This window comes from Moschus berezovskii, chromosome 6, assembly GCF_049115385.1.
Source record: "Moschus berezovskii isolate FMDL1 chromosome 6, NW_MosBer_1.0, whole genome shotgun sequence".
NCBI classification, from domain to species: Eukaryota; Metazoa; Chordata; class Mammalia; order Artiodactyla; family Moschidae; genus Moschus; species Moschus berezovskii.
The window spans coordinates 100,005,804-100,069,521 of NC_142465.1; the positions used below are offsets into that span (position 1 = coordinate 100,005,804).

Below are 63,718 nucleotides of genomic sequence, written 5' to 3' on the forward strand. Positions count from 1 at the left end.
TATGAGTTTGTTTCCCATGTCTGGGAGTCTGTTTCTGTTTTGTAAATAGGTTCATTTGTATCATTTTTTTGGATTTCACATATAAGTGGTATCATATAATGCTTCTCTTTGTCCAACTTACTTCGCTTCAGTATGATGGTCTCTAGGTCCACCCACAATGCTGCAAATGGCATTATTTCGTTCTTTTCTTATATCTGAGTAATGTTCTATTGCATGTGTATATATATATAAATATAACATCTACGTATATATATGTGTGTGTATGTATACATCACACCTTCTTTATCCATTCATCTATCAATGAACATTTAGGTTGCCTCCAAGTCTTGTCCATTGTAAACAGTGCTGCTGTGAATATTGGGATGTGTGTATCTTTTCGAACTAGGGTTTTTGTCTTTTCTGGAAGTATGCTCAGCAGTGGGATAGATGGATCATATGGTAACTGTTCCTGTTTTAAAACTAGACCTATTTTTAAACTGTCTTCTCCCAGGACATAAATTCCACAAGAGAGCAGAGATTTTGAGATTATGCCTGTTGCCTGCAGCTGTATCTTGATACTTTATATTTACCGACCATGTATCTAGATACAATGTCTAGACCTGGAGGAACTATGTGCTCAAAAAATATTCTTGAAAGAAGAAATATGTCCTCTCTTGAGAGTTCTGTGTTACAAAATTTACTGTCTACTGAGTAAATTAATATTTGCTTCTATTTATAATATGGTCATCCTCTTTGTTTCAAAAGCTCTTTTGTATCTACATCATCCTGGAATTTATAGACTAAATCTGTTTTTTGTTTTCAGCACTTTTACTTTTTATCTTTTCATATTTTTCTAGATTAATCTTTTCTTCCATCAAATGATCACCACTTCCTTGATTACTTTAGTTCCTTTGACTAAAGATAAGATTTAACTGGTGGCATCAATATAGAAAATGAAGTAAACAAAATGCGTTACATTTCAATGACAACAAAATAAATGGCAGTTTCTCCAAATATATTTGCATAATGAATCAGCTCTAAACATATTGGAACAATGTAAATACTGAATGCAAGTGTGCTAAGTCACTTCACTCATGTCTGACTCTTTGTAATGCTATGGACCATAGCCCATCAGACTTCTCTATCCAAGCGATTCTCCAGGCATGTATACTGGAGTGGGGGTGCCATGCCCTCCTCCAGGGGATCTTCCCCACCCAGGGATCAAACCCACATCTCTTACATCTCCTATATTGGTAGCTGGGTTCTTTACCACTAGTAGCACTTGGGAAGCACCAAAATACTGAATATTTAAATATTAATAATAAACATTTATTGTTGGCAGCAGTTGTGGAGATTTCTAATGAAAATGTGGTTTGGGTGCTTTAAAAACTTCCCTCAAATGATTTAAATATGGCCTCTGTAACTTGTTCCCATTCAAATTACTTCATGAGCCATTTCCTCAAAAAAGGTACAAAGTCAGTTTTAGCACTTGTTAAATTATAATAAGTTCTGACTTAGAAGACTATGAATTAATGAAGCTTTATTTTGCTATCTGCAATCCTTAGGTTTAATCAAAATAGGACTTTGACTTTTTTCGTTTAAAAGAAAAATTAGTGAAAACTACAATACATAACATGTGACGATTTGTGCTGGCATACAAGCCACATCTTGAAATTCTGACCAAGAAAACTCTAAAAATCAATTTGAGGACCAATGTTAAGATTTGGGGCTAAATACGTGTAGTTAAAATTCATAATTTCTTAGCACCCCTTTGCAGTATTCACTGCCAGCAAACTTTCAACATATCTGGCTGATAAGGGAGCTGGCAGAGACCCCAAAGGAACAGAAGTTAGTCATACAAAGTAAGGCCTATGCGAATTTTCTGCTACTGGTTTTAGACAACTTGCTCACAAGTTTATGCACTGAAATAGCTTGATTTTTAGACGCAGCCACACAATTATTCACAGCACTCACAATGATAGGCTGCAGACCCTTGTCTGAACACTCAGGCAGCTGCGTGTTCACCTGGGTGTTCATGCTCTAGCATGCACCATGAATTGTCAAGAGTGCTGCTCAGAGTTGGCTGATCAAGAGATACGCAGCACGAAGAAACAGGATTTGAGACAGCCCAGGGTTTCCTCTTTGAGTAGGTTTAAAACATTTTTTTTTTTTTTCTCACAACTTCCTTCCTGTTCTAACTGCCAGTGCTCAGAAGTCAGGCTTGAGAGGCAGAGGCACCCAGGACGGAGACGTGGACCCCTGACAGTAAGTTGAGATCCCTTCGGGGTGGGGAAGGCTGCAGGTGAGCACAGACAAATGCAAGAAATTTCTAAACCTGGCTACCTCCCTGTACAGTTTATTTATTTTAAGAGGGGTTGTTCCTCTTTAAAACAAACCATGATAAGAAAGTTATTAAGGAGGCTGCAGAGAAGGAGAAGTCCGGGCAGGGAATGGCAACAGTGACTCAGGGGAGGCTGGTCTATGAGGGAGGGCGTGCACACCCGCCCAGGAGACCCATCCTTCATGTCCTGGAGAAGGATTCCAAGGGCACCCGCCGGCAGTGCCTGGCCGGTTTCCTACAAGGTTGAAGCCAGCAACTGGCCAAGCTCAGAAGCAAAAAGACTGTAGAACCAAGCTGATACGAACCAAGCTGGTACATGGTGAGTTGGTTGGTGCTGGGGTGGAGATGTGTGGTTTCCTGTTTTTAAGCAGACTTAAAGAGATGGGTTGAAAGAAAAAAAAAAATCGATTTGAAATTGTCAAACATGAAACTGTTCTCCATGGGAAGAATTTTCTGGGCACATAAAGGAAATATATAATGAAAGCCTCCCCAGGGGTCCAGTGAGATTTAACAGTCCAGAGGGGAGCATAGCAGAACGCATGGCTCTTGATTCATCAGTCTACTGAGATGGCATTTCTACCACTAGCAAAAGCCAGTGAGGTGGGCAGAAAGATAACTGCTGCTGTTCCCAAGACCAGCTCTTTACATCTGAGAGGGCTAAAAGGAAACCCAGAAGACACCCAACAATTTATTGAGAGAGGCATGCTTGGTTGCTCAATCGTATCTGACTCTTTGAGATCCCGTGGACTGTAGCCCGACAGGCTTCTCTGTCCATGGGGTTTTTCAGGCAAGAATACTGGAATGGGTTGCCATTTCTTCCTCCAGGGGATCTTCCCGACACAGATTGAACCCTGCGTCTGCTGTCTCATTCATTGCATGTGGATTCTTTACCTGCTGAGCCATCAGGGAAGCCCCTTATTAAGAGATGCATTCTAGAAAAATTCAAGTAGGCTCAGCTAGGACACCCAGTCAGTGGGCTTTCCAAATGTTGGGATCTGGTTTTGGCAGTCATGAGAAGAGCTTTAGGTGTGACCTGAAATACTCTCTTCTCTTTTAAAGGATGTTCCAGGTAGCACATGTTACAAACATGGTCTGTACTTCAACTCTGGTTTTTTGTTTAGTTGCTAAGTCATGTCGGGCTCTTTTTGTGACCCCAGAGCACACCGGGATCCTCTGTCCCTGGCATTTCTCAGGCAAGCATACTGGAGTGGGTTAAACTCTGGACCTAGGGTAATTTGTGGTATAAGTCTGATAAACTCTGAGTTGTTCTTCTGTTCAAGGTAGGGGAAGGCAGATGCCCTTACTTGGAGGTCCCATGGTTGTATCTTCATAGAGAGACCAAGAAACACTGGATTCAGAGTTAGTATATTGGATGCTCAGGGCAGGAATGATCAAACAAGGGAAGTCAAGAGGTCTGTGCTGGCACCCAGGAAGTTCAGTCATAGGCAGTTGCCATTTATCTTCGCCATTGCTTGCTTTCATTACATTTATAAGAAAAGGCCCCTCCCAGATCTGGATATAACACAAGCACAGTAAGATCATTTTATTCTTTCCTGATATATGTGCAACTTTGGAAGAAAAGTTAATTCACCACCCATACTACACAGATACAGCCCATAAAGAATAACCAGGTTATAGCTGAACAAAGGCTGACAACCTCCAGGCACTGGACTATGGTCCTTCCTTATTTGGGAGAGCATGAGCTTGTCCCTCAGGCAGTATGCTCTGAGCAATGAGCAGGTTCTGTTTTCCGTGGAAGCTGAGAATAGCTAACTCAATCTAATGGGAACATGAGGGCCTTGGCCAATTCATGGGAGCACAACAGATTCCAACTTCAGCAGGCTGATAAAGAGACACCCTGAGGAGTCGGGGTGGGGGGCAGTAAAAATTAAGAAGCTAAAGAGAACCAGCTTATGCAGAGGGCCTTCTATGTGTCAGATCTGGTGTGAGAAACGTGTAAAACTGAATCCCATGAGGACACTGAGAGGACAAGAAGGCTCAGAAGTATGTGATGACTTGACTGAAGTCACGCACTGATGCAAAAAGCAATCAGCAGCTACGCTGCCTCAGAAGGGCATTTTAGGAAATGCCCCATGGCCAAAATGTTCTTTAAGCCCCCATTCTGAGCATCCTTATTCTGGGTCAGTATTATTGTCACCCCAGATCTTGTGTTAGAGTCCATACTGGCACCCCCCACAGATGGGTCTCATGTTATTTTTGAAACTTCAATATTTATCCACTCAGTAAAGAGTTACTGAGTCCCTCTTTACTGTTTTCCACACATTCTGGTCCCCACAACGAGATTTGATAAAAATTCACTTGGGTTTTCTTAGAGGAGCTAATGTCCACCATTTGTGCTTATAAAAATTGTCTTTGGAAAAGTGTCAGTTGCTCAGTTGTGTCTGACTCCTTGTGACCCCATGGACTGTAGCCTGCCGGGCTCCTCTGTCCGTGGGGTTCTCCAGGCAAGAATACCAGAGCGGGTTGCCCTTACCTTCTTCAGGGGTTCTTCCTAACCCAGGGGTGGAATTCTGGTCTCCTGTATTGCAGGTGGATTCTTTACTGTCTGAGCCATAATTTTTCATGTTTAATTTAAAACTTCTGTGAGTGGACTGAGTAATTGCAGTGTAGTCTTTTGCCCAATAATGACTGCCTTTATGCAATTTTCTTTGCAGATTATTTAAAATGAGTATTCATGAAAGCACCTAGCACTGTGACTTTACATAATAGACACTCAGAAAAGCTGAATGCATCCACTGAGTTCTCTCTCCTTTTGCATATGAATCTAGGTGTCCATGGGGCATTGGTTCTAGGACCACCCCCATCCTTCTTGATACCAAAATCCATGGATGCTGTAAGTCCTGTGCTCTTGGTATCAAGAGAGGACCAACCGTACTATGAATGCCCAGAAAGGAATAATGTATTATATCTTGGGAAATAATTACTTCAAGGGAAATACTAAAGAATTCTGCTTCTAAGAATCTGTAGCCACCCCCTCTCCCCCGGCTTGATCTTAATGTTTAATGCATGTAAGAGGACACTGTCCTCTCGGGCACTGGGTTGGTTGCTGTCTCTGGCTCTGCAGTTGCAGAAGTTCTTGGTGGGGTGGAGGTAGTAAAGAGCAGCTCCTAATTGGAAGCATCAGTTCCTCCGGGTCATTAGGAAATAGTGACACACCAGAAAGGAATTTAGAACCAAGACAGCGTGCCATGTCCCGAGGGATAAAGTTAGATTCCCCAATGAAGCCAAATCACCAGGCAGCAGAGCAGACCCAAATCCTCCTCGACTGGCTCCGAAATGTCTGTGGTCCTTCAGAGACGGTCCAGCTCACCAAGACCTGCTGTAGACCAACGACCTCCAGTCTGGGGAAAGTGGGCTTATCCTGGACATCAGGAAGTGAAGATGACGGGGTGACATAGAATGCTGATGCTCACATAGGTACTTCTCTGCTGGAAACCCCCTACTTCTGGCACTTCCCCATTTCTTTCTATCCCTCCCTCAACTCTACCTCTTCTGTCTAATCCTCCTGGCCATTACATCAGTTTGTGTGATCAGGCAACTTCGGGGCTTGAGTTAAGTCTCCACTGTATGTTCCTCCAGAGCCAAAGGAAAAATCTCTGTATTTGCTGTGCCTGTGTCTCCTATCATTTCCCATCAGTCCCAGAATGACCTCTGGCTTCACTTAGGAAAGGGAGCAATAAATAGAATCTAAAATTAAATTGCTCTTTAAAGAACTAGAATAGTGACGATTGCATTTTACAGGCTGATTCAGTTCCTAAACAATCCTGGCAGTTCCCAGAACCTCTTGTCTCTTCCATGCTCCTCAAAGAAACCAAATCTATTTTTAAGAAGGAAGGAGAGGACTTTGTCAACATGGCAGAGCCCAAAGAAAGCCTTGGTGCCCGGCAGTCAGGTACCTCGCTGAAGCTAGCAAACATGGAGTATCATGAAGAAGGGAGGAGAAGAAGGGAACAGAGGGTCACTGAACATCTACTGTTGGCCAGAGTAGTCCTAGAACTTTTCACGTCTTCTCCAACTCTTCAACCGCATTACTGGTAGAAAAACTCAGGCTCAGTGAGGCTAATGACACACTTACATCCTGGAACTTCAATCATGGATGCACATTTTGAATCTCTAGTCTATTGACTCAGTGCTCAAGTCCCAAGAGACAAAATAAAGGGTCATTGTTTTATGAATTAACCCACTCCAGTACTCTTGCCTAGAAAATCCCATGGACAGAGAAGCCTGGTGCAGGCTACTCTGTCCATGGGGTCGCAAAGAGTTGGACACGACTGAGCGACTTCACTTTCTTTCTTTCACTTTCTTGTTTCATCTAAATTCAAGAGTTTTACCTTGTTTTTGTTTTCCACTTATCTTGAACTGCATTATGAACCAGATGAGCGTGCTCCATCCTGAGACTGGTAAATTCTTAGGTGTATGTCACTTCCACTGTCTTGGAAATTTCACTGAATTTTTAAGCAAAAACACTGATTTGTGTTGTTATACCCACGCCATGACTACCCACCCTAATTTAATTTGGCATTTTAATTGAGCCTGAGAGGATTAAGTTCCTGCCTCAGCCCATCTAATGCTTGACCCTGTTTCACTGAGCAGTAAACAAGGGTGTGTGAGGGTTCGCTGTGAAAATCCACCTGTATAGGCATCTGTCAAGCAGGAAATAAAGATAACTAGAGAGGCAAGCACATGAAAACAAAAAAGAAAAACGTATGTGCTTTGGGGCCTTATTAAATATATAATTGATAATTGCCCGTTTCACTTTTACTATGTAAAAAAACTTTAGTCAAACACAGCATGAAAACAAGCAACACAGCCCTGCTCTTTGTCGAACAGGGCGCAAGCCCCAGAGGGAGGTGAGCACAGCCCAATCTAGAATGTTCTATGCTGATGATCTGGGTTCTCCCCAGCCTCACCTCCACTTCCTCTTTCCCTTTCTTGGTTTACAGCCTTGTTTAAATTAAGGATAGCATTAGAGTCATTGAATTATGAAGGAGCCTCAGAGATCTTTCAATGCAAACATTTCACTTTGCAGAGGCCAAAACTGGAGCAGAGGTTCAGCGACTTGCGCAAGGGGACATGGCGTAGAGTTGCACCGAAATTCTCTTTAGATGACACTTCCCTGACTTGCTAAAGCTGCCCTGCAGAGTTTTGCAAAGCAGCACTTACCTCTGTCTGTGCAGCAACCCCCATGGAGATTCTCAAGATAACCAATGAGCTCTCTAATTTCATTATTACTTCTTAATAAAGACAGCTGGCATGACAGAGCTTAGAGCCTCCTGTCAGAAACCCCCCCACCCCACCCCGGGCTCATATTCATGCTGTCACTTACACAGCATGCTTTCTTGGGCAAGTTATTTACTTCAAGTTTAATTTCCTAATCTGTAGAAGGGAATGATGGTAACAGCCATCCTTAAGGCTGTGGAGAGGACTAAGTGAGATAATCCTCGGGACAGGGTTTAGCGCTATGTCTGATAGCTGTTAGAGTTATTGTTATCAATAACAAAACCAGATGATCTTCACAGACTTACAGAATGAATCTATGGTTTGGGGGGTGGGGGGAAGGAATATTAAGGAGTTTGGGATGGGCATGTACGCACTGCTATACTTAAAATGGATAACCAACAAACACCTACTGTACAGCACAGGGAGCTCTACTCAATGTTATGTGACAGCCTGGATGGGAGAGGAGTTTGGGGTGGAATGGATACATGTATATGTATGACTGAGTCCCTTCACTGTTCACCTGAAACTATCACACGTTATTAATTGGCTAAATTCCAACACACACAAAAAAGCTGTTCTTTAGATGATGCAATTGGAGAGCAACCTGGCATTTCCCTAAATTTCCTATAAAATGGAAGGATAAAAAGAGAAAAATGAGGGAGTTCCCCAGGGGTCCAGTGGCTAGGACTCTGTGGTTTCACTGCCGCGTGGTGAGGGTTCAGTCCCTGGTCAGGAAACTAAGATCCTGCAAAGCACATGATGCAGCGAAAAACAAACAAACAAACAAAAAAAAAAACAAGAAAAACAAACAACACACACACACACAAAACACAAACAAAAAAAGTTTTAAACTATTTTTAAAAGGAGAAAAATGATACTTGTAGTTCACTATACATACACAGTTAGCTTGGGAAACTGTTGTCAGGATATATTAACCAGTTGGGGCTTTGGGAGAATCTGAAATTTCCCAGAAATGAATTGTAAAATTGAAAATGCAGACTCTTTGGGGAATTCACATAAATAAACGATGTGAAATATTAAAACAGAGGCAGATAGCCTTTTATACAGGCGAAATAAGGTAACTGAAGGACAACTGAGCTGACACCTGACCTCAGGTAGCAACCTTCGAAAAGGAAGCACCTAAAGACGGTCTCCCCTAACCCATCACCTCCCAAGATGAGGAAAGGAAGATCACAGTGGCTGGAACAGTTGCTCACAGGGTCATAGCTAGTTAGTGGCAAAGCCAGAATGAAAACTCATGCGTGATGAGGCCTAGTTCATTGAGGGGATGCTGCTGCTGCTGCTGCTGCTGCTGCTAAGTCACTTCAGTCGTGTCCGACTCTGTGTGACCCCATAGACGGAAGCCCAGGCTCCCCCATCCCTGGGATTCTCCAGGCAAGAACACTGGAGTGGGTTGCCATTTCCTTCTCCAATGTGTGAAAGTGAAAAGTGAAAGTGAAGTCACTAGTTATCCAAAATCAGGCAGATTGACCCAGAACTCTTCCCAAACCAAGACTCTTCTGCTGGACTATGGTCATGTTCTCTAAGATCCAGACGTTACCCAGTGTCTCCTCCTGCTTCTGCAGGTCCAGTGTTCCAGGTTCACAGGCATGATCCTTGGCTTGAGGCAGAGTTGTGTCGTTGGTCTGGCCAGGCTTCAGAGAGAAGCAAAAAGTGAAAAAGAAAGTAAAGTCGATCAGTCATGTCCTTTGCAACCCCATGGACTGTAGCCTACCATGCTCCTCCGTCCATGGGATCTTCCAGGCAAGAGTACTGGAGTGGGTTGCTATTTGCTTCTCCAGAGGATCAAAATCCAGGGATCAAACCTGGGTCTCCTGCATTGTAAGCAGACGCTTTACCATCTGAGCCACGAGGGAAGTCCATGCTTAACACTCAATACTTTGCTTCACTGTTTCCAAAAGTTATAGTTTCAAGGTCATGTTCTTAATCATGGACTCCAGTAGAGTCTATGAAGGACTTCAGGGCTCCACGAATCCCTGTGCTTCTTGCACAATTTCATGGGCTTTTCCTTTTCTCCTTTTATAAAGACCATGACTCTTACTAGATTTTTAGAGAGACTTGCAATCTCCAGAAAGATTAAGAACCACCAATCAAACCAGCTGGGCCTTTTTGGTGTGGCTAGATTGTTCATCCCCCAACTTTTTCCACTTTGGAGAATAACTTAAACATCAGCATGTGCTAAAGAACAGTGCCTTGTAAATGCTAGATGCTCAGCAAATATTTGTGACCTTCATTTTGCTTTCAGAAGGGCTTTCCCTGAGAAGTGCTTTCCAATCCTTTCTGTGTCATTTTATGACATTTTCATCTTTTTTTTTCTTTTTTCTAATCAGCTCTCCTTGGTGAACTGGTTTGGAGTCATCTAATTTCATATCTAGGAGAAGGCAATGGCAAGCCACTCCAGTACTATTGCCTAGAAAATCCCATGGATGGAGGAGCCTGATAGGCTGCAGTCCATGGGGTCGCTAAGGGTCGGACGCGACTGAGCGACTTCACTTTCACTTTTCCCTTTCACACACTGGAGAAGGAAATGGCAACCCACTCCAGTGTTCTTGCCTGGAGAATCCCAGGGACGGGGGAGCCTGGTGGGCTTCCGTCTATGGGGTTGCACAGAGTCAGACACGACTGAAGTGACTTAGCAGTAGCAGCAATTTCATATCTCTTTTTCTTATGCTATATAATTAGACCAAATTATTTTCATGTGGTCCCAAATTTCCTCCTCTTGACTGCCACAATTTCATATCGTAATCCCACATTATTCTCTGCTCTTCAATGTCTTTAAATAAATGTGTGGCTCATTTTCATAGAGCAATTATTGTATCTGTTTGCAGTGGATCAAGGAAATTTAGAAGTGACATGTCTCTGATTTACCAATTAAAAAATCAAGATCTAGATGACAGATAAATTATGTTGCCAAGTATAACACTATTAAATGTTAGAAAATACTGTCCTAGACCAGATCTTTCTCTTTGTCTCTGTTTCCCTCTCCTTTCAAAATTGAGATTTGAGGGTGCAGAATTACAATTCCCTGTGTGTGTGCTCAGTCACTCAATCATGTCCGACTCTTTACAACCCCATGGACTATAGCCTGCCAGGCTCCTCTGCCCATGGAATTTTTCTAGGCAGGAAAACTAGAGTGGGTTGTCATTTCCCTACAGATTATTAAAATCACCTTGAGCTAATTAGTGGCTGGATGTGATGTCATCCTCTCATAGTCAAACTTCAAGCACATGGCTTATGAGAACCAAGTAATACATTCCAGAAAGTCCTGTCTACAGTGCTGAGATGTCCTCATATGGTGATAGCTTTGCTGATGCTCTGTCTGCAGTTTTTTTATGTGACCTCTACCCTGGGTATTTGGTCAGGCTCCTTGGTGTCACCAGAGGAGAACCTGTCCCATCTAATTAGTCTCATCTGCGTTGTTCTTTATCTGTGGCTTAATGGTTGTCCTTACACTACCCACCGCCTGCAACCTCCACCCACTGCATCCTTCATCATTTTTCCAGCCAGTTCATTCACTTTCCCTGAGTGTTGTTTGCAATAAGACTTGAATTAGTCACTCTGTTTATCGTGCTGTTCTCTAGAGGCTCAGCTCTGAGTGGTGCTGGTTCTTCGGCAGAAGCAAGAGTTGCCATAGCAACAGGCCGACAAGCTTCCTTCCTGCACAGGAAGTGGACCCGGCAATGCAATACTGTTTGCAGAGTTGATCAAGGCTCATAGTGTTCAGCTTGTTATTTTTCTGGAAGAGGATAGATGAACCAAGAGATATCATTTCTTTTCCTTTCCTTTTTTTTTCCCTGTTAAAATTGCTTTTGTTTGGCTTCACTTCCAAATTATTTTTCTTCCCATTGCCAATAATAGCAGCATTAAAAGTAAAAACCACAACTGATTTTGGCCACAGATAGCTTGACTCTCAGAGGAACCTTATAGAACTTGGCAGGATCACTCAAGATGAGATGTGATAGGTATTGTCTTAGAGTTCTACCACTTCGGAACAGTAAAGCCTTTGCCCAAGGCAGGGAAGAGAGTTACCCTGGAAGCAGAATGAAAGGAAACCAGGAAATTATCTCCTTGTCTAAATATCTCCCTTGTTTCCCCCAAATAGCTCCATTTCTGCCAACCCCAGGCCTGAAATTCTTCCTAGAGATTCCTTCCTCTTTATTAGGATGGGGCATCTCATTGAGATACATGAACTTGGGCAATTCTCTTAAGCTCTGAGTTTTGAGTTTCTCAGTGATAAAATGAGGGGAAGGGAATGGCTACCCACTCCAGTATTATGGCCTGAAGAATTCCATGGACAGAGGGGCCTGGTAGGCTACAGTCCATGGGGTCACAAAGAGTTGGACACGACTGAGCAACTAGCAAGTTTTTGGACTATATCACCTCCAAGGTTCATTTCAACTCTGAAAAGCTCTGACTATATGTGCTTTAAGAAAAATAATTTTTAAATTTACAATCAGTCATTTACATTTAAGTGTAAATAATTGTATTAGATCTTCCCTTGATGTTTTAACACAAAACAAGTAAATGTAGATGATGAAGGAAGAAAACAGGGTATGCCCAGGTGAGGTCTTAGAGCATAAGGTCACAGGAAATCTGGAGAAGGGAAGGAGGTACTAAAGGAGAAGTGGAGATGGATACAAGGGTACTAAAGAGACAGTTGCAATTTGTCTAGATGAAGTTGGAGTCCTTTATTATTTTGTGTTATTTCAAAAGAACAGAAGCTCGTTAGATATAGAACCTATTAACCCAATCAATGAGCACTTATAAAATGACAAATATTCAAGTGTTCCAGGAGATGCAGGAGACTTCTTGGTGGTCCAGTGGCTAAGACTCTGTGCTCCCAATGCAGGGGTGTTGGGTTTGATCCCTGGTCGGGGAACTAGATCCCATATGATGTAATGAAGACCCAGGGCAGCCAAATAAATTTTAAAAGTGAGAGAGAAACAAAACCCACTAGCTGGCCTTGGGGAATTATTAGCAGTGTTGGGGGCAGGGGGAGGACACTCAGGCAGATATCACAGGGGCCTGAAACTTCTCATGAGTTGCCTTTGAGTTCTTGCAGGAGTTCAGGGAAAGACACAATGAATGGGGAAAAACTAACTTGCTTTACCAAGTACTTGACACCATTATAACTGGGATTGTATTGATACATGCTGAGCACTTTAGCATGACTGGCTGGATTTGTAGGACTATGATCATTTCTATAACTCTCTGAACTGGGGCCTTTCGTTCCTTGTTCTGGACAGCTTGTGCTATGTTGCTTCACTTGTTTTACAGAATTCACAAGTGAGTGACTTACTGTCAGTTTCATTCAGTGAACAGGAGGGATTCATCACAGTATGAAAACATTCAAACATGTCAAAGGAAAACCTAGAATGCATTATATTCTTATTTTGTGAAATAGAATGAGGCTGAATCAGAGGGAAATCTCCAGGAAAATCGTTGACAATTACAGAAGTTTATTAGGGCAAAAATAGCATTAAGAGTGGGCTTCCCTGGTGATTCAGTAGTAAAGAATCCATCTGCCAGTGCAGGAGATGTGGGTTCAATCCCTGGGCCGGGAAGCTCCCCTGGAGAAGGAAATGGCAACCTGCTCCAGTATTCTTGTCTGGGAAGTCCCATGGACAGAGGAGCCTGGCAGGCTATAGTCCATGGGATCGCTAAGAGTCGGACAAGACTTAGTGACTAAGCAACAACAAGATTAAGAGCAGCCCCTCAAGCACAGCTCATATCCATGGACTTTTGGCCAATAGATCGTCACTGTCTCTCTTTCTCTCTCCCTCTAGATCAAAATGACTGAAAAGGCCCCAGAACCACACGTGGAAGAGGATGATGATGAGCTGGATGGCAAGCTCAACTACAAGCCCCCCCCACAGAAGTCCCTGAAGGAGCTGCAGGAGATGGACAAAGATGATGAAAGTCTAACTAAGTACAAGAAAACGCTCCTGGGGGATGGTCCTGTGGTAGCAGGTGTGTGTATGTAAGGAGACAGTGTGGGGCAGGTCGAGGGGCACAGAGACGGCAGACATTTGAGCTAGTCAGGAGCAGGTGCAAAGGAGAGGGTACCAAGTGCTTCTAAGGTTAAGGGAGTGCGCTGCAATCTCCACGTGCCAAACCAGGTTATAGATGGATAATTAAGTTTTCTTTGGAGATAAGGCGTACGTTGCCTTGAAATAGACAAAAAGAACACATAGGAAGGATTTAGAAGGAGTTTCAGACTACTGCTCAGAATTGCGTTCTCTCCACGGTCTCTCACATTCTCTCTTCTCTTTCTCCTTCCCACTCCTTACCTAACATCCATCGTTTCCAACACACAATGGCAGAGTCAGACACGGCCCAAAGATACGGATGCACCCTGCCCAACCAGCAGAGTGCCTTACCCCTAGCCACTCGGGAAATGTTTGCTATTGATGAATAAGGTGGGCCTTCAGACACGACTGAGTGACTTCACTTTCACTTTTCACTTTCACACATTGGAGAAGGAAATGGCAACCCACTCCAGTGTTCTTGCCTGGAGAATCCCAGGGACGGGGGAGCCTGGTGGGCTTCTGTCTATGGGGTCGCACAGAGTCGGACACGACTGAAGTGACTTAGCAGCAGTAGCAGCAACAAGTACCTGAAGCAGAAATAGCAACACAGGAAGGTCCAAGGCCACTAAGACCAAGCCTGGTGAATCTGCCACTTCCATCTTTATTTCTCCTCTAGAGACAGAGATCCATTTTTCTTTTTCATCTTCTCTCTTTCCTACTTGAAATGTATACACACACACACACACACACACACACACACACACACACACACACACACACACACTGTATGTATATACCTCTTCTCTGTGCTCACAATGCCTTTTAATTTCTGCAGACCCAACAGCCCCCAATGTCACTGTCACCCGCCTGACCCTCGTTTGTGAAAGTGCCCCAGGACCAATCACCATGGATCTCACTGGTAAGTGGTCACAGCTGTTCTGTTTGGTGGGGCCTCATGGCATGATGGGGACAAGGACATGGTTTTTGTCCCTTGTCCCAGCCAAAAAAAAAAACCTAGTAAGGTGAACAGCTTCCCAAGCGGCACAGTGGTCGAGAATCCACCTGCCAATGCAGGAGACACAGGAGACTTGGGTTTGATCTTTGGGTTGGGAAGATCCCCTGGAGAAGGAAATGGCAACCCACTCCAGTATTCTTGCCTGGGAAATCCCATGGACAGAGAAGCCTAATGAACTACAGTTCATGGGGTTTGTTGGTCAAACACAACTTTGTCAGACACAACTGAGCATGCACGCACGCAGTAAGGTGAATTCTAGTAAGGCATGCTGGGACCAGCTCACAAATCATTGTTTTCACAGTATTTACCATGCTTAATGAAAAGCCCAACCTCCATTTCTATTTAATTGAAAGGGGTCAAGCATAAGTACTAGATACGTCTACCTGTATTATATTTATTTTAGATTTTTATCTCCACATGGCATAGGAGAATTATTATTCGTGGAAAAAACTGCTAATCAAAATATTAAGAAGCAAGTTGTAGGCTTCTGAAATGGTAATATTTTACCATTTCAGGGTTGGGAAGATCCCCTGGAGAAGGAAATGGCAACCCACTCCAGTATTCTTGCCTGGGAAATCTCATGGACAGAGGAGCCTGGCAGGCTACAGTCCATGGAATCACAAAGAGTCGGACATAACTGAGTGCACACATGCACGCACGCGCGCACACACACACACACACAATATAAAGATCAGAGAAAATATTGACCCTGTATCAGCTACAGAACTTACCTGAAGGCACGAAGAAATCTAAGACCTCCTGATTAATGCTAGGAATTCCATTTAAATATGCAGGATTTTTTTAGCTTAAAACTCTGATTCTTTCAAAGAAGCAACTTCCCTCACTAAAGATGTACAACTTAACATGTTATTTTCTTTCACTTTATTGCTGCCAAGGTCAAGTCCTTTCCTGAGACTTAGGTCTGGAGGAGATGATGAGAGACTGGAAAGGTGGCTGATTTGGGGGAAAGTAGGCCACTGGGAGAAATAAGGAAAAGTCCACCAAGCCAGGGGTTGGGGACATCAAAGGCAGGTCTTTCGTGAGAAAAAAAAAAAAAATTATTATTATTACCAGATTCATAAAACAGACTCATGAGATAGAACAGAGCATGACTCTAGAACAGTAAGCTTAGGAGCAAGGTAGTTCCCCTCTCATAAGTCAACCACTCTTTACCTTATATGGGCTTTTTGTCAGAGGGAGGAAATTAGAGGCTGAAAAGACATACTTCCTGTTCAACCGAAATCATTAGAGCACAGTCACACATTCAACTTCCCCCATGTTCTAGCATCTCTCAGAAAGAAATTTTCTCTCTCTCTCATCGGGCCTCAGACCTCTTCCTGTGAGAAATTGTGTAAAATTAACAGGTATAACCGTCATTTTGCAAGATAAAGTCTGAAGTACTGCTAAGGAAACCTGTTTTGTTCAGAAAGACTCAATGATCGATCCTGCAGGGAAAACTTGGTCTCTGTCCCTTTTGCCCAGCAACAAGAAAAGCTTGGTTTTCTGTCACCCAAAAAAAAGCTACTGAAGTGAATCCTAGATGAATACAGAGGAGGCTGGCGCCAGCTATATGCATGAAGCATCTGCACAAAACCGTGCGAAACACACACACACACACACACAGTCACCCCAAATGTCAAATTATACAGGATCACTTTGGGAAAGGAACAAAGACCAGCTCTGTAACCAAGGTACAGGAATTAGGGGGCAGATCCCAGTTTTATGGAGCCTGAAGCCTTTAGCGATAAGTTTTCTTTTCCTTAAGAAAAAAAAAAAAAGTATGAAATTGCAAATGCAAAAGCAAAATTAAGTACAAAAGTCTATTTTTTAAAGTTTTTAAATTTATATATTTTTTAGAATGATAAAAAGGAACCAAACAAGCACATTTTCTAAAGCTTAGAAAATAGCACACACGTTAACAAATCTACAAAAACAAATAGCTGGCATTCTTACATAATATTTTCTCCTATATATTTGAGGACTGAGGGCAGAGTCTTTAAGCATAAAGTCTTGCGTATTCCTAAGGTTGCAGTCAAACTTGGAGGGAAAGTTCTATCACGTTTCTTTCGCATCGGCTGTAAGATTTCAGGCGTTCCAAATGTGTGTTTGTGAAAATGGCTCAGGAGCTTCGACTTCATTCATCTCCTTGTGAATGTCCTTCCAATGAGAATTAACTCTTTTAAAATTCACTTCTACAGGGGATCTGGAAGCCCTTAAAAAAGAAACCTTTGTCCTAAAGGAAGGTGTTGAATATAGAGTCAAAATTAACTTCAAAGTAAGTATCTGGCCCTGAATGTATGTATAAAGTTTAAATTCTTTCTGTAATCAGAAGAAGAAAAAAAATCAAATTTCTTGCGTTATCACACTGGCATGCTTTTTGTTAATTTCTATTTCTCCCTAAATCTGGCTGTCAGTTTTAGTTCCCAAAGCTTCTTCCTCATGGGGTGGAAGACAGTCAGGAAGGGTGGACAGGCAGAGGCAGGGAATAACAAGGAATGTTCACACTTCTCTTTTGTCCATCTCAACGGTGTTTATATTACATGGACGATCTGTGGAGCAGTAGAAAAACAGAAGTCTTCCTTTTCTGAAGTCCTTATTACTACTCCACCACCATTTCTGTCTTTTTTTGGTCTTTTACCCACCAGACCACATCTTCTACTATGCCCAGGAGACCAGCTTAAAAGCTTCTAGAAGGATGTGGGGTTTTTTTTTTCATGTATCTATGAGTCACATGCAGAAGTTAGAAGAATTAGAAAGTTCGGGTTTCATTTTATCACACTTTCTTCAATGAAGCTGTTTTCCTTCTGTCTGCTTTTGACAGCTTTATGCTACAGGTTTTGCTGAGTGACTGTTCCAAACCTAAGCAAGAAGTATTCCCCGCTATACTACCTCACTGCCAGCAAAACAACATGTATCACTGAGAGATCGCTTTAATTGTTCTATCCAAAATAGAAACGGAGCCCTGGTTATTGTGAAGGAGAAACAATACTCTTTCGTTCTTATGTGAGTGAACAATTAACCAAGCCATCCAGCTAATGGTGCCATGCCCACTTTAATTTGCTTGTATAAACATGACCATGGTATAAAAGTAACAGACCGGTTCAGCCCTAGGTAGAATGAATCATGGAAAAATAAAGTGCTCAAGCTGTCTATATTTTCATTCCGTTTTAGTAAATTTTCTCTGAAAGGCTTGGGAAAGTGGCAAGATTCCAGACAACATCTGAGAATGACAGCCATCCAAACTGTATGCCAGAGGCAAATGGATTTCACCCATTATTTTCATCCGAGGGGATTGTTTTCCTGTGACTCATCTCATCTCTAGACTCCAATCACAGTTAGGTTACAAGCAAGATCATCTTCTAGGTCCAACTTTCCATTACGACTTTTCTCCCTGTTTGTTTTTCATATGCTCAGTGGATCGTTTCTGAGATTAGGATTTTCAGATATTTACATAATAATTAGTTTCCGTCAATGCCTTTGTAACCTAAAAACAAGAAAGGTCTTACAGCCAGTCTTCAGGGAGAAGGAGCTCGAGACCCTTCTCTGGGCCATGGAGGAAGGAGAAATGTAATGCAGAATGTTGAGACAGTGTTCTAATTAACCATCCCCTCCCCACTCCAGAAATCACAGGATTGGACAATTGGAACCAGCTTCGGTAACACTGAGTCTTGTGACTTCCTCTCTTTAATCTCTGCCTCATCGCTAGGCTGAATGATGGTAGAAACTTATTCTGAACTACATCTTCAGTCCCTTCATCCTTAGAGAAGCCTCAGCGAGGTCAGATCGGCGTGAAAGATGAGGAAAAATCGAAGGCCCTCTTTAATTTGAACCACTTCTTCCCACCTGCAGGTAAACAAGGACATCGTGTCCGGACTGAAGTATGTCCAGCACACCTACCGGACGGGCGTGAAAGGTAACGCATGCGCACTTCCCGCTGCCCCAGACTGCTTCTCAGGGCGCGTGAGCTTCAGGTTATTAGCGATGTTTAGTCCTAGACTCATTCACGAATCCGATGACAGCTGTGGACATTCACCCTTGGAGAGGCGCACATATACTTCCATGCTAACGGAAACCTAGCTAAGACTGGGTCAGCCACCAACCTTCAGCATTCTGCTTCTGAAATCCAATTTTATTAATTATAAAGGGGAAGAATGAGAATTCGATCCCTGGGTCGGGAAGATCCTCCGGAGGAGGGCATGGCAACCAACTCCAATATTCTTGCCTGGAGAATCCCTTGGACAGAGGAGCCTGGAGGGCTACAGTCCATAGGGTCGCACAGAGTCGGACACGTGTGAAGCAACACAGCACGCAAGCGAACACAACCAAGTTTGAATTCAAGTACATAAGTGTACTCTTGAAATTAAAAAAAAAAAAAAAAAAAAAACAGTTCACAAGTTAAAAAACCTGAGTGTCAGAGAAACCCAAGAGGGGAAAGACCTACCCAAATGGGAGGTGCTAGTAGCATGTGATAGGCAGGTGGCAGGGGGGAGGGGTGGGCTGCGGTGCTCAATTTCCTAGCCAAAGAATAGGAAAAAAAAAAAAACAAAACTCTAGAATTGAGAAAAGCGGCTCAGATGGTAAAGCGTCTGCCTACAATGCAGGAGACCCGGGTTCGATCCCTGTGTAGGGAAGATCCTCTGGAGAAGGAAATGGCACCCCACTCCAGTACTCTTGCCTGGAAAATCCCATGGATGGAGGAGCCTGGTAGGCTGCAGTCCATGGGGTTGCAAAGAGTCAGACAGGACTGAGCGACTTCACTTTCGCTTTGTAACTGAAACAAATAATATCACATTACTTAATCTACAGTCTCCTTGACAAGCTGCACCTAAACGGTACATGTTCAGTTGTGTTCTGTTAGTAAGAGCAGAGAAAAATGAAAGGTGGAAGGCTGATGAAAGCACTTTTAACGTTTCTTTAACCTGATGGTGTGAAACAGCGTCCCTTAGAGGTGTGAAGCAGTAATGCATAGGTCAGTTCCACCAAATCCATCAATGAGGAATGATAAATTAGCATGAAGTAAAAAAGAAAGGGAATGCCAAAGAATGCTCAAACTACCGCACAATTGCACTCATCTCACACACTAGTAAAGTCATGCTCAAAATTCCCCAAGCCAGGCTTCAGCAATATGTGAACCGTGAACTTCCAGATGTTCAAGCAGGTTTTAGAAAAGGCAGCGGAGAAGGCAATGGCAAGCCACTCCAGTACTCTTGCCTAGAAAATCCCATGGATGGAGGAGCCTGGTAGGCTGCAGTCCGTGGGGGTCGCTAAGGGTCGGACACGACTGAGCGACTTCACTTTCACACATTGGAGAAGGAAATGGCAACCCACTACAGTGTTCTTGCCTGGAGAATCCCAGGGATGGGGGAGCCTGGTGGGCTTCCGTCTATGGGGTCACACAGAGTCGGACACGACTGACGTGACTTAGCAGCAGCAGCAGAAAAGGCAGAGGCACCGGAGATCAAATTGTCAACATCCGCTGGATCATGGAGAAAGCAAGAGAGTTCCAGAAAATCATCTATTTCTGCTTCATTGACTATGCCAAAGCCTTTGACTGTGTTGATCACAATAAACTGTGGAACATTCTGAAAGAAATGGGAATACCAGACCACCTGACCTGCCTCTTGAGAAACCTGTATGCAGGTCAGGAAGCAACAGTTAGAACTGGACATGGAACAACAGACTGGTTCCAAATAGGAAAAGGAGGACGTCAAGGCTGTATATTGTCACCCTGCTTATTTAACTTCTATGCAGAGTACATCATGAGGAACGCTGGGCTGGAAGAAGCACAAGCTGGAATCAAAATTGCCGGGAGAAATATCAATAACCTCAGATATGCAGATGACACCACCCTTATGGCAGAAAGTGAAGAGGAACTCAAAGGTCTCTTGATGAAAGTGAAAGAGGAGAGTGAAAGGGTTGGCTTGAAGCTCAACATTCAGAAAACAAAGATCATGGCATCTGGTTCCATCACTTCATGGGAAATAGATGGGGAAACAGTGGAAACAGTGGCTGACTTTATTTTTTTGGGCTCCAAAATCACTGCAGATGCTGATTGCAGCCAGGAAAATAAAAGATGCTTACTCCTTAGAAGGAAAGTTATGACCAACCTAGATAGTATATTAAAAAGCAGAGACATTACTTTGCCAACCAAGGTCTGTCTAGTCAAGGCTATGGTTTTTCCCGTGGTCATGTATGGATGTGAGAGTTGGACTGTGAAGAAAGCTGATCGCCGAAGAATTGATGCTTTTGAACTGTGGTGCTGGAGAAGACTCTTGAGAGTCCCTTGGACTGCAAGGAGATCCAACCAGTCCATTTTAAAGGAGATCAATCCTGGGTGTTCATTGGAAGGACTGATGCTAAAGCTGAAACTGCAATACTTTGGCCACCTCATGCGATGAGTTGACTCAGTGGAAAAGACTCTGATGCTGGAAGGGATTGGGGGTGGGAGGAGACAGGGACGACAGAGAATGAGATGGCTGGATGGCATCACCGACTCGATGGACATGAGTTTGCGTGAACTCCGGGAGTTGGTGATGGACAGGGAGGCCTGGCGTGCTGTGATTCATGGGGTCGCAAAGAGTCAGACACGACTGAGTGACTGAACTGAACTGAAAGAACCACTTAATGACTCAAATCCCACAGAAGATTGTTAACCTGAAAGATCGTCCTTGCTCTTCCAATACCTAGTCTCACGAAAAAATAGTTCAGTTTCCTATTTTCCTTTGGGTGTAAAGACTCTGATGTGTCACTTGGGCAAAAGGATGTCAAGAATGTCTGCAGCTATTCCTCCAAACTTATTCAAAATAACAGCCAATTTAAACGTCACCTGCCTGCCTGCCCACCTACCTTTACTTAAACTTTCTAATCCTTATCATTCTTAATATTTATCCCAGTTGGTCACCTTTTAATAACTCTGGTTGGCTATTTTTACCATCTGTTTCAGTTCACCACTACTTTTGTTTTTAAAACCAAATTATTGGTTTTCCCATTTCATCTAATTATTCCATCCATGATTTCTGTTCATTCTGATCACCAGTTGTTACCTCTTGCAACTATCCACAGAATGATAGTTTGTAGATAGAAGATCCTCAAGGTATATTATATAGAAAAGAAACAGAATCCCCGAAACATAGATAGTTGCAAAGCTGAGATCAGAACTCTGGTCTCAATTAGTTTCAAGTTTTTTTAATTGAGATATAATTGGCATATAACATAGTGTTAGTTTTAGGCATACAACATAATGACCTGTACCCGTACATATTATAAAATAATTACTGTAATTAGTCTAATTAAATTAACTCCCATCACCACACACAGTTTCAGTTTATTTTCTTGTGATAAGAACTTTTAAGATCAACTCTCTCTGCAACTTTCAAATACACGATATAGTATTGTGAACTCTGGCCACCACACTATACTTTAGGGCTTCTCTGGCTCAGCTGGTAAAGAATCTTCCTGCAATACAGGACACCCAGTTTCGATTCCTGGGTTGAGAAGATCCCCTGGACTTACTTATCTTGTAACTGGAAGTGTGTACCTTTGGAGTACCTGGATTTTTTTTTAATGATATAATCTGCTACATCTTCATAGAGTCTTGATCCCCATTGATTTAGGGCACTGATTCCTCAGCTTTCCTGAATCTCAGAGTCAGCTGTGTTTTAAAGACGCTGATTCTTGGGACTCACGACAGTACTAACCACAGATTGAGAGTGGGTCAAAGTATACTACATTATGAAGAGATTCCAATTTTTTAAAAAATGTTTTTAAGGGGAAAAAAAATTGCTCCAGGTAAATCTGATATTTAGCCAGGCTTGGAAACTATTGCTCTTGGCTTTGATCACAGTGAGCTCTGCTCCAAATCGTCACATGCAGTGTTTCCATCTAACAGGCTCTCACCCTAATGAACTTTTCTTTCTTGCCAGTGGATAAAGCAACGTTCATGGTGGGCAGCTACGGGCCTCGGCCGGAGGAATATGAGTTTCTGACTCCAGTTGAGGAGGCCCCCAAGGGCATGCTGGCTAGAGGCACTTACCACAACAAGTCCTTCTTCACCGACGACGACAAGCATGACCACCTCACCTGGGAGTGGAACCTGTCCATTAAGAAGGACTGGACAGAATGAGCACCTCTGCCCCTCGCTCTGCCCATCTTTGCCTCCCAGAAGAGCCCTTGGTCCCTCCTCCCTGATCACAGTTGGGCCCCTTCCCCAGCACCCTCCACCATCTCTTAGCACTGCACCCTCTAACACACGGTGTCTCCCAGTGATAGCCGAACAAGATGCTTAAAATTGGGCTTTCATCCTGCCCTCCTTCTGATCATGGCCAGCTCTCCCAAGTTCTCTGTCCCATAGACGATCGTTTACTATTCCCTCTTTTATTCCCAGTTGAGCAGTTGGAGATCAGAAAATGGGCAAACTAGCACAGTCCTTCTGCCTCAGGCCCTTGTGTCTCCCTCCCACCCTGGATTCTCCTGTGGTTACTGCTGGTTCAGTGAAGGTCTCTCATCACGTTCCCTGCCAACTGGGGTTTTCCTTTTCTGGGAGACACTGTAAACAGCACAAGAGAACAAGAATAAAGCAGTTATAAGAGCTGACTGAGACCCTCCTTTCTCTGCATTCTCCCTTTAAGCAAATACGGTAACTGGATGGTTCCCATTCGTGCGTTTCCTCAGAAGAGGTGGGCAGAGCTCAGTACAGGAGGTTTTACATCATTGGGAGCAGTTTCACCCCCCTGTTTCAGTGCAAATGCTAGAAAAATCTCAATTTATTTATTTTTTAATAAGCATGGTCTTCTTTTTTTTTCTTTTTAATTTGCTTTGCTGTGGCTTCCCTGCTGGCTCAGATGTTACCATCTTTACAGAATCTGCCTGCAATGCAGGAGACCGGGGTTTGATCCCTGGGTCAGGAAGATCCCCTGGAGAAGGGAATGGCAACCCACTCCAGTATTCTTCCCTGGAGGATTCCATGGACAGAGGAGCCTGGCAGACTACAGTCCAGAGGATCGCGAAGAGTCGAACACGACTTTCACTTTCTGTGGTGGATATTAGTTGCAGCATGCAGAATCTAGTTCCCCGACCAGAGATTGAACAAGGGTCAAATAGAAGCAAGGAGGCTTTTTTTAAATTAATTTTTTTTTTAACCTTTGGCCCTGCTGGGTCTTGCTGCACACAGGCTGTCTCCAGTTGTGGTAAACAGGGGCTACTCTTCATTGTGGTGCTCAGGCTTTCCATTGTAGTTGCTTCTCTTGTTTCAGAGCACAGGCTCTAAAGCACAGACTCAGTAGTTCCAGCTCCTGGGCTCTAGAGCACGGAGTCAGTAGTTGTGGCTCATGAGCTCAGTTGCTCCAAGGCATGTGCGATCTTTCTGGACCAGAGATGGAATCTGTGTTCCCTTCATCTTCAGGCAGATTCCCATCCACTGCACCACCAAGGAAGTCCCTCAGTGTATTTTATTACCATATAGTGCATGCATGCTAAGTTGCTTCAGTCATGTCCGACTCTGCTAACCCATGGATAGAAGTTTCTGCTAAGCTTGAGACTTACATATCCCTGGCCTACGAGAATCCCTTGGATTTCCACAGGCACTTGGGCCACATCAGGCATTTTTTCTCTCCTGCTTAAGATCTTCAGGGGCTTCCCATCACCTGCAAAATACAGTTGAAGCTCCTATGCTTAGTATATAAGGTCCCCTGGGATCTGGCCTCAGAATGCCTTTCTGCCCAGATTTATTCTTCCATTTTCTGGTAATGCTCAATTACTAATAATTCTCTTATTAGTAATTTGCACATCACATTTGCATCTCAGTGCTTTGGCTCTTTACATGAAACTCCCTTTCCACCTCCATTGCCTGGAAAAGTTTTGTTTACCCAGGACTCTGCTTAGGCACACTCCCCAGGTGGTGCAGTGGTAAAACTGCCTGCTAGTGCAGGAGATGCAGGTTCGATCCGTGGGTGGGGAGGATCCAAGGAGAAGGACATGGCAGCCTATTCCAGTATTCTTCCCTGGAGTTAGACATGACTGAATATGCACACACGCACTGCTTGGGCAACCCCCGCAGGAAGAAAGCTTTCACCACACCTTCATTGTCCAAAATGTCCTTAGTTCATCTTCTCCTAGCACCCTATGAGTTTCCCAATTTTTTAATCACTTTACATTTTACATTTAAACAATCTATTTAATTGCCCATTTTTCATATTAACAATCTAAGCTGGGAGAGGTGATCAGATCACCATTATTGCTATGTCTGTAATGCCTAAGTCAACACCTGGCATAGAATGTTTTGTTTTATTTAAAGGAACTAGCCTGACTTTCTTCTGATTGGTTTTGTTCTGAGGCCCTGTTACCGAATCCTGTCTCTTATCTCAAAAGTTGAAGGTCCCCCTGCCCCAGAGCCAGCTGCAGTGTTCCCAGAGCATGAATTACACCACAATCCATTAACTGCAGAGTGAGCTACCCTGCGTCAGCGGCCCCAAACACCAAGCCCAGGGCGTGGAGCAGGAGCAGGACAATGGAAGCCATGCCGTCCAGATGCCTGTTTCTGTTATTTCTCTTCACATGCAAACTGTCCCTGAAAGTTGCTGCAGAAGTTCAGAAATCATCAGGTAAAAGAAAACAGCACTTGAGTGACCAGGGGGTGAAAGTGTTATTGGGAGAAGGGAAGGGAATATTGGTAGAATTCTGGGTATTTGTTCCCCAAACCTAGGAACTTTTCAGGAAATGCTGGATAAAGATCTGCCTTGCCTAGTAGAGAAGAGGGGAGTCTGACACCCTTCAGAAATAGGCTATCATGGACTTCCCTGGTGGTCCCATGACTTAAGTCTCCATGCTCCCAATGCCAGGGGCCCTAGGTTTGATCCCTGGTCAGGGAGCTAGATCCCACATACCGCAAGTAAAGATTCTCCATGCCACAACTAAGATTTGGCATGGCCAAATAAATAAATAAATATTATTTTAAAATGGGCTATTAGCTGGTAGCTCAGATGATAGAGCGTCTGCCTACAATGCGGGAGACCTGGGTTCGATCCCTGGGTCAGGAAGATCCCCTGGAGAAGGAAATGGCAACCCACTCCAGTATTCATGCCTGGAAAAATCCCATGGACCAAGGAGCCTGGTGGGCTACAGTCCATGGGGTAGCAAAGAGTCGGACACGACTGAGCGATTTCACTATAATGAGAGGAGTCCTCCTTCCACAAGTTAGTAAGGAAATAAAGCCTTGAAATGACAACTGCACTCCTAAATCTCTTTGGCCTTAGTATGAAGAGGAAAAATAGAGATGCCCTTGTGATTTAGAGTTGCTTTTCAGTACCTGCAAACTCTCTGTCTCTCTCTCCTCCTCCCACCCCTACCCTCATCTCTTTCTAGATGGTCCCGGCGCCCAGGAACCCATGCGGCTCACAGATGTCCAAGCTGCCATGGAATTCATCGCTGCTGCTGAAGTGGCTGTCATAGGCTTCTTCCAGGTTTGTTCAGATATTGCCACCTGCCCTTCTCCCAGTTCAGTTCAGTTCAGTCACTCAGTCGTGTCCAATCCTCTGTGACCAGAAATATGCTACCTTAAGGGAGCCATGCTAGTCACTTGCCGGCCGGATGATACTGCCTTAAAAGTCAAAGGGCAGAGTCTGACTTTAGCTTTTCAATCAAGATCTCACAATTTCTAGACATTCCCAATCTCTGAATCACATCTTTCTCATATTTGTTTCGAGAGTTCTGAGGCTGCTGTCTGGGTCTCCCCATCTCTACAGGCTTTGAAGCTTCAGTCAGTATTTTAATTTCCAAGGCAGGGCCCAGAGTAAACCAACTTGTATCAAGCGGGCAACACATTTGTGAATAGCTGCCTCCAGTCTAGAACCTCTTACCAGGTAAGGAGACCCCACTCTTCTTTTGCTTCCCAGGTGGCTTCATGGTAAAGAATCCACCTGCCAATGCAGGAAGCACAGGTTCAATCCCTGGGTTGGGAAGATCCCCTGGAGTAGGAAATGGGAACCCTCCCCAGTACTCTTGCCTGGGAAATCCCACAGACAGAGGAGCCTGGTGAGTTACAGTCCATGGGGTCGCAAAGAGTTGGAAACAACTGTGCAACTGAGCATGCATACATACTCTTCTTTTTTTTCCCATTTGTTTGCTGTGAAATGTTGAATAAGGATGACATTTTGCATATTGAAGGTCTTAGCCAATCTTCTAGATTGGCTGCCTGGCTTAAAAAAATCTACTGTAAAGGAGAAGGCATTATTCTAGCATTTTTCTTTTTCTCTGGAGGTAACATCTGGTGATTTCACAGCTAATTAATCCCCTACTCTCTCCTCTCAGACCTTCTTGTCTCTTTCTATTCATTAATTTCAAATCACCATCATCTTGTCTTTTCTGTGTACACAACTGAAACAAAATTGATGAGATATAAGTAGGGGAGGAACATGGGAGTGGAGTGGGGGAATAAGGGTGAGGCCTGGGGGTAAATTTTTCAGTGACTAGAGATCTGACCTGTAGACAAAAACAGCAGCCAACACTCAGGCGGGAGTGGCAAGGAAGTGGAACTGGAGGAGATTGCGATAACTCAAATGGCCACCAGGTGTCGCTGTTTGCTCCGAGAGCAATTTCATTCTAAGAAGCAGATTTTTTTTAAAAAGATGAAGCCTTGAAGAACAATTGTTCATAACCTAAAATGAACTCCACACGCCCTTTTGGATGAGCAAAGTGCCAACTCCCTCTGCTTGACCCCAGCTGCAAGGCTAACCATAATCTTTTCTCTGAGTACATCTCCTTCTCTTTCCAGAGAAATGTCAAGGACAAACATGTTCATGGCTGTTTATTGCTCAGAGCTTCCATGACTGCATGGAAATAAGGCCAGCTTGCTGCAGAAGCCCTGGAATCATCATTCAGAACAGACTTCCCTGCTCTGTCCTTCAGGCCTTGGTTCTAGGGTTGGAGCAACACCTGAACAGTGTCTTCATGGCTTACACACAGTGGAAAGAGCACTGCTCCCCAACATCTTACACAGCCTTGTTAATAAATCTAAGCTTCCACTTTAATTTCTCTTATTTTTATTTTCTCTTTTTTGGTCCTTTTGACAACACCTATTTCTGATTTTTACGTTTCTTCTTTCCTCTACAAATTATTCCCCAAATATTTGCCTCCTTTGGTTTATCAATGACTGTGGAGGCCAACTCTTCAGGTCTTTATGATTTTGAGCCCCCTTTCAGCTATTAACAAACTACAAATTAGTCATTCTGTCATGTCTGACTCTTTGTGACCCCGTGGATGGTAGCCTGCCAGGCTCCTGTGCCCATGGAATTCTCCAGACAAGAAAACTAGAGTGGATAGCCATGCCCTTCTCCAGGGGAATCTTCCCGACCCTGGGTCTCCTGCATTGCAGGCAGGTTCTTTACCAGCTGAGCCACTAGTGAAACCCAACAAACTACAGGTTCTATGGTAAAGCCAGATAGGTGTTCTAGACTTAGCCACTATGTCATGGTTACCTATTAACCCACCCAGCCTGGAAAATTCAACCACGTCCCTGAGAAGCCAGCCTACATTTTTAGAGGTCAATGTTGTTTCACTGGACACTTAGATTTGATACTTGTGAGCATATTTCTACTCCCTAGTCTCTTTCGCTATCTCTTTCCTCCAGAAACAACCTGTGGGTTTTTTTTTTTTCTTTTTCCTTCTTGTCTTTAGGATTTAGAAGTACCAGCAGTGTCCCTAATCCACAATGCAGTGCAAAATTTCCAAGACGTGTCTTTTGGGATCACCACTGCCTCCGAGGTTCTGGCTCACTACAACATCACTGGGAACACCATTTCCCTCTTCCGTCTGGTAAGTCAGGTGGGCAGCTCCAGTCTTCTATTTTTTCCTTGGGTTGTGAATACACAGACTTCTGAGACCAGAAAGGAGTCTAAATCTTGAATCACAATGGTGATGCCAGCATCAGGGACCATATGAGGAGGATGGCTCAACTCAAGCTTCCTAAAGAGATGCTGTCATAAAATGGGAAGAGGCCTGGACTGAGGGTCAGGAAATAAGATTTATAGCACTGCTTTGTCACTGAGAAGCCATGTGACTTGGGCAGGTCACAAAACACTTTCTTGGCTTCAATTCTTTTATCTATAAAATAAAAGGGGAGTGGGAGAGAGACTCAGGAGGGAGGGGATATATGTATACATATAGCTGATTCAAGTTTTACAGCAGAAATTAACACAACATTGTAAAGCAATTATACTCTAGTTAAAATAAATAAATTTTAAAAAGAAAAAATACCAAGAAGAAAACTACCGCATACAGCTCCATAATTTGAACATGGCATAGCTTAATTAGCCATTTTCCTATTTATAGATAATTCGGTGTGTGTATTAGTCCTTCAATCATGTCTGACTCTTTGAAACCCCATGGATTGTAGCCCACCAGGTTCCTCTGTCTGTGGAATTTTCTAGGCAAGAATACTGGAGCAGGTTGCCATTCCCCTCTCCAGGGGATCTTCCCAATCTAGGGACTGAACTCAGGTCTCCTGCATTACAGGCAGATTCTTTATCTTCTGAGCCATCTATTTAGCTCTCTACAGATAATTAGATAATCTCAAATATTTTATGTTACTGCAGTTCTATAATAAATGCTTTTATGGGGCTTCCCTGGTGGCTTAGACAGTAAAAAAAATCTGCCTGCAATGTGGGAGACCTGGGTTTGATCCCTGGGTCAGAGATTTTTATAATTTTATATTTCCATATATATATACTTTTTAATATTTTCATATCTTTGAGAGTTTACTTATATTTATCAAATGTGTTACAACTACTGGCTGCCCTATGCAAGGTAATGATCATAAAAACACATTGAGTATATTCTCCCCTCTCATAGCTCTTAAAATACGGTAGAGATTGTAAATGTATCATCTGTTCAGTTCAGTTCAGTTCAGTTGCTCAGTCATGTCCAACTCTTTGCGACCCCATGAATCACAGCATGCCAGGCCTCCCTGTCCATCACCAACTCCTGGAGTTCACTCAAACTCATGTCCATCGAGTCGGTGATGCTATCCAGCCATCTCATTCTCTGTCGTCCCCTTCTCCTCCCGCCCCCAATCCCTCCCAGCATCAGAGTCTTTTCCAGTGAGTCAACTCGTCGCATGAGGTGGCCAAAGTATTGCAGTTTCAGCTTTAGCATCAGTCCTTCCAATGAACACCCAGGACTGATGTTTAGAATGGACTGGTTGGATCTCCTTGCAGTCCAAGGGACCCTCAAGAGTTTTCTCCAGCACCACAGTTCAAAAGCATCAATTCTTCGGCGCTCAGCTTTCTTCACAGTCCAACTCTCACATCCATACATGACCACTGGAAAAACCATAGCCTTGACTAGACGGACCTTTGTTGGCACAGTAGTGTCTCTGCTTTTTAATATACTATCTAGGTTGGTCATAACTTTCCTTCCAAGGAGTAAGCATCTTTTAGCATCACCATGGGTAAAATATTGTGTGTGTGTATTAGTTGCTCAATCGTGTTTGACTATTTGAGACCCCATGGACCTCCAGTCCCCTATTTGAGCCCTCCAGGCTCCTCTGCCCATGGAATTCTTCAGGCAAGAATACTGGAGTGGGTAGCCATTTCTTTCTCCAGGTGAAATATTACAAGAGTTTAAATGGTCAAAGCAGGATAGGCACTAAATGACTTGGCCCAAAACATCAGCTTTGTAACCCACGACCCAAGTTCTGGCTGAATGGCTTTAAGAGTTATTCCACATTCTGGACCTTCTGTATTGCCTGCACATATTAAATCCAGAAATGTGCAGAATATAACATGCCGTTTTCCTTTGAGCCATCTCCCAAACTCCTGCACTTTCCCTGTCCCTTTTACAATGAAGAAAATCAAGGGTAGGTTAAGAAGATTTCAGTGAGTATTGGAACATAGCTCCTTTGTTCCCTTCTTAAGGATGTCCTCAGTACTGACATAAACACAGTTTCTAATGCTAATGCTATTATCAACACAGTGTTCAGTTCAGTTCAGTTCAGTCGCTCAGTCGTGTCCGACTCTCCGCAACCTCATGAATCACAGCACGCCAGGCCTCCCTGTCCATCACCAACTCCCGGAGTTCACTCAAACTCATGTCCACAGAGTCGGTGATGCCATCCAGCCATCTCATTCTTGGTCGTCCCCTTCTCCTCCCGCCCCCAAGTGTTAATGCTAATATATTCTAATAAAACGAATAAAAAATGGGATAAAGAAAAAAAAAAAGCAGAGAAGGAATTCTGACCAAAGTAAGTTATGAGGGAGACAACTGAACTGGGATTTAAAGAACAGACACAATTTGGACAACAGAGAGGAGAATTCATGGCCAAAATGGGGGAAAAAAAAATTAAACTTGGGAAAGAGTGATCAAGCCAACTTGACTGGATCTCAGGGAACATGTTTTGGGCAAATGGATAAAAGAGCAGTTTGATTGGAACCATATTGTGAAGAAATTTGAATACCAGCTTAATGAGTTTGTACTTAAGTTGACTGGCGCTGGGCAGCCCCTCAAGCCTTTAGATCAGGGGAATAACATGAACAGAAATGTGTTTGTGCAAGATTATTTTGGCAGCAGTGAGTCGGATGGATGGTTAGGCAAAAAAGACACGAATAGAGAGAACTTTTATTAGGCTGACAGGATAGATCGTGTACTAAGGATCTGTAGCAAAGAGGCAGCAGCAGAAAGTGAAGAAAAGGCATAATATTCTCTCTTTCCTTGACCTGGGAGCCTGCTTCTCTGGATCCATCTCTTCTTTTAGTCTCCTTGAGTTCTTCTCTTTCTCTGTCCACACTACTGCAAGGATCAGATATCAAATTATGGAGAGGAGGAGAGGTTAAAAGTCACAGTATCTATGGAATAGTGAGGTTATAACAGAAATAGGTATTTCTGATGTTTTATTTGGTTGTTGAGTTTATGTTGTTGGTGAAATGTCAAAGTGAAGATGACCAGAGTCCACTGGAAATAAGAAACTGAGCAAACATTAAAATTTCAAAACTTCTAGTCTGAATGTCCTTCCCTCTGCTCTTTATCCTATCTCTTACATTCTTCATCCAAATCTCTTTAAAATGTATTTTGTATTCAGTGTCTTCAGCTTTCTCTAAGTTTTTAACACATTGTTACTTAGTTTGCACTCAGTTCAGTTCAGTCACTCAGTCATGTCCGACTCTTTGCCACGCCATGAACGACAGCACGCCAGGCCTCCCTGTCCATCATCAACTCCCAGAGTTTACTCAAACTCATGTCCATTGAGTCGGTGATGCCATCCAACCATCTCATCCTCTGTCGTCCCCTTCTCCGGCCCTCAATCTTTCCCAGCATCAGGGTCTTTTCAAATGAGTCAGCTTTTCACATCAGGTGGCCAGAATATTGGAGTTTCAGCTTCAACATCACTCCTACCAATGAACACTCAGGACTGACCTCCTTTAGGACGGACTGGTCGGATCTCCTTGCAGTCCAAGGGACTCTCAAGAGTCTTCGCCAACACCACAGTTCAAAAGCATCAATTCTTTGGTGCTCAGCTATCTTTATAGTCCAACTCTCACATCCATACATGACTACTGGAAAAACCATAGCCTTGACTAGATGGACCTTTGTTGACATGTAGTATCTCTGCTTTTTAATATGTTTTCTAGGTTAGTCATAAGTTTCCTTTCAAGGAGTAAGCATCTTTTAAGGTCATTAGTTTGTATATCACTCCATTAAACCTGCTTTCATCCAGGTCACCATGGCTTCCATATCTCCAAACCCAACCAACATTGTTTAGATCTTATTTTACTGACCATTTCTGCCATATTTGACATTGTTAGTCATTCTTTTCTCTCTAATATTCTCTTTCCTTGACCTATGAACCTGCTTCTCTGGGTCTGCCTCTTCTTTTAGTCTCCTTGAGTTCTTCTTTTTCTCTATCCACACTACTGCCTGACTCAATGCTCTTCCCAATCTAAGTTATAGAATCCATGGAGGCAGAGACTGTCTTATTCACTGCTTCAACCACTGAGCATTTAACAGTGTCTGTCGGGACTTCCTTGGTGGTCCAGTGGTTAATAATCTCCACTTCCACTGCAGGGGCATGGGTTTGATCCCTGATCAGAGAACTAAGGTTCTGCATGGGGTGATCTGCAACCAAAAATAAACTAAATTTAAGTAAGCATCTTAAAAAAAAATAAAATAAAATAAAAAATAAAAGTGCCTGCCATGTAGCAGGTACTCATAAGTATTTGTTGAATAAATGAACATGTGAATGAATCATTTTTTAAAAAATTTTTGAAAAAGGCTTTATTCATTTAGAGCAGTTTCAAATTCAGAGCAGAATTGAGAGTAAAATGCAAAGACTCCCCTTATATCTCCTGCTGCACACATCCATGGCCTCCCCCACCAGCAACCTCTCCACCAGAATGATAGATTTGTCACAGCCGATTAAGCTACGTTGAAATGTCGTAACCACCCAAACTCTGTAGTCTACATCAGAGTTCACTCTTGGTGTTATACAATGTATGGTTTTGGACAGCGTGTCATGGCATCAATCTATCATTATGGTATCCCAGGATTTTCACTGCCCTTAAATTCCTCTGTGCTCTGCCTGTGAATCAACTAATGAATGAATGAGTTAAGTCTTCAATAACAGGATCCTTTCTTGTGTTTGGTGGTTATGTGTTTGCTGAGGATTTGGCGTGTTTTATCTCTAACCTGGACCTCTCCATGATTCAGATGCTTGCTGGGTATAACTATTTGAATATCCTCATAAATACTGCAATCCTGGAGTTTAAGCAAGCTCCAGGAGTTGGTGATAGACAGGGAAACCTGGTGTGCTGCAGTCCGCGGGGTTGCAAAAAGTCAGAGATGACTCAGCAACTGAACTGAACTGCCGTCTTCACTTAGTTAAAACTGAATTTGTTATCTTCCCTTGCTGTGTCACGCTCTTCCCATGAAACTATTTTACTGAATAGCTATGTTCATTCAGTCTCTAATCTTTCCCAATCATACCTCCCACCCTGTATTTGGAGCCTATGTTATTCTTCACTCTTTTTACTTTCTATTATATCAGTTTATTCAGGCACCATCAAAATATTTGTAGAGACACATAAAATACAAGTTACTTCTGAAGGGAGACAGTAATCAGCAATAATGAGTTCATAAATGTAAGGGAAAGGGTTAGTGGCTCAATTATGTCCAACTCTTTGGGACCCCATGAACTATGTAGCCCACCAGGCTCCTCTGTCAATGGAATTCTTCAGGCAAAAATACTGGAGTGAGTAGCCATTCTCTTCTCCAGGCGATCTTCCTGATCCAGGGGTTGAACCCAGGTCTCCTTCACTGCAGGCAGATTCTTTACTGTCTAAGCTATGAGGGAGGTCCCTTAACAGCAATGAAAACAGTGTTGTCACTGGTGAGGCTCCGTGATAGAGGTCTGATTTAGCCAGTCCCACAACCATGGCCATTACACGTTGTTTTATTATCCAGTTAATGCTTTCATCTTTATTAAACAGGTTGAAGTATTTTCTGTGTCTATAGCTGCCTGAATCTTACGGTTGTTCCTGTATTATAATTATTGATTCAATTAATGTTCTGATAGTGTTATGCACAAAACTGACTTTTCCTCTGCTCTTTCCATTTTATCCCTCAGTTAGACTCGTAGCACCTTTGGCATAAACATTTTCAATACCTTCTTAATAGGTTTCCCTTCACTATTTCTTATTCAGTTTCTAGATTGGTATGACAATGATGGAATTTTAAATGGACATTTGACCATGACACTTCCTTCTTAAAAACTCTTCAATATTCCCCCATATTACAAGAACAAAATCAAGACATTTAAATGTATAGTTTTTATGACCAAGCCACTACCTGCTTCTCCATTCCCTTTTCTAGCACATTCCCACCCTGGTCTCTACCCTTTCAATACCCAACTATACACAGTATGAGGGCATGATTCTGTCATGTCATGTGGGCTATTTCTCTGCCTAGAATGCCAACCCCTCTTAGGGCCTCTTTCTCTTGGGCTCACCCAACCAACTCCTCCTCATATTCCAGTGAATCAGTTCCAGCAGCTTATCCTTCAGAAAGGCTCCCTGGAATCTCCAAATTGTCCTAACTACTCCTCTAAAGTTTCCCAGGTGGCACAGAGGTAAAGAATCTGCCTGCCAATGCAGGAGATGCAGGAGACTCAAGTTTGATCCCTGGGTCAGGAACCCCTGGAGTAGGAAGTGACAATCCAGTCCAGTATTCTTGCCTGGAAAATCCCATGGACTGAGGAGCCTGGCAGGCTACAATCCATGGGGTCTCAAAGAGTGGACACAACTGAGCACGGACAGTTTCCGATAAAATCCCACGTAGTTGACCACTTTAGAGTGCATGTCATGTATTTCTGTGTCTGTTTCACCTTTTACCCTACTAGACCATGAGCTTATTCAAGGCTGGAACCATGACTTATTCATCTTTGTGTCCCAAAGGTCTACAGTAGGTCTCTGGTACCTCAAAGACACTCGGAAAGTGTTTGAGGAATTTACTCACTCACAGAACTCTGTCTGAAGATGCCTGAGTCCCTTCAGCAGTTCTTCCCCCACCTGGACAGAAGCTGCTGCTTTGCACTGTAAAATAGGATTAAATCAAATCCTTCTGTGAAGAGTTGGTGAGAAAGATATGGACTATACATAAAATAGATCAATAATAAGGTCTTTGTGTATTTCACAGGGAGCTATATTCAATATACTGTAATAAACCATAATGGAAAAGAATATGAAAATATACATACATTATATATATAAAATATATAATTGAATCACTTGTCTGTATGCCAGAGACTAACATAACATTGTAAGTCAACTACACTTCAGTTTAAAAAAAAATGTTTTTTTAAAGAAAGATATAGAAGGTTACACTAATGCAGGTTGAACTATTTGTAGAAACCTGTCAATACAAAACATTCCAATTAGCTACAGATCCACAAATACTTCTTTCCCAGTTTGTTGTTTATAGTCTTATGAAAGCCTGATTTAAAAGTCCTAGTTCCACCAAGATACACATTTGGGAAGAAAAACAAATGCTTGTTGCTTCCAGTGTCTCTGCAGGTTTTACGCTTTAACTTTGTTTACGATTTATTCTCTACAAAGCCCTGTTGATGACTTCCCAGAGCTGCTCACTCTTCTTTAGAATCTGCTGGTTGTTTCCCACCAGTGACAGACCTACTCCGAATGAACTCTTAGAACCTCTGTGGACAAGGTTATTTATGTGCCATACAGAAAACAAGCACCCTGCTCCATGGGCAGGTCTGTGGTGACAGCTTTTAGATAAACATTTTTTTCTCAGTTTCAGTTCAGTTCAGTTCAGTTGCTTAGTTGTGTCCAACTCTTTATGACCCCATGAATCACAGCACACCAGGCCTCCCTGTCCATCACCAACTCCCAGAGTACACCCAAACCCATGTCCACTGAGTCGGTGATGCCATCCAACCATCTCATCCTCTGTTGTCCCCTTCTCCTCCTGCCCTCAATCTTTCCCAGCATCATCTTTTCCAGTGAGTCAGCTCTTCGCATCAGGTGGCCAAAGTATTGGAGTTTCAGCTTCAACATCAGTCCTTCCAATGAACACCCAGGACCGATCACCTTTAGGATGGACTGGTTGGGTCTCCTTGTAGTCCAAGGGACTCTAAAGAGAGTCCAACACCACAGTTCAAAAGCATCAATTCTTCAGTGCTCAGCTTTGTTTATAGTCCAACTCTCACATCCATGCATGACCACTGGAAAAAAACATAGCCTTGACTAGACAGACCTTTGTTGGCAAAGTAATGTCTCTGCTTTTTAATATGCTGTCTAGTTTGGTCATAACTTTCCTTCCAAGGAGTAAGTGTCTTTTAATTTCATGGCTGCAATCACCATCTGCAGTGATTTTGGAGCACTACACTTTCGAAAATTCAGTCCAAATTTTACTAGGATTATTATTCAGGTTTTGGGGATAATTTTTTAAAAAAAGAAAAAGAACATCAACCAAGACTGTTCTCTTTTTTTGGTGTTTTCTTAAATTGAAGTATATTTAAAAGTTTGGCATTGAACAAACTGAGGCTTTTAATATACTCAAAAAATACCATACAATGTGACCGTGTCCTGCAGAAGAGGATCCCAATGTTTAGAAATGATAATCAATTCCTGGGTCTTGTAGGGGTGGTCCGGGAGTGAACAGACATACTTACACAACAAACATGGTCTTCACTGATTCCTGCCCGTTGGTCTCAGTGACTCTATGTAGACCCATTAGGAGGCCCTTTTACGTCTGCAGTTAAGACTTCTTCTTGACACTGGGAAATGTGAACCAATTGCAGACCTTTTGATACTTTCTTTTATTTATTTAAGATCTACAATTTCATCTGTTTGTTTTAGTGCCTAATTTATGACAGGCACTAGAATCTGATGAAATTATTATTATCATCCCTGTGTGCACTTAGTCACTCAGTCGTGTCTGACTCTTTGCGACCCCATAGACTGAAGCCTGCCAGGCTCTTCTATCCATGGGATTTTCCAGGCAAGAATACTGGAGTGGGTTGCCATGCCCTCATCCAGGGGATCTTCCTGACCCAGGGATCAAACCCAGGTCTTCACCATTGAAGGGGGATTCTTTACCATCTGAGACAACAGTTAAATTCAGTCGCTCAGTCATGTCTGACTCTTTGCGACCCCATGAATCACAGCACGCCAGGCCTCCCTGTCCATCACCAACTCCCGGAGTTCACTCAAACTCATGTCCATCGAGTCGGTGATGCCATCCAGCCATCTCATTCTCTGTCGTCCGAGAAGCCCGTTATCGTCCCTGCATTATCAATAAAGGAACTAAAGTTCCATGAGTGATTCTGATGTCTAGAATCTCAGAACTATAGAGTCACAAATATCTGACTCATACCCAGCATTCTCCAGGCTAGAATAGTGGAATGGGTAGCCTTTCCCTTCTCCAGGAAATCTTCCCAACCCAGGGATCAAACTCAGGTCTCCTGCATTGCAGGTGGATTCTTTACCAGCTGAGCCACAAAGGAAGCCCAAGAATGCTGGAGTGGGTAGGCTATCCCTTTTCCAGCGGCTCTTCCCAACCCAGGAATCGAAGCAGGTTCTCCTGCATTGCAGGCAGATTCTTTACCCACTGAACTAAGAGGGAAGCCCATAACCAGCATGGCCGACTCCAAAGCTACCTTTCTACAGTATTTAACGCTGAAAGAAAGACTGTTTTTACTCCTATATTCTACCTACTCTAATGCTCCTCATGAAATAAAGCCTTATTAAGTAAAGCTAAAAAAAAACAAAAAACGTTTTTCCTAAACCATTTCTCTCTCCCTAGCACTATGTAATCAAACCCCCGGCTTATTTCTCAAGATTTAACCTAGGCATGACATATTTGGGGTTTTCCCAGGTGGTGCAGTAGTGAGAAGGAAATGGCAACCCACTCCAGTATTCTTGCCTGGAGAATCCCAGAGATAGAAAAGCCTGGTGGTCTGCTGTCTATGGGATCACACAGAGTCGGATACAATTGAAGCGACTTAGCAGCAGCAGTAATGAAGAATTCACCTGCCAATGCAGGAGGTACAAGAGACGCGGGTTGGTTCCCTGGGTCAGGAAGATCCCCTGGAGTAGGAAATGGCAACCTATTCCATTATTCTTGCCTGGGAAATTCCATGGACAAAAGCCTGGTGGGCTATAGTCCATGGGATCCCAAAGAGTCAGACATGACTGAATGACTGAGCGCACACACACACACACACACACGATGTATTTTGGCAAAGAAATTTCAGAATTAGCCCATACAGCAAATTTCTACTGTAAGAACATATTTAGAAATAAGCTGAAATAATAAGTGGAAATATGAGTTGACAGTTATGTGGGAGAGATAAGAGGGCAGCATTTGCTATATTTATGGAATGCATCAGTCTGCAAAAATAGCTCAGGCCAACTATATAAATGTGATTGAGGAAAAATTAAAATAGTGCAATAGTAAGCTATGTATGACAACCTGTCTGTGTGAGGACACTGCTTGTCTTAGCACTAGTGCAAAGTCCCTCCCCACTCTTCCATCCAAGCACTATCCAGGGCCGACCCTGCTGAGCTTCTGAGATCAGACGAAATCCAGGGCATGCAGGGTGGTATGGCCATAGACAACTCCCCACTCTCAATAGGACTCCTACTGTTGCCCTAACAGAGATGTAATCCTGTGTTGAATAAACCATGAGCCTGTCCTAAAATGGAAACTCAGATATTATTTGAATGTGTACCTCATTTTGAGTATTCTCCATCACTTCTATTTGAAGAAATAGAATTAGTCTAACTTTGACCCAACGGGATAGTAATAGAAATACAGTAGGGGCATCCTTCATGCCTTTCACAATTATTCCTGGAAACCTATTATAAGAAATGCACCTAGCCAAGCAGAGAATCAGAGCAGAGTGCATAAAAATGAACTGGTGAGAAAGGCAATAAGTAAGATATGCCAAATTTTAAAATATTTTTCTAAAGTATATATATATATATTTTTTTTTAATTTATTTATTTTTGGCTGAATTGGGTCTTCGCTGCTGTGCATGGGCTTTCTCTAGTTATGGTGAGCAGGGACCACTCTCTAGCTGCGGTGTGTGGGCTTCTCATTATCGTGGCTTCTCTTGTTGTGGAGCACGGGCTCTAGGGCACGTGGGCTCAGTAGTTTCAGCTCACAGATCCTGGAGATGAGGCTCAGTAGTTGTGGCGCACAGGCTCTGTTGCTCTGCAGCATGTGGGATCTTCCTGGACCAGGATTAGAACCCATGCCTCCTGCGTTGGCAGGCAGATTCCCAACCATTAGACCATCAGAGAAATCCTAAAGTATATATTTACCAAGTATATGGTAACCAAGCAGCTTATAAAAACAAACCCCAGAGACGAGAGGACATGTACTGAACAAATGATTTCTGAGACCATGGTAGCCAAGATATTTAATATCGTAACCGGTACAAACTAAACCAACTTTAATGTCTTACAAAAAGCTGGGTTATTAATCACAGGAATCTACCAGAATTAATTCAAAGGAGTATTGCCGAAATACTAACAAACAGAAAAGGAATGATGAAATCCACTCGTATGATAGTGTCTGAATCATAATCTACATCTGATACTCTCGGGTAACCTCAAAATTATATTGTAAGGTGACAACCCTTCTGGTTTACTGTTTCTGTTTTTCTTCTGGTGCCTCTTTTCTTGAGGAGAAAAATAATATGATTTTTCAAGGAAAATTCTTTCCAAAAACGGGAAAAATATATTAAAAAATATTTTCTCCCACTCTGGGATCCAGGGTCGGATTTTCTTTCCAGGGCATTATGCAAATAAATTCCCTTTACAGAAGGGAGGTTTCCTGTTTAAATGTTTCCAGGAACCCTACACATGAGCGCTCCAGTTTGTTGGTTTAAGAAATAAAGAAATAATCAGGCATGCTTCTTTTAAAGAGCCATGACCAACTGGAGAGTCTTCGGGAGGATGGCTTTTACGAAAGATCTTCGCTTCTTAGAGAATGTTATCACCACTTCACAAACTCTGCCTCCCCTATACAGCATTCCTCAAGTCCAGAGCCACCTGGAGTAGCTGGCATTTCCTGTTCATCCTGTTCTGGGAAATGCGAGGGTTTGCCTGGAAAAGAGAGCAGCGAGGGAGGAGCTCCTGGCTCAGAGCACGGTTCTATCCGTTGCGGTAGACACCAGGCCTCCAAGTTTCTAGAAAAATAATCAGAAAGTATTTAGACATATTAAACATAAAAAGGATCCTGGTTGTGATTACAGCAATGATTCTGATGGTTGTGCAATTAGCAAAACCTTAGGAAGGAAATGTACAAGGCATTGCTAGGTCGCTTCAGTCGTGTCTGACTCTGCAACCCCATGGACTGTCGCCCGCCAGGCTCCTCTATCCATGGAATTCTCCAGGCACGAATACTGGAGTGGGTTGCCATTTCCTCCTCCATGGAATCTTCCCAACCTGGGGACTGAACTCGTATCTCCTGCCTCTCCGACATTTGCAGGCAGATTATTTACCACTAGCACCACCTGGGCATTATGCAGCTTTAAAAATCCTTTGTGCTCACTTTCTTTCTCCTGGAGGAGAGGGATGAGAGAAGGGTGGACGAGGCCCCACCTAGGATGACTTTTTCTCCCGCTTTCATAGTTCTCTCCCAGGCTTTCTCTCAAATAGTGTGCATTTTAAAACAAATATGCAAAGGGAACTCACATTTTAAAATATCCTGTTGTTTCGAGGAATTTTTTTTTCAAAATTCTTTTTTTTAAAGACAAACATTTTCTGTACCTCAGCATTTATGTATTTCATAAGTTTGAGTTGTGAAAAAAAAAAAAAAACCAATCATAAGGTAATTAAGTCTCCAGTTGAGTGAATGTCAGCACTTAGGGATCTCAGTACTTTGGTGTAGTCAAAGCATTTTAAACAAAACAAAACAAAAACACACCCTAGTTATAAACAAAAAGGTTGATGACTACATTGAAATTAACTTCTATTCACATGCAGTTACCACTAAAATAGAAGTCCCCAGTGAGAAAAGATATCTAATACAGAACCATAAAAGGCTCATATCCAGAATATATAAAACACCTTCAAATCAAAAAGGAAAGCATCAACTCAATAGAAAAATAAGCAAGCAACTTGAACAGATTTTTCAAAAAAGATGATATATAACTCGTTAATTGGGAAATTGGAGGTTAAATCACAATGAAATACTACCACATATTCATCAAAATGAATAAAATTAGAAAGGCAGATAATACCAAGTGCTGGCCAGGATGTGAAGCATTGGGATCTTTCAAACCGTACAGATGCAAATGTACATTATGATTCATTTTAGAAAACAGCTTGGCCTTATCTCCCAAATAAACATCAAAATGCACCTCAAAAATATACGTATCTTATAATCAAAAATTTCAATCCTAAATACATGCTCTATAGATACAGAGGCATGAGTTCCAAGAGAAATGAACAAGAGAGTTCATTGCAGCATTATTTTAGTAACCAGAAACTGGAAACAACCTAAATATCCATTAGTAGTAAAATAAGGTTTTGCATATTTATAATGGGATACTATTACAGCAAGGAAAATGAACATATTACAGCTATATGCAATAATATGGATGACTCTTAAAAACAAAATAATTAAGATACACAAACAAAAAAACATAGTCTGTTTCCACTTACATAATTTTTTTTATGCATCCCCACTGCATGTGGGATCTTAGTTCCCCAGCCAGGAACCAAATCCACACCACCTGCATTAGAAGCATGGAATCTTAACCACTGGACCACCAGGGAAGTCCCTACATAATATTTTTAAAAAGATGAAACTAAACTGTAACAGTGATATGCATTTTTTAAGCAGTAAAGCTATAAAGAATGAAAATAGTCATTGTAAAAGTCAGGATAATGGTGAATGCTGGCAGAAAAATAGCAGATTATAAAATGGACATGAACTTCAGCAAACCCTGGAAGATCATGGAGGACAAAGAAGCCTGGTCTGCTGCAGTCCATGGGTCGCAAAGAGTCATACACAACTTAGCTACTAAACAACAACCATAGAAGGATCACAGAGGGCTTCAGACATTCTGGCAATATTCTGTGTCTTCCCCTGAGTGGGGGTTCCACAGTTGTTTACTCTGTGACAATTTTCTGAGCTTTGTATTTTCCATTTTGTGCTTTTCTCTGCATGTGTGTTTTATTTCATATGAGAAATGTACATAAATAAAACATAAATCTGATCCTGTAAGTGGCTCCCCTTGCCCTCAGGTTAGAATTTAATTACTTATCTTGACCTCAAATTCTTTGGGAACTTGCCCTGCCTACCCCATTGTCCTGATGGCTCAGATCCTAAAGACTCTGCCTGCAATGCAGAAGACCTGGGTTTGATCCCTGGAGAAGGAATGGCAACCCACTCCAGTATCCTTGCTTGGGAAATCACAAGGCTAGAGGAGTCTGGCCAGGTGCAGTCACTTTCCACCCCGCTGCCCATGTCTCTCTCCTACTACACTTAACATCCACTGCTATAGTCGAGCTAACCTAACTGCAGCTTCTAGAACAGAACATCTGTCATCTTTTTGCCTTTTACAAACACTGTTCTTTATTTAAAACTCCCACCCCATCCTCATTCATCTGACCAAGTTTTAGCCATTCATTAGGAGCTATCTCTTCCTGGAAGCGTTTCTCCTCTTCCTTGGGTGACATACGGGTCTGTGATGATGCTTGTCACATTCTGTGGGATATTCCTGTTTACTTCTCTGTGATCCACAGGACAGTGCATTCCTCAAGGGCAGGAACATTTACCTTTCTGTCTTTGGAGCCTGAGTTAGTGCCTGACTTGAGGTTAATAGTTCAGAACCATTTATTGATGACAGATCAGTGACAATTTTATCCTTTCTGTGTGACCCAGGTGGATAACAAACAACTGGATTTAAAGGGTGAAGACATTGAAAGCATGGATGCCACCAAGTTAAGCCGTTTCATTGAGAGCAACAACCTCCACTTGGTGACAGAGTACAATGCTATAGTAAGTAGCCCCTGTCTCTAGACCCTTAAGTCCCTTTGTCAGGGAGGGTAATTGCCTTCATAGGAGAAATCCTTTCCTCCAAGCATTCTGATCTTTTAATGAATAATAATAACTGTTATTGTTGTTTAGTCACTAAGTCATGGCAGACTTTTGGGACCCCATGGACTGTAGCCCACCAGGTGTCTCTGTCCGTGGGATTTCCCAAGCAAGAGTACTGGACTGGGTTGCCATTTCCTTTTCCAGGGGATCTTCCCAACCCAGGGATCAAACCCAGGCCTCCCACACTGCACCTGGATTCTTTACCAACTGAGCCACAAGGGAAGCCTAAGAATACTGGAGTGGGTAGCCTATCCCTACTCCAGTGGATCTTCCCAACCCAGGAATTGAACCAGGGTCTCCTGCATTGCAGGCAGATTCTTTACCAACGGAGCTACCAGGGCAGCCCACAATAACAGTTCAGTTCAGTTCAGCTCAGTTCAGTCGCTCAGTCATGTCCGACTCTTTGCGACCCCATGAATCACAGCACGCTAGGCCTCCCTGTCCATCACCAACTCCCGGAGTTCACTCAAACTCATGTCCATCGAGTCAGTGATGCCATCCAGCCATCTCATTCTCTGTCGTCCCCTTCTCCTCCCGCCCCCAATCTTTCCCAGCATCAGAGTCTTTTCCAGTGAGTCAACTCGTCGCATGAGGTGGCCAAAGTATTGGAGTTTCAGCTTTAGCATCAGTCCTTCCAATGAACACCCAGGTTTGATCTTTAGAATGGACTGGTTGGATCTCCTTGCAGTCCAAGGGACCCTCAAGAGTCTTCTCCAACACCACAGTTCAAAAGCATCAATTCTTCAGCGTTCAGCTTTCTTCACAGTCCAACTCTCACATCCATACATGACCATGGGAAAAACCATAGCCTTGACTAGACGGACCTTTGTTGGCAAAGTAATGTCTCTGCTTTTTAATATACTATCTAGGTTGGTCATAACTTTTCTTCCAAGGAGTAAGCGTCTTTTAATTTCATGGCTGCAATCAGCATCCAGTGATTTTGGAGCCCAAAAAAATAACAGTAACCACCATTAAATCAATTTATAATTGTTTATATTGCCATCCCTACTACAACCCTTAAGATTGATAAACTTGTTCCTACCCAACAAAGAAAGAAATAGAAAAGTGAGATGACACTTTACATGACTAGTAAGAGAGTCAGAATACAAAGTTAAGGTGACTAATCAAAAACTTCTGAGTTTGGTTGCAAGAGAGTTCAGTGAAGCAACTCTGATGTGACCAGCATTCTAGACCATACTTCTCAAACAAGATGGCAAACCTGCCACAATTGCAAAAGTGCTGAAGGTCAAATTTTTTCCTAAAGCATTGGGGACCAATATTTTTGTAAAATACAAATGAGCTGTTTAAAAACACTGATCACATATTTGGATGTCACAGCAATGTAAAATTTCTAAAAAGTTTTTACACACCTATTCCCATTTTCTGTGTCTACCTCCTTGCAGAATCATGACCAGTAGTTCTCAATCGGGTACAATTAGCACTTGCCTAGACCCTCCTGGGGAGAAGGCAATGGCATCCCACTCCAGTACTCTTGCCTAGAAAATCCCATGGACGGAGGAGCCTGGTAGGCTGCAGTCCATGGGGTCACTAAGTCAGACACGACTGAGCAGCTTCACTTTCACTTTTCACTTTCACACGTTGGAGAAGGAGATGGCAACCCACTCCAGTGTTCTTGCCTGGAGAATCTCAGGGACGGGGGAGCCTGGTGGGCTGCCGTCTGTGGGGTCGCACAGAGTCGGACACGACTGAAGCGACTTAGCAGCAGCAGCAGACCCTCTTAGAGTCTCAGGTTTCTTTCTGTGTGTCTTCCTTGGTTGTTGCATGCTGCCTACAACCTGGGTGAAGGTGTTGGTCCACCTGTCCTGATAATCTTCTGGCCTTCTAACACCTACAGCTTATAGAATCACCTTATATATCCTACCTTTTACCTTCCCGAACTTACATCATTAAGTGATGGAGTGTTGATTTCCAGTGATCTCCCTTGGCTCCGAAATGCTGCACATTCTCTCATAACAGTACTTTATATGCATGTCATGCTTTTCAGAACTAACAAAACCCTTTTATGCCACTGTTTCATATAATACAGATATTTTTGAGGTAGAAGAGAGGAGATTATTATGTCCATTTTATAGAGGAGGATTCTCAAGTTCCAAACAACATTCAATATTACACAGTAAGTAGAAAAGACATCACTGAAGGCAGAAAATGTGATGATGCATGAAGTCATATTGTCTATTTCCATTTTACAGGAGAGGAAACGGGAGTTCAGAAAAGTGAAGTAACTTCCTCAAGCCCTACAACTTGTCATTTGAAGTTCAGTGACAGCCCTGTCCACTTGTCCCAACTTTTTTCATGACTGATCTGTCTGACTGAGTCCTGTGGTTTTTCCATTCCCACACATAGCCTACAACAGAAAACACCCCTCTTCCTGTTGATTAAATTCCTGTCTGCCTCTCACACCATGTTTGTCTCCATGGAATGGTGATCCCATTTCCACTTCTACTAGGATTACAAACACATGCATCCCAGGGGCACTGGCAGCAATAATTTAAAAGGCGTTGAAAAGTGCCTAGACCATCATTGTTCGGTCATTGTCTATAAGGCTGCCAGGAGTGCATTGGGGACCAGAAAAGATGATCTTCCAGTCCCTGGTTTCTGACCCAGGGTCCTGGAATTCTGCAGGTGAATGAGGGCAGAGGCAAAGACTAGCCTTCCTAAGTTCTGATGCTTGGGCCATCTCTCAATCTCTAGAACAATGACACATTTTGTTAAGTTCTACATTAGAGAAGACACCAACTCATATCAAGAAGAAATCAGGAAAGAATTTCTCCAGAGAAGCAAGTTTTATCATGACCTTTTCATTTCCCAAAAGTAGTGTTTTTCTCTTTTTGAAACCTGCCCACACTGCTATGGTTATTTCTCATCTGTTTCTGGTGCAGAGGTTTGTACCAGTAGTAGCAACTGGGTAGAAATTCCCAGTCCCGTAGTTGACCTGTGTGCTGTTCCTGTATACACTCAACACTTGGCTTCAAGATGAAGATCAGACTGTGTCTATTAGGACTAAACTCATCGTTTCTGCAATGTTCAATCTCTTCCGCTATCCTTTCACTACCTCACCTGACTCTTTAGGTTTGGTTTCTTGACTCTTCCCAAGATTTATCCTCTATCTCTGTTCTAGGTGAAAGTGAAAGTCACTCAGTCATGTCAGACTCTTTGTGACCCCATGGACTATACAGTCCATGACATTTTCCAGGCCAGAATACTGGAGTGGTAGTCTTTCCCTTCTCCAGGGGATCTTCCCAACCCAGGGATCAAACCCAGGTCTCCAACATTGCAGGTGGATTCTTTACCAGCTGAGCTTGTGGCTCAGAGGTTAAAGGTCTGCCTGCACTGCGGGAGACCTGGGTTTGATCCCTGGGTCGGGAAGTATACCCTAGAGAAGGAAATGGCAACCCACTCCAGTATTCTTGCCTGGAGAATCCCATGGACGGAGGAGCCTTGTGAGCTACAGTCTACGGGGTTGCAAAGAGTCGGACACGACTGAGCGACTTCACTTTCACTTTCTGTTCTAGGAAGGTAGATTGCACACTATAAATTTAAGTAACAAAACAAGAGACAATTATTTAAATTTCCAGTCTTTCAAATTTAAAATTGAAGACCTGGTTTTAAACTCCAGGAAGAAAGCTTTTGGAAAGAACTTATTGGATCCTCCTTGCCTACATGTTGACCAGTAGAGCTGAAAATTCTCTACAGGGTAGTATGTAGCTTCTGGAAGAATCCTATCTAGTAACTCCAGTTCCCATCATCCTGGGACTTTGCCCAAACGTTCATTAACCTACAGCTCTCTCTCTGTGTACATACTAGTTTTACAGCAATACTCTCTTTATTGAGAAGGGAGAGGTAAGAAGAAATGGGATTTTGTTTAAAATAGAGACAGTTGCAGCGCTGTTTCTGAAAAGGGAAATGAAGGGGGCCAGAGTCATAGTTTTAGTCTCCCTTCTCTCCTCCCTCTGCCTCACAGCTGTCTCCTCCCCTCTACCACCCACAGCCTCAGGGGAAATCACCCTCTCTAATCAGCAAAAAAGGGCCAAACTTCCTGAAGCACTTATCTTATGGCTGACCTGAGATGAACTAACTCAACTGAGCTTAGGGCTGAGTTGATTTTGTTGAGGTTTTGCCATCAGCTGTATAGGAGTCTCATGGTTAAGAGTATAGACTCTCAAGTCACACTGTCTGCTGAGAATTCCAGCTCATCACTATGTGACTTTAGGAGATCTTGTGCTTCAATATCTTTATTTATAAAACTGGGACTTTGCAGATTAAATTAGTTACTATATGTTAAGACCTGAAAACACTACCCAGCACATCATAAGCACTCAAAAGTGTACACTACTAACAAGGGTTCAAAATCCCATTTTAACTGTATCTGGCTTCTCTTGCTTTTTTCTTTGTTTTCCTTTGATTTTTGCTGTACTGTGTGGCCAGCAGGATCTTTGTTCCCTAATCAGGGAATGAACCCACACTTCTGGCAGTGAAAGCTTGGAGTCCTAACCACTGGACCACCACATTTCACATGGGGTTGAAAAAAGTGGCTAAAATATTCCATGGTGTATTTGTTGTCTAATGATGCATAACAGTTTACTCCAAAATGTAGCAACTTAAAACAAAAAAAATTGATTAACCCATACAGTTTCTGTGGGTCAAGTTGGGGAATGGCTAGGGATGGGGGCCTTTGATCTCAGGGGCTCATGTGAGGTTGCAGCCATTGGTCAGGGAGGCAATCATCTGAAGGTTTGATAGGGGCTGGAGGATTTCTTCCAAGATGACTCAGTCACCTGATTGGCAAGTCAGTGCTGGTTGTTAGCAGGAGAACTTTGTTCCTTCATAGGAACTATGTGAATCTCTTCCCAGGGCTGGCTGAGTGGACAGTATAAGAGAGAAAGTGATACAGGAGAGAACAAAGCAGATGCTACTGTGTCTTCTATGACCTAACCCTCGGAGGTCACACCCCATCGCTACTGCAGTATCCCCTTGGTTACTCAGCTCCACCCTGTTCAGTGTGGGGATGACGCATCTACTAAGTTGCATGAAAACTAGGAGAGTGAAATTGATCCAAAGCCATCTTGTAGGAGTTGCCGTTGGTGTGATGGGTGTACAGCTATCATTTATGGTCCAGTGTACCTAGTCATTGAGTTGCCACTAATATTTTTTCCCCTCCTTTTCTCTTTCATTCTGCTTTAATACATTTCAATTTGCCAGACTGCAATTGGCCTATTCAATAGTGTGATTCCGATTCATCTCCTACTGATTATGAACAAGGCCTCCTCAGAGTTTGAAGAAAACTTGCACAGATTTCAGGAGGCAGCCAAGCTCTTCCAGGGGAGGGTAAGTCTGGACTGGGAGATTCCCTTTTGAATACTCAGCTGTTCAGTTCAGTTCAGTTCAGTCGCTCAGTCGTGTCCGACTCTCCGCGACCCCATGAATCACAGCACTCCAGGCCTCCCTGTCCATCACCAAATCCCGGAGTTCACTCAAACTCATGTCCACAGAGTCGGTGATGCAGCTGTAGGACACCAGAAAAAGAGAGATCGGGCTAGGGAAGTGAGAGAAATGAGGAAAATATTTATGGTTAAGAGATAACAAAGTGAGAACTGGAGTATAATAAATCCCATTAATCTGTCTTAAAACTTAAGATGTATTTTAAACTGTTAAAGATGTTTTAATCATATCTTCCATTAGCAGTAAGTCTATTTCTTTTTTATTCATTGATGGTTGGACAAAAAATAGAGATCCAGAGACACTGAATATAAAAATCACCTGTTAATCATGATAGCTTCATGTATCTGTGCTGTGCCAAATAGCTTCTGTCATGTCCGACTCCTGGTGACCCTATGGTCTGGGAGCCTGCCAGGCTCCTCCTCCATGGGATTTTTCAGCCAAGAATACTGGAGTGGGTTGCCATGGCCTCCTCCAGGGCATCCTGACCCAGGGATCAAACCCGTGTCTCCTGAATTGCTGGCAGATTCTTTACCACTGAGCTACCGGGGAAGCCCTGTGATTTATTTACTCCTTACTATAAACTCTGAAGTTTTAGACCTCAGGGCTTATTTCTCACATAAAACACATATCTTGTACCTAGTGCCCACTGGATAAGCAATAAATATTTCTTTCTTTTCCTTCCCCACTTTGTGCAGTTCTGCTTATGTCACTGAAATAGTAAAACTTCAACTACTTCAAGTCTACTGCATTGAACTAGAGACCCCAGTGATGAGGGCTGTTTGGTAAAAAAAAAAAAAATCTTTCTGGTGGTCTTGGAAGTTTTCAGTGTTACTAAATATAGATAACTCTCTAACTAGATGTTATCAAGGAGATTTCCTCATCGGGCAGAAGGTTTGTTTAATAATATAAAATAGTTAACAATTATTTACCGTCTGAGCCACCAGGGAAGCCCTATCAAGCCCTTACTTTATATGCTAAAAACTGTACTAGAAATATTATCTATTCTCTCATTCAGTCTCCCCCCAACAAAACCCAGTGAGAACACTGAGTCTCAGAGCTGAGTAATGTACCCAAAGTCAGACAGATAGAAAGTACTAGAGGCAACATTTTAAAAGAATTCTCCATGTTTAGCCACTTAGACCATACTTTCTCCCTTAGCTAATCATTAAACTGTCTTCCAATTCTATGTTCTTAAAATTAAATAGACCTGATCCAAAGGGAAAAAACCTAAAACAATGCAAAGTAAAAGAAGAAATTCATTTTAATTCAATGAAGATTTAAATTGTGTGGCAAAGACCCTAAATTCGATCAGTGTAAACTGCAACAATTACCAAGGGTCCCTTTCTTCCAAGGACCTCAGACAGATCTTTCTCTTTCAACTTTCTCCAAATGCAGATTCTTTTTATTCTGGTGGACAGTGGATTGAAGCAAAATGAAAAGGCGATATCATTTTTCAAACTAAAGATGTCTGAACTGCCTGCTTTAGCAATTTACCAGACTCTGGATGATAAGTGGGATACATTGCCTATAACTGAAGTCTTAGTAGAGCAAGTGCAAGATTTTTGTGATGGATTCCTGAAAGGGAAGGGATTGGTAAGTATGAAACTTCAGGTAAAGCAAGTTGAGGCTTTTTTCCCTCTCAGTTCAGTTCAGTTCCATTGCTCAGTCATGTCCAACTCTTTGCAACCCCATGGACTGCAGAATGCCAGGTTTCCCTGTCCATCACCAACTCCCCGAGCTTGCTCAAACTCAAGTCCATTGAATCGGATCCATTTTACCTCTCAGTCCCTTTAATTTTCTGTTGAATAAAAATTCTTTGACCTCCACTGGATTTGATTAAAAGTAAAGGAGTAGGAGGATATGGTGGTCAAGGTTGAGACTCTTTTTAGGATGTAATCATGGGAGTGAGTGAATGTCACTCAGTCGTGTCAGACTCTTTGTGACCCTATGCACTATAGTCCATGGAATTCTCCAGACCACAATATTGGAGTAGGTAACCTATCCCTTCTGCAGGGGATCTTCCCAACCCAAGGATTGAACTGGGGTCTCCTGCATTGCAGGTGGATTCTTTACCAACTTAGCTATCAGGGAAGCCCATAGTCATGGGAATCAAGCCAAAACAGAACTCCAAAAGCATTTTGGGGAAGGTCTTGCATATTCAAAGGAGCTGAATTTTGGATTTTACCATTCTGTGTACAATATCAATGGGAAACAAGTCAAATTCATATGAGGAGTTCATGAGATAACAGTGGAAGATGGATATAGGGCTTTCAGGAGGGATTAAATAGCTCAATTTGTTAATCTCAGAGTTCAAAAACAAGATTGGACTCCAGATCTGAATATCCATGTCATGATGTTTTTCAGAGAGAAAATCATGAATCAGAAGAGAAGAGGTCAAAGGTGGAACTCTGATTGCTTCCCTGTTTCTTCTGCATACAACCAAGTAACTACTTTATGCTGAATAAAAAGGGATCAATAAAAAGACTCGAATCTCAGAGACACTAAATAACACTCACCAAGCTATACACACACACAACTCCAGTTTGTTCCTTAAAATCTCAATTACTCTACTTGCCCTTTCTTTTAAATTTTCTATACTCTCTACTACCCATCTGATTTTTCTCTTCTGCACTCATACTGAGTGGACGAATGCAATGGATGGAGGTTTTAAGAGAAACACTGTGCTCTTATTGTGAAGTGAGGGGTGGGGGGAGTTTGGGGGATGGGGAACATTCCTAGAGGGAGACTGTTCTGATGGGTCATTTAATATTGAATTCATACTGCACGAGACTTACATCCAACCTCTTGTAGGGTTTCCTAAGGGTTGAAACCTTACTCTTCATAAGCCCTTGTCCCTCTCTGACTCAGAGCCAAAGACACAAACATGGTACCTTTCTGGAATTGTCTTCATGCCAGAAGTCAAACAATATTTCCGAGTCTCTGAACTCGGCAGAAACAGACGGTGTAAAACTCTATGCTTGTTTCGCGTTCCTAACTCCTCATATGAATCAACAACCACATGATAAATTAAAAGCCCTATCTTACAGGAAAAGACTGGCATCTCTGTGCAGACCTCACCTCTTGTAAATACCCTACTGCCCAGCTCAGCAGAGTGGACCTCCCTCTTCAGTGCCTACTGTTTAGGGTCAGGCCATGAGCCACCTCTGTGTCATTGTTCCCCGTGGGTGGGATGGGAGCTGGTGGAGATCACCCTGCATGACCATTGGGATAAACATGGTAGTGGAGCTGGGGATTGAACTAGGTAAGAAGTTGGGAAAGAGGGGAGAAGAGAAGTGGGGCACTTGGCCCCCGGAGGGGAGCTGGGGCTGACAGTGTGGATTATTGCAGATGAGGTGTGCGATCCAGCCCATGTGGAACAGAGGGTGAGTTTGGCTGAGTGTCTGTGGCCCACAGGCTGTTACTGTCAACACACAAATGCTGCATTGTTCCCAAGAGGCCTTTGGCTCCGAAGGAAAGTGCCTAAGTGCTGAAGAGCTGAAAAACCACAGTGTATACCTAAGGGCTGGTCCAAGTGGGGAACAGACACTGAAAGACTTAGTTGTTCCTTTCTGGGGGGAAAACTCCATGGCCTGCGAGCTGGGAGTTGGCTGCTGGCTGGGAGTCCATGAAAGCAGCTGTGGAGGGCACGCCCCTCAGCAACATGAGACCAGTGGATTCCAAGGAGGCAGACCCATCCATCCACAGGGCTGCTGAAAACCACCCAAACAGTCTCCTACTTGAGGCTGAAAAATATTCCTGGGATAGGCACATCCCAGAAGCTGCCCTTTGATCCTGTGAACCAGAACTCTTGACATTTACCATCAGGAAATTCTTCCTGATATCCTACTGAGGTCCACTAACCACACAAGCTCGTTTCTCCTAACTTATACTGCATGGAAATTCCTAATGGCTGCCAATCACCATCTCTAAATAGTGCCTTTAACTCCTTGCTGATTGCTCTTAAACCTTCTTAACCTGTCTTCTTTCCTCCATACTCGTCGTAATCCAAAATTTCACCTTTTTAAAAAATTTCCAAGTAATTTGATTGACTTTATTATTTTCTCTTTTCCTCTTTTGTCAACATTCCCTCTCTTTTGCTTAAAAGAATGGGATTCCAAACCCTTGTAGGTATTTGGTAAATGCTAACACATAAATCCCATGAGCTATATTCTGTTCAATATTGGGTTCATTTTTCAATATGTTACTTGAAGTCTTCCCGCCAGCATTGACTACACAGATCTTAACATCTTTACAGGGTATTTTTCTCTTGAGGACCTTCAATAGCAATTTCATTATACTTTGTACTTTGTATGTTTCTTTTTATCTTATGGTATTTAATTATTTCTTTTAGGTTTATGTTTCTCCAAAACTGAAAGATATTCTTGTCTGTCTCCTTCACAGCCAAACTTGTTCTTTGTATGGGAAAGTATTAGTTGCTCAGCTGCGTCTGACTCTTTGGGACCACATAGACTGTAACCTGCCAGACTCCTCTGTCCATGGAACTCTCTAGGCAAGAATACTGGAACGGTAGCCATTCCCTTCTCCAGGGGATCTTCCCAACCCAGGGACTGAACCTGGGTCTCCTGCTTTGGTAGGATTCTTTACCATCTGAGCCACCAGGGACTTATGAGCAAAGAATGGAACTTCTCTAGAAAGAAGAAATTTCTAAAGGTTCTCATTCATTCACTAAAGATCAGACTTAGTACTAGAAACTTCTGTCATCTCTAGATCCTCTCTTTATATAATTATCTTCCTAAGACTCTATATTCCTCTCCCCAAGGCTGTATTATTGTAGAAATATCTAAATATTAATATGTCACAGCTATTTTTCACTGTGCAACCATTCATTAGTCCTAGTTGGCAAGACTGCCATGTTTTTTTCCTTAAATTATGAAGGAAGTGGTGATGTTATACAATACTTTGTAAAAGCTATTGGTTGGTTTGGAAGACTATGACAGAAGGAAGGAGTGGGAGCAGCATGAGTCAGAGGAATGCCAGGAAAGTTTGTATTTGAGAGCTACCTCTCTGTGTCTGTGGCTCTGTGACCTTGGAAAAACCACTTTCTATCTTAGAACTTCCATTCATCGAGGATAATACAATAATAATTCATAGGATTATTTTTTTGAGATCTCAAAGTGACAACATATATTAAATAAGGTTTGTCTTTACTTTTTTTGAAGACTTTTTCTGATGTGGATCATTTGTGTAAAGTCTTTATTAAATGTTACAATAATGCTTTTATGTTCTGGTGTTTTGGCCCCAAGGGATGTAGGATACCCCCAACCAGGGATCAAACCTGTACCCCCTGCACTAGAAGGTGAAATCTTAACCACTGGACTGCCAGGAAAGTCTCAATCATTACTTTTATTTTTTTAATTTAATTCTACCTTCCCTTTTCTGGGTAGTAACCATTTCTCTTATCCTCTGAACTTATAGCAAAGGAGAGGCTTCCTTCAGGGTCTTAAAAGAATTAGCATGGAGGGGTGGGGCCTCACGAGAAACAGTTGAAACTTTAAAAGTTTTGGTTTTATCAAACATGGAGGTACTGGGTGTTGAATCCAGGGGCTCATTCCTGCTATGCATGTGCTCTACCACTGAGCTCCACCCCATCCTCCCTTGAAATAACTATAACTTGTAAAATGTAAGCTTCATTATCACCCAGTTATGGTGAAGCCAACAGATCAGGAGAGGATCGCCACTGAAAAGAGAGCTTGTTACTCACAGTTCCCAAGAGGAGGGAACAGCTCTGTCACAGAGAACCACGTGGGGAAGCACCAGGGTTGATCAAGAGACAGAAGGACCAAGGAGGAAATATGGGTAAGGGCCTTCATTGTGGCTTTTGTGGGAAGGAACAGTCAAGGCAGGGTAAGCAGGATGGACTGATATAAATAATTTCAGCAGACTCTGGGCTATAGAAACTGTCCTTAGTTGCCTTGAACCGGACCCTGGTGTTATTAGAGCAAATGGACTGTGTCCCAGAATGTGATGAGAGTCTTGTGAGAGCTCAGTAAAGGAAGTGGTTGGGGTATAAAGAATGGATTTGTTGGTTTGCATATGAAAGAAACTCTATCAGGTGAATTGTTTATTATCTCTAGGATTGGCTAGCTCTGGGAGGAGCAGTCTCTCCAGGGACAGCAAATTCCCAGATGTCAAATCATCAAAAACATGCATAGTTTATCTGCAATCTTCTACCACTCACCTGTCATGAGATTTCTCTGTCAACTCACCTGGTTTGGTCATGCTACAAAGGAAGACATACTGTCTTTATCAGGCCCTTATGAATAAACATATACCTTGAGTATGTAGGGAAAAAACACATGCTAAGTGGCCCATTATGAGAGAGCACTTTACTTATCCATATGTCCACTCATTTATTTAAATACTAACCAACCACAAGTAAGTCAGGCAGAAATGCCTCCTAAGAGAGAAAGTTGGCCTTGACTGATGACAGAACAGGGAAGTTTCAACTGTAGTGACAACAGGCAGCACAAAATCCATCAGACTGATTCTGGGTCATGGACAGAGAAAAGTAGAGCAGGGAAATCTGGATGAAAAGGAATGGAGAGCTATGGGGAGAGATGGATAAGAGGCTGGCGGTGGGCTGGGGAAACCCCAGAGTCAGGGGAAGAGAAAAGACCAAGTGACAAGAGTATCCCACAAAAGGGAAGAGGCTCACCACAGACAAACTTTATTTCACAATCGAGTTTGGAACCAGCCCTATATGGTCAGATGGTAAGGAATCTGCCTGCAATGAAGGAGACCTGGGTCAGGAAGATCCCTTGGAGAAGGAAATGGCAACCCATTCTAGTATTCATGCTTGGAAAATCCCATGGACAGAAGAGCCTGAAGGGCTACGACCCACGGGGTCACAAAGAGTCAGACACTAGACACAACTGAGCGACTAACAACATTCGCTATGTATTTCACCTTCCTGAAAGGATCTGGTTTCCTAAGCAAGGAAAATAGACAGGAAGTGGGGTGGTATCTGATGCATGCCCCTAATTACAGCACTTTTACATCCAGAGACATAAGAATAGAAAAAGAAGAACATTTAAAGCTTATTTTACATTCTGAACCTTTGGAGAAAATATACTTGAGAAATCAAAGAAACGAATTAATTTTAAAATCATGCCTCTGCAAAGAGGCATGAGATTCACCTGCATTCAAATCATATCTAAGGTAGGTCAAGGTGTCATTCTCTTTTTTCTATTCCGCAACAAGAGGTCATTGTTTCTGTGAGTTTCACAGCAAAATCTCTAAGTGACACTAGAGCAGAAGGTTAGGGAGAGTGAAGGATGAGGAGGTTAAGCTACATGCATGGGTTTTGAAAAGTTGTGTGGAATCCAGACTTTAATGTGTCATTGTCCAAACAGTTATACTCGGTCTTAATAGCAGGATTCAATGTCTACATTAGACCCACTATTCTTAATATGGTAACATGGTTTTAGCCTAGGCTCGAGGAAGAAAAAAATAGATGAGATTTTATGTAATTCCAGCTGTAGTGAAGTAAGAATTTAAAAATTAACAAATATGTAGTGTTTCAGGTGCTATTTCCCAGAAAGGAGACTCTGAGACTGAATTTCCTTACAGGAAGTTTATTGTGGGGGGGCGGGGGTTTGTGGGCAGTGTTCTTAGGGCCTATGAGGAAATGAAGAAAATCGGATTGGGCAGAAGGAAAAGCTGGGATGTGATGTCGTCACACAACATCTCAGATTATCCCATGGGGCTGTTAAGTGCTGAAATGTCTTTGCAGGGTCATACCAAATTGGAGAATGGAGACGTTGCCTTTATACCCTGATGCTGATCATTTGATACAAATCATGTTTCCCAGGTGGCTCAATGGTAAAGAATCTGCCTGCCAAAGCAGGAGTCCCTGGAGACAAGAGTTCGATCCCTGGGTCAGGAAGATCCCCTTGAGGAGAAAATGGCAACCCACTCCAGTATTCTTGCCTGGAAAATCCCATGAACATAGGAGCTTGGTGGGCTATAATCCATGGAGTCTCAAAGAGTTGGACATGACTGAGCACGCATGCATGCACATTGTTTGTTAAATATCTTTTCCCTTTACGTGGGAAAAGATATTTAACAGTATCAACAGTGCCCTACCTTCCTGTCTCCACTTCCTGTTCCTTATTCCCTCTTGTATGTTCAGTTTCTTGCTAATAATTGCCAACCCTGAGTGCCATCCTTTATTACTTTCCCATCAATGCACGGTCTCTGTCTCCACCTCTTCCTCCATCTTTACCTATCCTAGGATATTGTTCCAGGTGACTACGTGGGGGAGAGGTTGAGACAGGTTGAGTTATAATATGAGCACTGAGCACAAAGGGTCATATTCAGGGAAAGAAGTATCTGGAAGGAAGCAGGTACATGTTGAACAGTATATTGAAAGTCCTGGCCCTGTCCCACACCATCCACTTTTATCACCATGACCATGAGACTCTTACTGGTCTCAATGGGCACTCCACTGCACTTGGGCAGATGTGCCACTGAATACAAATGGGAAATAATTACTTGCACTGACTCATTCTGCTCACTCCACCTGCTCGTTTCCCTTCACACCACTAATAATATGCCAGGGCTGGAGAGGGGAAGAGGCAAAGTCAGTCAACAAGTGGAAATGTGAGGTGTTTGTGGGCAGGCAGGTGGTTTTGTGGTAAGATATTTACACGATGGTGCAGTGCAAGAATGGTAGCAGACAATGATGGGATGTTGATTTGTAAGGCAACAGACTAATGGGTCAGAGAACTATTGCAGAGTTGGGGCCACCCAGTGTTTGGAAAAGAATGGTAGTCAGTGAGGTTAAGCCTGGATATAATTATGGAAGCTAGACCAAGTGTTAAAATGGCAATTTACCAAAGGTGACGGTTTTAGAATTGCCATCAACTTATGACCCTCTCTTTCTCCTTCTACCGTCTCATTTTCCAATTTGCTAAATTACAGCATATTCAAGTTCATCAAGACTTCTTCAGGGAGAAAGTCACCATTTTCAAACTGCATGATTTTAATTACAGTTTAGCAACTTATTAGCACAAGCCATGTCTGAAAAGTCACAAAACACAGTTTTCACATAGTTTTCGAAATATCTGGTTTTAAACACAATGTTCTCAACTTCCAAGAAGAGATAGAAATTTTAAGAATAAACTTCAAAAGGACTTCGTTGCTATATAAGTAAGGAATGAATGAGGAAGACTGTGATAACCATCAGGCGGGATCTTAAAAGGGATGTTTTTGGAACAGACCATATAATAGATACAACTCTTAGTCACCAGAAAAAGAATAGAATCCAAACCACAGCAAAGGCTTTTTCATTTGGGAAGCCAATGGTAATTTCTCATGCACCTCTACAAATTCTTGCCCATGTTTCAGTTTATCCTTAAAAAAACAGATACTCAATAATCCATCGAGATAAAAGATTTTATTTTTTTCCTATGAGGGATTGACCCCTTAGAATCTGAGCAAAGTGGTCACAGTTGTATGAAAAGGAAGAAAAATCAAGGGAATAGGAAATCTCTTAAGGAAAAACTCACCTCTCCAGGCACCTGTTCCTTCCATCAGAGTTACTCCTCTGTTCAGCACTTAAAAGATGGTCATGGGGGACTTCCCCAGTGGTCCAGTGGTTAAAACTCCGCCTTGCAATGCAGAGTACATGGGCTCAATCCCTCATCAGGGAGCTAAGAACCCACATGCCCTGGAGCAACTAAGCCCATGCACAGCATCTACTGAGCCCACGGGCCACAACTAGAGAGTCTGTGAGACACAACGAAAGATCCTGCATAACACAATGAAGATTTCGCATGCTGCAACTAAGACCCAATGCAGCCAAATGAACAAATAAACAAAACATTTTTTAAGAGACTGTCACAGGTTTTGTTTGTTTAAGACATCTTACCTCTAATAATTTGTCATAATAATATGACTGTCCACTAGAAGTGTTGGGCGTGTATAGTCCATAAAGAGGTATATGAAAGGATCTGTCTCTTTAAACTAGCCATGGAGAGTTAAAATTTAAAATAATACAATCCAAAAAAGTGACTCTTAGGAATCCAAACGCTCTTCAAAATTAGCTCAACATATTGAAGAAACAGAAGCATCTCTTGTGAAAATAAACCTAGGAGCACACATACCTTTCAGTCTTCCTTTATTAGACAACTTCTCTAATTCATGTTAATAGGAGGGAACAGTAGAAGAGGGACATGATGAAGTCCCTCTTCATCATGAAGATGGGGGACATTTGGGTTTGAATTTGGATTTGCCCATTAAATTCAGCATGTCATCTTGGGAATATCGCAGGTCTCATTTTCCCAGCCGGAGAAGGCAATGGCAAGCTACTCCAGTACTCTTGCCTAGAAAAATCCCATGGATGGAGGAGCCTGGTAGGCTGCAGTCCATGGGGTCGCTAAGGGTCAGACACGACTGAGCAACTTCACTTTCACTTTTCACTTTTACACATTGGAGAAGGAAATGGCAACCCACTCCTGTGTTCTTGCCTGGAGAATCCCAGGGATGGGGGACCCTGGTGGGCTTCTGTCTATGGGGTCACACAGAGTCGGACACGACTGAAGTGACTTAGCAGCAGCAGCAGCAGCAGCATTTTCCCAGCATATAAAATAGGGTTGTCATAACTTTCTAACTCCTCACATTTATATAGTCAGGATTAAATGAGTTGAGGAATGTAAAACATTCTGAGATGTAAAAATACACATTGACTTTGACCTGGACTCAGAAACTCCTGTAACTAGCCCTGCACACACACACACACACACACACACACCCTTGTCCAGATGTACTATAAAAGGCAGTCTCGAATGGCTAAGAAGGAGAAGGGACAAAACAGGAGAATCCTCAAAAATGGAGTCGACTGATTCACAGAGTTAACTCAGAAAACTCCCTTTGTAGGTGCTATGCTGTGCTTAGTTATGTCCAACTCTTTTGAGGCCCCATGGACTATAGTCTGCCAGGCTCCTCTGTGCCTGGAGATTCTCCTGGAAAGAATACTGGAGTGGGCTGCCATGCCCTCCTCCAGGGGATCATCCCAACCCAGGGATCAAACCCAGGTCTCCCGCATTGCAGGTGGATTCTTTACCGTCTGAGCCATCAGGGAAGCCACCAACTCCCCACCCCCTGCCCCTTTGTAGGTACTGTCTGAGATATGGTTTGATCCAGCACTAACAAGGGAAGACATCTTACTTCTCTGAAACCTAGTTCCCACCACACAAAATAGGTGATGGGAAACGTGACTGTAAAGGTTCCTTGAACTAACATAGTCAATTTTGAAAACTGAAGGACAAAGAGTACACAACAGATAGTTCCTGTCCTGGGTGCCAGGCCAGACATATCGCTTCCTTATTGTCTCCTCAGAATGAAAATAACTTTGGTTCAGTTCAGGCCAGCACAGCCTTAATCTACCACTGGTTTGTAAATCAATTATTTGACTCAACTCAAAAGGAGCTGATTCTATTCCTGTCTGACTCTCCATGCCAAAACTCAGCCCCCAGTTTGTTTGGCTTTAATACATTTATTCCGTTGTTGTGAACATTGTGCAAAATGGAAAAAACAAGTCTAGACGGATTTGAGTTCAGGAAGGGAGGGCAGGGTCTCTTTATTAAAAATAAACATCCTCCTTCTTGCTTCCTTTCCACTCTTTTCTCACAAATCTGCTCCCCCAAAGCCTTCAGAATCCAGGGCTCCAACATGTACTTATTACCTCAGATCTGTGTAGAGCACTTCAGTGAAAAATAGAGCCAAGAATATAAGAAATTCCTAAGGGCTACTGGCAGTAACATGAATTACTTAAACCCTAGCAGGAACCTTCCATCTATGGGGTCACACAGAGTCGGACACGACTAAAGTGACTTAGCAGCAGCAGCAGCAAGAACCTTTATCTTCCTTTTATGAAAGTTGGCACATTCATCCCAGTGAATGAGACACATTTTTGTCTGAATCTTGCCTTCCATGTTTTTTGGGCTCTCACTGCCCTTCTAGTGTTAACCAGGGATGGTGGCTGTTTATCACTTCCTGTCCCAACATGATATTCAGACCTACAACTAAACCCAGGATTGAGTTTATTTTTGGCCCTCTCCCTTCCACTTTTAAGGGGTTTTTTTTCCTTTTAGGTCTGCCTTTTTTTTTTTTTTCTCCTCAGGAGATTTTATGAAGGGCTATTAAAATATAAAGATCTATAGGATATTGCAGCACTATTTACAACAGCCAGGACATGGAAACAACCTAAATGTCCATCAACAGAGGAATGGATAAAAAAGATGTGGTACATTATACAATGGAATATTACTCAGTGATAAAAAGGAACAAAATAGTGCCATTTACAGTGACATAGGTGAGCCTAGAGATTGTCATACAGAATGAAGTAAATCAGAAAAAGAAAGACAAATATTTTATAATATCACTTATATGTGAAATCTAGAAAAATGATACAGATGAACTTATTTGCAAAGCAGAAATAGAGTCACAGATGTAGAAAACAGATTTAAGGTTACCAAGGGAAGCAGGAATGAGATAAATTAGGAGACTGGTATTGATATATATATATATATACACTATTGACACTCTGTATAAAATAGACAACTAATGAGAACCTACTGTTTAGCACAGGGACTTCTACTCAGTGCTCTATGGTGACCTAAATGGGAAGGAAATCTAAACAAGAGGAAATATGTGTATAACTGATTCACTGTGCTGTGCAGCAGAAACTAATACAACATTATAAAACAACTATGTGCCTAGTTACTCAGTCATGTCCAACTCTTTGTGACCCCATGGACTGTAGCCCACCAGGTTCCTCTGTCTATGGGGATTCTCCAAGCAAGAATATTGGAGTGGGCTGCCATGACTTTCTCCAAGGGATCTTCCCAGCCTAGGGAAGATCTTCCCACATTGCCAGAGGATTCTTTACCACTGAATCACCAGGGAAACAACTATACTACAATAAAAAAAATAATTTAAAATACATCAGTTCAGTTCGGTTCAGTCGCTCAGTCATGTCCGACTCTTTGCGACCCCATGAATCACAGCACGCCAGGCCTCCCTGTCCATCACCAACTCCCAGAGTTCACTCAAACTCATGTCCATCGAGTTGGTGATGCCATCCAGCCATCTCATTCTCAAGAGTCTTCTCCAACACCACAGTTCAAAAGCATCAAATCTTCGGCGATCAGCTTTCTTCACAGTCCAACTCTCACATCCATACATGACCACGGGAAAGACCATAGCCTTGACTAGACGGACCTTTGTCGGCAAAGTAATGTCTCTGCTTTTTAATATACCCTCTAGGTTGGTCATAACTTTTATAGGGGTTTACATTAGTGAAAGACACAAGTTACCCACAGAAGGAACTAACACTACTATTTATTTCTAGTTCAAAAATCATGTGGAAGGAAGTATAACACAGCTTTTAGCACACAAACTCTAGGGGCAGACAGCCTGATTCTGCTGCTGCTGCTGCTGCGGCTAAGTCGCTTCAGTCGTGTCTGACTCTGTGCAACTCCATAGACGGCAGCCCACTAGGCTCCCCCGTCCCTGGGATTCTCCAGGCAAGACAGCCTGATTCTACTACTTATCAATTGTATAATAAAAGTATGAACTCTCAAAACGTTACTGGTTTCTCTGTGCCTCAGTTTCTACCATGTAAAATGGGAATCATAACAGAACTAACTTCCTCAGTTAGTTCAGTTCAGTTGCTGTCATATCCGCCTCTTTGCGACCCCATGACTACAGCATGCCAGGCCTCCCTGTCCATCACCAACTCCCAGAGTTTACTCAAACTCATGTCCATTGAGTCAGTGATGCCATCCAACCAGCTCATCCTCTGTCATCCCCTTCTCCTTCCACCTTCAATCTTTCTCAGCATCAGGGTCTTTTCCAGTGAGTCAGTTCTTTGCATCAGGTGGCCAAAACATTGGAGTTTCAGCTTCAGCATCAGTCCTTCTAATGAATATTCAGGACTGACTTCCTTTAGGATGGACTGGTTGGATCTCCTTGCAGTCCAAGGGACTCTCAAGAGTCTTCTCCAACACCACAGTTCAAAAGCATCAGTTCTTCGGTGCTAACTTCCTAGGTGAAGATTAAATGAAATAGCACAAGTAAATGACTTAGCACAGAGAAAATATCTGTTATTCTACTTGAGAAATACTCAAAAATGGGCAGATGTCACACACTTCACAAACTTTCTTTGTTTTTCCTTTGCCTGGTTTGTACTAAGGTATTAACTGTTCATTTTACCTAGAAATGCCCACCCCCACCTTTCTTTGTTGGCAGCCCCTCATCAATCATCAAGTGTTCCACTCAAATGGGTCTCTCTGGAGCTTTCCTTGGATCTCGTTCCTCTTATTGCCATTATTAATTTATTATATATTATATGTTTAAATGATATATATTATACACCATAATATATATCACAATATATATGTCATTATATATATATATTTTATATATATATATCTTTACAAAGCATATAGCACATACTGAGGGCACAGTACATAGCTTTGATCTCTGGGAAATACCTCCAAACCTGTTTTCAATAGTTTCTTTCCACCATCTCATCTATGATGCTCTGATAATGTATTAGCACATGACCATGACCATCAAAAGACTCAGAGCTATCTGGGCATATAGAAGGGTCTTGAACACAGGGCTGGAGCACAGTAAGTAGAGCCGTAAACCTCAGGACCAGATCTGGACAAATCAAGAGACTCCACAGAGTTTATCTATTTGGTTTAGAAAATTAGCTTCGCTGCCTCCAAGAATACCTTTGCTGGAATCTATTGGTTTTCTCCTTTAAGAAACTGTATGTATATTTCCCTCCCCCTTGGAAGGCCATAGAAATTACCAATCCCCTGCTAAACAAATTAACTTTTTAAAATTTAGCTCATTATCTAAAGAGCTTTTGCAAACATTTTAGATTAGACCAGCCATTTACTGATAGAAAATTGTATCAGGGAGGTGGTAAGAAGGATCAATATGCAAGAAAATTAATTTTTAAAAAATAAATGAGTGTGTTCA

At 42.6% G+C, this 63,718-nt stretch overlaps 2 protein-coding genes across 3 annotated transcripts; both read left to right on the plus strand.

Moving 5' to 3' along the window:
• The first annotated feature begins 2,090 nt into the window (after window positions 1-2,090).
• On the plus strand, window positions 2,091-23,218 carry ARHGDIB (Rho GDP dissociation inhibitor beta). Of its 2 annotated transcripts, none has more exons than XM_055395982.2 (6): window positions 2,091-2,244; window positions 13,369-13,552; window positions 14,447-14,530; window positions 16,825-16,901; window positions 18,476-18,539; window positions 22,549-23,218. In XM_055395982.2, exons 2-6 carry the CDS (start codon window positions 13,375-13,377, stop codon window positions 22,746-22,748), a joined length of 603 nt encoding a protein of 200 aa, XP_055251957.1. In that variant the 5' UTR covers window positions 2,091-2,244; window positions 13,369-13,374; the 3' UTR covers window positions 22,749-23,218. The 2 variants fall into 2 exon arrangements, with proteins under 2 accessions (XP_055251957.1, XP_055251956.1); XM_055395981.2 differs by lacking the exon at window positions 2,091-2,244 and adding an exon at window positions 2,487-2,639.
• A 131-nt stretch (window positions 23,219-23,349) lies between these two features.
• Window positions 23,350-51,766, plus strand: ERP27 (endoplasmic reticulum protein 27). Its single transcript, XM_055395111.2, has 7 exons — window positions 23,350-25,224; window positions 25,985-26,082; window positions 28,295-28,432; window positions 43,025-43,141; window positions 48,461-48,586; window positions 50,096-50,293; window positions 51,065-51,766. Exons 1-7 carry the CDS (start codon window positions 25,131-25,133, stop codon window positions 51,110-51,112), a joined length of 819 nt encoding a protein of 272 aa, XP_055251086.2. The 5' UTR covers window positions 23,350-25,130; the 3' UTR covers window positions 51,113-51,766.
• The last annotated feature ends 11,952 nt before the right edge of the window (window positions 51,767-63,718 follow it).

Excerpts from the sequence above, each read along its gene's own strand:
- ERP27 (XM_055395111.2), top strand. The coding sequence starts at position 25,131 with ATGGAAGCCATGCCGTCCAGATGCCTGTTTCTGTTATTTCTCTTCACA. Across the intron at positions 26,083-28,294 it reads CTGTCATAGGCTTCTTCCAG|GATTTAGAAGTACCAGCAGT; the intron begins GTTTGTTCAGAT and ends TCTTGTCTTTAG. Across the intron at positions 50,294-51,064 it reads TCCTGAAAGGGAAGGGATTG|AGAGAAAATCATGAATCAGA; the intron begins GTAAGTATGAAA and ends GATGTTTTTCAG.
- ARHGDIB (XM_055395981.2), top strand. Across the intron at positions 14,531-16,824 it reads AATCACCATGGATCTCACTG|GGGATCTGGAAGCCCTTAAA; the intron begins GTAAGTGGTCAC and ends TCACTTCTACAG. Across the intron at positions 16,902-18,475 it reads GAGTCAAAATTAACTTCAAA|GTAAACAAGGACATCGTGTC; the intron begins GTAAGTATCTGG and ends TCCCACCTGCAG.